This window comes from Malus domestica, chromosome 15 (assembly GCF_042453785.1).
Source record: "Malus domestica chromosome 15, GDT2T_hap1".
Lineage (NCBI taxonomy): Eukaryota > Viridiplantae > Streptophyta > Magnoliopsida > Rosales > Rosaceae > Malus > Malus domestica.
In genome coordinates, this window is record NC_091675.1 from 15096751 (window position 1) to 15166030 (window position 69280).

The 69280-nt window shown below is 38.7% G+C and overlaps 7 protein-coding genes and 3 long non-coding RNA genes across 21 annotated transcripts; 3 read left to right on the forward strand and 7 right to left on the reverse strand.

Moving 5' to 3' along the window:
• The first annotated feature begins 3581 nt into the window (after positions 1–3581).
• LOC103431513 (casein kinase 1-like protein 3) lies at positions 3582–7383 on the forward strand. Of its 5 annotated transcripts, none has more exons than XM_008369674.4 (15): positions 3582–3923; positions 4006–4046; positions 4253–4322; positions 4433–4581; positions 4836–4931; positions 5040–5110; positions 5253–5314; positions 5392–5455; positions 5610–5694; positions 5768–5894; positions 6134–6201; positions 6305–6362; positions 6498–6643; positions 6762–6958; positions 7074–7383. In XM_008369674.4, the coding sequence occupies exons 1-14, from the start codon at positions 3848–3850 to the stop codon at positions 6936–6938; spliced, it is 1290 nt and encodes a 429-aa protein (XP_008367896.3). In that variant the 5' UTR covers positions 3582–3847; the 3' UTR covers positions 6939–6958; positions 7074–7383. The 5 variants fall into 5 exon arrangements, with proteins under 5 accessions (XP_008367896.3, XP_008367894.3, XP_008367895.3 ...); XM_008369672.4 differs by having other exon boundaries at positions 6762–6946; positions 7068–7383; XM_008369673.4 differs by having other exon boundaries at positions 6762–6946.
• A 473-nt stretch (positions 7384–7856) lies between these two features.
• On the reverse strand, positions 7857–11548 carry LOC103400638 (probable RNA methyltransferase At5g51130). Of its 2 annotated transcripts, none has more exons than XM_008339290.4 (8): positions 11291–11548; positions 10614–10728; positions 10287–10334; positions 9445–9646; positions 8768–8855; positions 8543–8608; positions 8315–8383; positions 7857–8220 (listed from the first exon to the last, which is right to left on the reverse strand). In XM_008339290.4, the coding sequence occupies exons 1-8, from the start codon at positions 11414–11416 to the stop codon at positions 8131–8133; spliced, it is 804 nt and encodes a 267-aa protein (XP_008337512.1). In that variant the 5' UTR covers positions 11417–11548; the 3' UTR covers positions 7857–8130. The 2 variants fall into 2 exon arrangements, with proteins under 2 accessions (XP_008337512.1, XP_017178146.1); XM_017322657.3 differs by having other exon boundaries at positions 8315–8407; positions 11291–11539.
• Positions 11549–19899: 8351 nt separating this feature from the next.
• Positions 19900–22988, reverse strand: LOC103400637 (probable lactoylglutathione lyase, chloroplastic). 2 transcript variants are annotated; one of them, XM_008339289.4, is made up of 9 exons: positions 22736–22988; positions 22165–22369; positions 21921–22045; positions 21723–21787; positions 21354–21566; positions 21184–21231; positions 20689–20796; positions 20344–20484; positions 19900–20226 (listed from the first exon to the last, which is right to left on the reverse strand). In XM_008339289.4, exons 1-9 carry the CDS (start codon positions 22983–22985, stop codon positions 20185–20187), a joined length of 1197 nt encoding a protein of 398 aa, XP_008337511.3. In that variant the 5' UTR covers positions 22986–22988; the 3' UTR covers positions 19900–20184. The 2 variants fall into 2 exon arrangements, with proteins under 2 accessions (XP_008337511.3, XP_008337510.3); XM_008339288.4 differs by having other exon boundaries at positions 22165–22417; positions 22736–22968.
• Positions 22989–26320: 3332 nt separating this feature from the next.
• On the forward strand, positions 26321–33493 carry LOC103400636 (protein phosphatase 2C and cyclic nucleotide-binding/kinase domain-containing protein-like). 6 transcript variants are annotated; one of them, XM_029093690.2, is made up of 17 exons: positions 26326–26458; positions 26698–26818; positions 27012–28087; positions 28296–28427; positions 28549–28779; positions 28901–29026; positions 29584–29646; positions 29742–29824; positions 30153–30384; positions 30457–30773; positions 30959–31046; positions 31155–31221; positions 31482–31759; positions 31865–31930; positions 32075–32196; positions 32483–32639; positions 32735–33493. In XM_029093690.2, exons 3-17 carry the CDS (start codon positions 27056–27058, stop codon positions 32978–32980), a joined length of 3240 nt encoding a protein of 1079 aa, XP_028949523.2. In that variant the 5' UTR covers positions 26326–26458; positions 26698–26818; positions 27012–27055; the 3' UTR covers positions 32981–33493. The 6 variants fall into 6 exon arrangements, 5 of the variants coding, with proteins under 5 accessions (XP_070670902.1, XP_008337509.3, XP_028949523.2 ...); XM_029093689.2 differs by having other exon boundaries at positions 26380–26596; XR_011576762.1 differs by having other exon boundaries at positions 26321–26818; positions 30457–30780.
• A 1297-nt stretch (positions 33494–34790) lies between these two features.
• Positions 34791–36509, reverse strand: LOC103400635 (E3 ubiquitin-protein ligase ATL42-like). Its single transcript, XM_070814628.1, has 2 exons — positions 36281–36509; positions 34791–36211 (listed from the first exon to the last, which is right to left on the reverse strand). Exon 2 carries the CDS (start codon positions 36195–36197, stop codon positions 34890–34892), a length of 1308 nt encoding a protein of 435 aa, XP_070670729.1. The 5' UTR covers positions 36198–36211; positions 36281–36509; the 3' UTR covers positions 34791–34889.
• A 196-nt stretch (positions 36510–36705) lies between these two features.
• Positions 36706–38396, reverse strand: LOC103400634 (E3 ubiquitin-protein ligase ATL42-like). The gene has a single exon (XM_008339285.4). The coding sequence runs from the start codon at positions 38229–38231 to the stop codon at positions 36927–36929; it is 1305 nt and encodes a 434-aa protein (XP_008337507.3). The 5' UTR covers positions 38232–38396; the 3' UTR covers positions 36706–36926.
• A 9967-nt stretch (positions 38397–48363) lies between these two features.
• On the reverse strand, positions 48364–51593 carry LOC103438111 (ninja-family protein mc410-like). Its single transcript, XM_008376654.4, has 3 exons — positions 51442–51593; positions 49338–50415; positions 48364–49082 (listed from the first exon to the last, which is right to left on the reverse strand). The coding sequence occupies exons 2-3, from the start codon at positions 50344–50346 to the stop codon at positions 48583–48585; spliced, it is 1509 nt and encodes a 502-aa protein (XP_008374876.2). The 5' UTR covers positions 50347–50415; positions 51442–51593; the 3' UTR covers positions 48364–48582.
• Positions 51594–52899: 1306 nt separating this feature from the next.
• Positions 52900–55321, forward strand: LOC139192560 (uncharacterized). Its single transcript, XR_011576763.1, has 4 exons — positions 52900–53193; positions 53370–53507; positions 54127–54184; positions 55074–55321. It is a non-coding gene; the product is annotated as an uncharacterized lncRNA (long non-coding RNA).
• A 6304-nt stretch (positions 55322–61625) lies between these two features.
• On the reverse strand, positions 61626–62484 carry LOC139192561 (uncharacterized). Its single transcript, XR_011576764.1, has 2 exons — positions 62364–62484; positions 61626–61995 (listed from the first exon to the last, which is right to left on the reverse strand). It is a non-coding gene; the product is annotated as an uncharacterized lncRNA (long non-coding RNA).
• A 3932-nt stretch (positions 62485–66416) lies between these two features.
• LOC139192566 (uncharacterized) lies at positions 66417–67522 on the reverse strand. The gene is made up of 3 exons (XR_011576767.1): positions 67434–67522; positions 67060–67329; positions 66417–66976 (listed from the first exon to the last, which is right to left on the reverse strand). It is a non-coding gene; the product is annotated as an uncharacterized lncRNA (long non-coding RNA).
• Between the last annotated feature and the right edge of the window lie 1758 nt (positions 67523–69280).

Genomic DNA, 69280 nt, shown 5'->3' on the forward strand with positions numbered 1-69280 from the left:
TTATTGTCGGGCGTCTGGATTGGACGGAATAATGCATCATGAGGATGACTGCATGCGTCTAAAGGTATAATTTAAGCTTCCAGGTTGCAACTATCGCCAAAGTTAGCTTTTGAATTTCTGGTAGCTAGTTTCCGCATCGAGGATAGCTTTTAAACTGTGGAATACAGGTAGTTGGGAGGGCAGAGCTTATTGTTACTTCAGATGCAGCATCTAATCAAACCTTGAATCTCCTTCAAAATAGTGGGGGACTTCATATTCAAGATCGCTCGGATTTACCTTGAATGTGCATCGACGAACCTCGACCCAAAGTGCATGTTTCTTTACTATAGCGAAAAAGTCTACCAAAGTTAGATCTTCTTTCATGATCAACTCTCTGAATAACGGGTGGTCTGCTGGAAGTCATTTTTGGAATACTGCTCTAGCTATCGAGTTATTGCATCCGACTATCTTTGCCTTTTCTACTTTAAACCTTTTCACATAGTTGCGAAACGACTCCTTTGGGTTCTTCTTGACGTTGAACAAGTGGTAGGACTTTTTTTATCGAGCGATAGGATGAATATTCTTTGGTGAAAACCAAAGAAAATTCGTTGAAACTCCAGATTGATCATGGCGGTAGGGTGTAGAGCCAATCTTGCGCCTTGCCTTATAGAGTGGTGGCAAATATCTTGCACATGAGATTGTCGTTGTTTCGATAAAAGACCATCGTGCTTCAAGTGCCTTTCCAAATCTTTATCTCCTTTGAAAGATGTGAAATGTGGCATGTTAAACTTGCGTGGAAGCTTTGCCCGCTCGATCTCTTCCGTGAAGGGTGACCTGCTTATGTTGGTTATGTCTTGTCATAGTGTTTTATCAACCACTTCGTTGCATTAGAAATCACGTAATCGTTCGTTTAAGAGTCTATCTACCTCTTCCTGAATTTACCTTTGTTGGGGTAGCGAAGCTCTCAGTTGCCACCGATCTTGACATGCTGGTCTAGGCTGCTCTTTTATGTGTTCAGTTCGTCTATGCCGCGGCAGCGGTGCATGTGGTCCATTCTTGGTAAGTGAGGGAATTCTTCGCAGGTTGTCAGTTGAACTTGAGCCGGATTGAGTGACTACTTTTCTTCGCCTTTCGTGCTACCTACTCCTATGTGAGGTGAATGATGTACCTACTCCTATATGAGGTGAATGATGTTCATTGCGGGCTTAGCCGCGAATGAACACTTCATGTGAAAGGTTGTTCATGTTGATTATCGGAGTATGACCTCAACCGTGAATGTATGCTCGTCTATGGGCTTAATCGAGAGTGCGCGCTCCTCTGCACGCTAAGACGGGAGTATACGCTATCTCGGGGGCCTTATCGGGAGTGTACACTGCCCGAACATTTGGTTCGTGATTGGTCGAGTGGCTGTTTGTCGGCACACTACTGGAGAGGTTATTCGTCTGCCCTTGTCCTACTTCGAGACACCTTATATGGGGCACGTTGCATCTCGGTGCGCTGCAAAAGCTGATTCACTAAGGTCGTCTGTTGTGTGAAGACGCTCGTCAACTCTATAACTTGTCAAGACAAGTGTTGTTCTCCATTTGGGTTGGAAGAGCTTGGAATGAATGCATCTCCTTGAGCAGTGGAAGTGTGGTAGACTCCGGGCGCAAGATTTGAGTTGGGAAATGTCAAATCCGTGGAGAAATGTGGTGAAAATGCCCCTGGTTCAATCGTAGGCCTAGAAATTTGAAGCCGAGACGGTTGAACTAATCTTGGACTAATTTGGGCTACTTGGAAAGTCACGGGAGTAGGCTGCTCGGCGTGTGGCTCACGTGAGTATGAGGCTAAGGCTTGGCTTAGGCTTAAGCCCTCGAAGGTTGAAGTGGCACGGCTTGAGCCGTGGCCTTAGTACCATGAGTTTTGCAGAGGGTGGCCACCATGGTGCTCCGTGGGGGTGGAATCGCTCCATTCATCATTGTGTTGAGCCTTGTAGATTGTCGTGGTCCTAATTCTTGTCGTGGTACGAAAAATCTACAAATGAACAAGAAAACAAAAAACCTTGGATGCGAGAATCTTCTACAAGTGTGTGACTCAACTCTCAATGAAAGCACCAATTTATGGATACAAATTTCAGTATTCTTTTTCTTGGACAAAATTGCACATACAAAACAAATAACACCTTAGGTCAAGGCCAAGAGCCTCACGCGCCAACAATGAATTGGGGGGTTTTGGCCGAAGAACCTCTGATGCCAAAGTTAGAATTTTGAGAGAAAAGTGTTTGGAGAATTTAGAAAATTTTGCAAGAAAGTTCGAACTGAGTTTTGGAGAAAATGAGATGGTATTTATAAGGGTGTGGCCAGCCCTTTTAGGAGATGGGTACCGGCCACTTGGATGGTTTTTTGGGGTGAGATTCATGATTTGTTAGCTAATTAATAGATTAATTGGGTAATAAATTAATATAATTAGAAAGGAATGATTTGGGGGTTACCTTGTGGAGAAGATTTGATGAGGATAGATGAAATAGGTTTTGAATAAATACCTATTTTGGGCACTTTTGACTTGATTGAGGGATGATTATCCACTGCTTGCGCGTTGAAATCTCGGTGTGCCTCGAGGAGAATCTTATCTCTTTAACTAAAAAATCCACGTGTCACCTCCATATTCTTCTTGTTATTTTTGGCTCCACAATACCTAAAAGATTGACGATTCGGATCATTGAAATACATTACAAGTAGGCTCCACGAAAACCTGTGTAAAATAAAGTATTTAAGAAAAGTAGTGTCATGGATCCGTCCTTATTTTTAATACAAGGATATTATATTTTAACGGTAGAATATAAATAAGTATTAGACTGCACTACACAATGGTCAATTACTAATTAAACATCGAACTTAGTATAATCATAATATATCAATACTATTTATGTAAGTCGAACTTGAAAACACTAAGTATAAGTAAAAGAAAAATACCACTGTATTGTAGAACTAATTAATTCAGGCATTTATACTCATAAATATTTTACTTTTGTTAACAAACATTGTCGTAAGTTTATATAGCTATTTAAAAATGAGAAATTTTAATTCTTTGTTAAATTATAATTAAAGGTGAACTCAAATCAAAGCACTTTAGTTTCAAAGATTTTTTGCTGACCAAAACAATTTTATTCCCCTCATTACATCAGACTTCGAATCCCCAATCATAATCAAGGGTAGCATTGTAAACCAACTCACCTATTATTGCATGTTGTGGAGCCGGATTTTGACGTGACCAAATCTACTCGGCAATAAAACAAGACCGCGACGGCGCTGAACTGCAATCCCCTGCCGACGCTTTCTGTGTCTCTCCCATAAACCCACGCTTCTACCACAAGAAAGCCCCAAACCGGCAAGAAAAAGTACATCCGAAAAGAGCGCGCATTTCAAAAGCATACTAAACGCTAGCAGAGGAACAAAACCTGCGCGGGAATCACGTGGCCGCACTACCACATTTACCCGCCATCCCCCACGTTATTTACCGAACTGACACCGACGCATTTGGCGGTAAAGCAACGAGTTGACAAGAATACCCTTAATCAAAAAACCAAATCCCCGGAACTCTCATCCTCTACGACATAAATCTCTACGAAGTCAACAAGTCAACGGCTCCACAATTCAAAGTTCCGAAACTACCCTTCTACATTCGCTCTTTATCCTCCCCACGACTGAACCTATCTGTCTCTTGCTGGCCGGGCCTTCGCCTGTGTGTGGCTTCAGTTTCTCAGTTCCAACGTATAAAAATCCATTTTTCGAAAATTAATTTTCAGGTTTTCTCGATTTCTCGGGTTTTCGATTCGGATCCAAAATCCTAAGTTCTATGAGTTGAGTGATCCGATCCGGGGAACTCGGGCATGGAGCGGGTCATCGGCGGAAAGTACAAGCTCGGCCGCAAGATCGGCAGCGGATCGTTCGGCGAAATCTTCCTAGGTGAGTGCTGTGGTTTGAATCTGAGTCGTTGATCGTAGTAACAGTGGCTGATCTCTGTAAATTATTTGAATTTCGTCTGCAGCTACTCACACCGATACGTTCGAGATCGTCGCCGTTAAGATTGTAAGCTCCTTATTATCTCTCTCTGTTTGTTTATTCAAATTTCAGTAGAAATTAATTCTTTTTTTTAAATTAAATTTATGTTTATGCAATCCAATTGTCAGCAAATTTGAAGTTTTTAACTACTTAATTAGTGAAGACGCATGTTTTTAGTTTAATTACTGGTTAATTTAAGTGATTAAGTTTATTTTAATTTCTGGTAAATGCAGGAGAACGGTAAAACGAAGCATCCGCAGCTGCTTTACGAGGCGAAATTATACAAAATCCTTCAAGGAGGAAGTACGTGGTGTATACGTATTCGAATACGTATACTTTTTCTTGGTACATGTTGGTTTAGTGTTCTGTGAGCATCACTGTTTGATTAATTGAGTGTGCGTGTAAATGTTTAGGCGGTATTCCGAACATAAAATGGTCGGGAATTAACGGCGAGGACAATGTGCTGGTTCTCGATTTGCTGGGACCGAGTCTTGAGGATTTGTTTGTGTATTGTGGGAGAAAGTTTTCACTCAAGACTGTCTTAATGCTAGCCGATCAAATGGTAATACATTGTGACGGATTTTAAGTAGAGCTTACGCAGCGCAGCTCACGCGTTACATTCGTTGGCATATCATTAATCTGCTTTCCCACCTTACTATTTTCAGCTTATTTTCCTTATGAAAGTTACAATTTTTCGTGATGAAAGTTGTTTTCACTTTTGTAATTTGTGTTCTTCGTATCACTGAATGATACGATGTTTATGTGTGCTCGTATCAATTGACAATTATTTCTTTCTTTTGATTCTTTTAATTCAAGATTACGAGGATAGAGTTTGCGCACTCGAAAGGTTTTCTACACAGAGACATAAAACCTGATAATTTCCTCATGGGTCTTGGTCGAAAAGCAAATCAGGTGATGCATCTTCTCTGTCTGTTTTTTTTTTTTTTTTTTTTTTTTTCATTTACGATGTATTTCAAGTTTCTATTGTCATCAATCTCTTCTTTTCATTTATCTTATTAGGTTTACATAATTGATTTTGGTCTTGCAAAAAGATATCGAGACGCCACAACAAATCGTCACATCCCATACAGGTATTTCCAGTTTCGTATCAAGACAATCTCTCATTTTCTTTTCTGTGTGCTGAAACGCTCGAGGAACAATTGAAATATGAAATGCAACCTATTTAGTTTTGTATTGGTTTATATTCCTATTGTTAACACTTGCCTCATACAGGGAGAATAAGAACTTAACAGGAACTGCACGTTATGCAAGCTGCAATACTCATCTTGGAATTGGTAAGCTACTCGGTGTTAAAACCTTGTAATCTGTTGGCATAAATACTCATTAACCTTATTTATTGTTTTGTTCTTAGAGCAAAGTCGGCGGGATGATTTGGAGTCTCTTGGATATGTTCTTCTGTATTTTCTCAGAGGAAGGTACATAGTCTGTTTCCACCCATTTTTTACTTTTAATTTGTAGACAGGAATTGAAAAACTTATACAGTAGGAAAGGATCCGATAATATATTGTTCATGCCATCTTATGTTTCTTCCGCCTTATCCCCTGACGATTTTCTTTTTCCTGCTTATAGCCTTCCGTGGCAGGGTTTAAAAGCTGACACAAAAAAGCAGAAATATGACAAAATTTGTGAGAAGAAGTTATCAACCCCTATTGAGGTGTGTGTCAAGTACTATGTGCACTTTGAAATTTGTATCTGATGTCAACTGGTCTGACTGCTGTCTTCTAAAGGTTCTATGCAAATCTCACCCAGTGGAGTTCGCATCGTATTTCCATTACTGCCATTCATTGACATTTGATCAGCGACCTGATTATGGATTCTTGAAACGCCTATTCCGTGATTTGTTTTCTCGTGAAGGTAGTGGTGTTCAAACTTTCTTGTGCTTTCATCTGTTCTAAATAAGTACTTCACATTGCATAGGCCCTCTTAGCTTGAAGTCAATGTGGTTACATATGTTTGATCTTCCATTTACCTAAAATTCCCATATGATAAAGTATGTTATGTATGAACTATGTATGTCATATGCTTCTCTGAGCATTTTAGAGCTTTATTTTGATGTGGATTCAATAGTCTGGATGTTTGTCTCCAATTGGCAGGATATGAGTTTGATTACGTATTTGATTGGACCATCATAAAGTACCAGCAGTCACAAAAGACTGGTTCTGTAAGTGCAATTGTTGTTCAATCTTTTCAACTTTTTTTAGTTGTATGACTCTTTGAACATTGGGTTACTGCTGCGCTTCTAATTTGAAACTCCACATGTTCAGCCGGTTCCTGGAGGAAGCAACAGTCATGCAATGCCAGTGCGTGTAGATAGTCATCAAGGTTAGATCTTCCATATAGACTTTTGCATATCTTAATAACTGACTGCTCGTCACAATATATGGGAGATATGAGGTTAATGTAACTATTAAGTATCAGTTGCTTTAAATAAATTACATTTTCCTTGTTAATTGTCAGTGGCAGGAGGTTCTAGTGCTCCATACCCAGCTGAGGTCACTGATCGAATTAGATCAAGCAATCCCACTGGTTCTGGTGGCCGCATGCAATTTAAATCTCCAACAACGGGCAGGAATTTAAGTTATGGCAATCCTCTTGAAAAGAACGTAAGTCGTATGACTGTCAAATAAAAACTGAGATAAAATGGAATTTATCATTACTCCGTTACATTGTTCAAAATTCAGTTCCGATATATAACTCATGGATAAAAATTTCCCTTTTTAGATTGCGAATGAAGCATACCCTCCTCCGTCTACTTCATTTTCCGGCGCCTCAAGAAGGGACCCCACAAAACCTCGTATGCCCACTGAAGCTACAAACACTGGCCATAGACATGGCAACAAAGTAGGTCCTTCGAGTAGCTGGATTCAATCACTCCAGCGCATCTCTTCAGCCAAGTGACCTTTATGGTAATTCAATTGGTTCCTACTTGAGTCATCATTTGGTTGGCGGCTTTTGTAATTGCAGCTAATGCTCGCGTCTATCGTCTTAAGCATTATTGTTGACCGGGTGCTCTCCGTTGTGTTTTAGCAACAGGTTTGTTCTGTAAGATTCTAGCACATCTTCGAAGCTGCTGATGTACGGCGATTAAATTGTCAAATATGCAATGTATCTATGCAGGAAGATCTTGGGGACGCATCTCCGGAAACATTGAGTTAGTTCCTTGGTTTGTGCAAGTGTTTTTCCATATGGTGACTAAAAATGTGTTGGTTACAAGATACAAAAAACCCAAAGCTTGGATTCTATGTTGTACATAGTTCTCACTTGCAAGTGTGAGATTCAAACTTAAGACATCTCACTTACAAGTGAAAAGAAATATGATATGATCGTCGTACTTAATCTTCAACGTGACTGCTTAAGTACATAATAACTAAGCTAATTGAATATTCATAAGAGGAAAAATGAATTGGTCGATCCTCAGTCTCTAACTCTGTTTATGTCTTAGGAGCCAAGGAATCACGCTCATGGCTGTGATTTTGCACACTTGGTGGGTCCTGATTTTACCATTGTTTGCAGGATAGGTTTCCTACCCATGCCGCTGCCGATATGGCAATTTCGACGATTTGGGCTTCGTGAAGCACTCAACGTTTTACTTCGAAGTGTCTTCAAGCCAGTAGGGGCTCACTTGACGAACTTTTGTCAGGGGCATTGTTGCGCGCTTTTCAGCAAGCAACATGATAGTGATCAGATTCAAGAATTTAGTCAACTTTCAATCGTCTCTATACTACGACGGCAAAATCATGAAGGGACGAGAAAATATTCTCTAATTAAAATTCAATCGGATTTTATAAACTTCTAGAATTATACCATTCAATCGGATTCTACAAACTTCTAGAATTGTCCATTCAATCGGATTCTACAAAATATTCTTCAACATTGGTGAGCACTCATACATTATAATGTATGTACAAAATACTAGGAGCAGATACAAAATTGGGACAGGACATGTTCCATCTATTTGGTCGTATGAATATTACCTTAACCCAAACAAAAACTTGTGCAGCACATGCACACAAAAACCCCAGTCAAAATTGGTACATAAACTACGGCTTTTCAGACGAAACAAACAATCCTGCTTCCGGAACTGCATTACTCATTTGTGGAACACTAAAATTGGTCTGTTGAATCCGGTTTTGCTGCCCGACACGCTTGAAGTGATGTCCTCCACTTTTCTGAATCCTATCTGTAATCATGTTAGATATCAGATATTTCCAGATCTCAACCGATAGCCAGCAAAACTGTCATCTGAAGTCGAACTTTAAGAAGATTAAACATACCTTATCCAGAAGTAAGTCTTGAAAATCTTTCGGATAGAACATAAGATTTCTATAATTTTCTCTAGTTGTCTGCAGAATGGAACAAATAATTCTCTCGACCCAATTCCAGTTAAGCAATGAAACTTAAAACAGAAACATAACCAATGTAGAAAAGTCTCTGACTCGTAATTGATTTAGTAGTGACTAACTAGGTACAATCTCAGAAATGTTGAAAAGAAAAACGATCACCTCAGAAACTCTATAATTCTTTTCGTAGGACTTCCAAGGTTGAGGTTCCAACACAAAAATTCCACCCTGCTCACAAGAAGAAAAATTCGTCATACTTTTCCCCAAGATATCGAAAGTTATAAATCAAGATTATTTTGAACTAAAATTCCTTGCTTAGTTGACAGTAGGCGAGAAAAGAATAATGAAATGAAATGAGGATGGAATAGCAATGGTTATAAGAATTACCCGGCGAAGTAGACTCCAAACCCTTGTAAATAATGTAATCAATCCATCGTCACCCCAATTCAGATGAATCCATTTTGACACGCTCAAACTGTATTAGAGGAGAAAAACAAGTTTAACAACAAAGCAACACAATAAGTAATGTGACGCTTGTACTTGCAAATGAGAGGATGTAACTGCATATAAAAAAGCACGCATCAAGATGCAATTTCTGCATAAAATAAACAGATAGAAACCCAATGCTAATGTGAGCTATCAGATATGGGAATCACATTCACTAGAGCTCAATGTTACAGGCATAAACAAAAAAACCAGGGTAACTATAATGGCTTTTTCTAGATATTTGTTGGGCCAGTGCGGATTCCACTGGTTGTCTCATGATAGGTACTTGTCCTTAGAGTACTACTCTTTGATGGCCTATGGATAGACATACCCAGTTTCGACTTCTTTGATGATCTACGTTATATTTGGTAAACCTGTTTACCCAAAAGTTTTAGTCACAAATTTTGATGAGCAGTTTTAGTCATATTAATGAGCATAACCATAAATTTTATTTTCTTATGTATATAGTTTATGGCCTACACATATCATAGCAAGTTTGCATTTATTACTGATATCCTTAATAGGACTGAAATCATAATATATTAGAATAAATGAGAAAAAGATGCGGTGAAGCTCACCATATAATGGTATCATAATGATTCTTGTGTGGATCCCGACTGTTAACAAAATCTTCTTTTCGGAAAGATACTGTGTCAAGCAGATCTTTCTCCTCAGAAAAGCCACTTGCACCCTCCAATTTAGAAGCCTTTCCGAGTGTCTTTCTAGCATTCTCCATTCTCAAAAATTTTCTGGCGTGCCAGTATGCATCCTGAATTCGATCTGAAAGAAAACAAAATTGCATTAATTAACTACAAAGAAAGTTGCAGAATTGACTAGGATATGGGCTAATTAGATAAAAACTAGTTTTAAATCTGTCTGATCACACACAAAGCAGGATGCCAAACTGCATCCCAACCCAGTGAAGTTTTCATTCTTTTTTAAATGGGTATCTTATGAGGTCTTTACAAACTATGAGGTCAAACTATGCCAGATGTCATGTCACATATAAAGACGCATCATTGAACCATGTCCTTGAAGTTCAAGATCAAGGTGGCAGGCACCCACAATACACGCTACTGCATAGTCGAACACAAATTTAGCATCAAGGGAATATTGCACTAGTAAACTAAGAAGAGCTTGTAGAGATATGTATAATGAATAGAATACATTTACAAATTCGTGGATGTTCATGCACATGTGTGTGTGTGTATGGTGCATGCAGGCATGTGTGAGAGTGTGATGGTTTGCATTCAGATAATAACAGAATTATGCATCCTAGATCCCATGCAAACAAGAGCTTATGAAACATAATAGATTTGACATAAAATGCTGACTACATTTAGAGAACAACGTAAAAAAATTTGAACTTCTTTGAACTTCAGTGAGACGATAAGAATCTGAGATATGATTAGAATCTTACTGGCATCGATGTCAACACCAAGAATGCTCTGGCAGCAAAACTTTTTGGCTGTAGATAAGCACATAAAGATGACTATGTCACTGAGAGAACAAACACATTCAAGAGCCACATACATAAAGAAAGCATCTCAACCAGCGACTATAAAACACCCTAAACTTGACAGAACCAAGAAATTCACTACATCTTTCCCCGACTCAGACTATCAAGTTCTATCCATATAAGATTTAATAATACCATTTGTTTAGGAAAGATGAATAGAAACAATACAGTATAATCAACAAACTCATAAATAAATTTCAATTACGATTTTAACTGAGAGAAAAGTACCAATTTGAATGGTCATGATTCCAGAATTGCAGCCAATGTCAAGACAATCCTTTCCTTCGAACCATTCCTTCTTGAAAACCTTCAACCTAGCATCTTCCTCCATTTCTTGGCCAATCTAAAACACCATACAAGGCAATGAGATTCCACATTGTTATCAAAAGAACGAGTTTCAAGATGTTTAAACAATTACAGACCAATGCAATGCCCAAAATTTTAACTTGTCCGTTAATTTTTTTAAGTTAAACTCTCCCAAATACTTAAAATTGGGCCACAATGAATCATGGGTGAAGTTTAGCTTACGCTATTTTTCGAAATAAATCCTAACAGTATCCATAAAACCAATCCAACCACTCAAGAGCTTCACAAATGCACTGCGTTCAAAACCCAAGAACACCAATTCCCCAGAAACTTCCAACGAAAAAATACCATAATTTCAATCAAATTTGACAAAACACCTGATTGGGTACCCTTAAACTCAATCAAACACAAACCCCACTTCAATATTTACTTCAAACAACCAAATAAACAAAAAACCGAGAAACTCCCAACCAAAAAAAAAAAAAAATCGAATCTTCAGTTGTTTTTTTTCACTTGTTTTAGCTTTCCCTGACAACCAATTAGAGCAATAACAACATTCAAAAGTTAAAATTGTGGGGAATGGAGGAGATTTTAATTACCCGATAGCCGTAGTAACTTTTGTAGTTTCCGTAGGGGAAAATCTCTTTGCGTTTCTTATTACTGATCTGCCCATGTTGCTGTTCGCCTTCCTCTGCGCCCTCCTTCCCTTTCCGTGAGCTGGACATGGCCGAAAACGGAATTTCGTACCAGAAGCTCAATAAAATTGCAGTCTTTCAGAGCTTCTTAGGGCCAAGGGAAGAGAGAGCGAATGAAGAGTCTAATTGCTTTTATATGATTGTTTAGGGTTTTATTTGAACACCTTGTTTAATTTTCAATATTTTATTTAGGAAACGGGAAAGTAACGTGAAAGAACCGGAAAATAATAACGGTAATTTAAGAATAATTTTGTTCATTTGAAAGTGAGGCAACTATGGTCATCTTTATGTGCTTATTTTCCGTGAGGCAACTATGGTCATCTAAATGGACACGTGGGTAGGGAGACAGGCAACTATGGAGGTTTTCATGGTGGCCATGGTTTTGGGGAGAGAAACGAGGATGGGGAAGCTATCTTGGATTTTGCAATGGCATATGATCTCTTCTTAGCCAACACCTTCTTTAAGAAGAGAGAAGAACATGTGATCACCTACAAGAGTGGGTCGTCAAAAACACAAATAGATTTTCTTCTAATGAGGAAAGGGGATCGTATAACTTGTAAGGATTGCAAAGTTATACCAGGAGAGAGCGTGGCTAATCAACATCGCTTGTTGGTGATGGATGTACATATCAAAAGAGGGAGACAAAAGAACAAGACTTGGAAGTGCCCAAGGACTAGATGGTGGAATCTAAAAGAAGAAAAACAAGCCATTTTCAAAGAGAAGGTAATCACCCAATGTGTGTGGGATAGAGAGGGGGAAGCTAGCCAAATGTGGGATTCCATGGCTAGTTGTATCCGAAAAGTAGCAAAAGAGGTATTAGGAGAGTCCAAGGGCTTTGCCCCACACCAAAAGGAATCTTGGTGGTGGAATGAGGAGGTACAAACAAAGGTGAAGGCTAAGAAGGAATGTTGTAAAGCCTTATACAAGGAGAGGACCGATGAAAATTGTGAAAGGTATAGAAAAGCGAAGCAAGAGGCGAAGAAAGCGGTCAGAGAAGCTAAGTTAGCGGCTTACGACGATATGTATAAACGACTAGATACCAAAGAAGGAGAGTTGGATATCTATAAACTAGCTAGAGCAAGGGAAAAGAAGACAAGGGACCTAAACCAAGTGAGGTGCATCAATGATGAGGATGGAAAGGTTCTTGCTACAGAGAACGCGGTTAAAGACAGATGGAGAGGTTATTTTCATAATCTTTTCAATGAAGGACATGAAAGGAGTGCTTCTTTAGGGGAGTTGAGTAACTCAGAAGAGTGTAGAAACTACTCTTTTTATCGTCGAATCCGGAAGGAAGAAGTGGTTGTAGCTGTGAAGAAGATGAAGCATAGAAAAGCAATAGGCCCAGACGATATACCAATCGAAGTGTGGAAAGTTTTGGGAGAGACAGGTATAACATGGCTCACTGACCTTTTCAATAGGATTTTGAAAACGAAGAAGATGCCAAATGAGTGGCGAACGAGCACTTTGGTGCCTATCTACAAGAATAAGGGCGACGTACAAAATTGCATGAACTATAGGGGTATTAAGTTAATAAGTCATACAATGAAGCTCTGGGAGAGAGTCATTGAGCATAGATTGAGGCAAGAGACACGGGTTTCGGACAACCAATTCGGGTTCATGCCAGGGCGCTCAACCATGGAGGCAATCTATCTCTTACGAAGATTGATGGAAAGATATAGAGATGGGAAAAAGGATTTACACATGGTCTTTATAGATTTGGAAAAAGCGTATGATAGGGTCCCAAGAGACATTCTTTGGAGGATCTTAGAGAAGAAAGGAATACGAGTAGCATATATCCAAGCTATAAAGGATATGTATGAAGGAGCAAAGATTGCCGTAAGAACTCATGAAGGACAAACCGAAAGCTTTCCCATAACTGTAGGATTACATCAAGGCTCATCCTTAAGTCCTTACCTTTTTGCGTTGGTAATGGATGAGTTAACAGGACATATTCAAGATGATATTCCTTGGTATATGCTTTTCACAGACGATATAGTGTTGATAGATGAAACTCAGGAAGGGGTAAATGCAAAGCTTAACCTTTGGAGAGAAGTGTTGGAATCTAAAGGTCTTCGCCTAAGCCGATCAAAGACAGAATATATGGAGTGCAAGTTCAGTGCAGATGGAGGCCAAAACGAGTTAGGGGTGAGGATCGGAGATCAAGAAATACCAAAGAGCGACCGTTTTCGTTACCTAGGATCTATCTTGCAAAAGAACGGAGAATTAGATGGAGATCTCAACCATAGAATACAAGCTGGATGGATGAAGTGGAAGAGTGCATCTGGCGTGTTGTGTGACCGCCGTATGCCACTGAAGCTCAAGGGAAAATTTTATAGGACGGCAATAAGGCCGGCGATGCTGTATGGCACAGACTGTTGGGCGGTGAAGCATCAACACGTACACAAAATGGGTGTAGCGGAGATGAGGATGCTTCGTTGGATGTGTGGGCACACGAGAAAGGATAAGATTAGGAATGAGGATATCCGGGGTAAAGTAGGAGTAGCCGAAATTGAAGGAAAGATGAGAGAAAATCGGTTACGGTGGTTTGGACATGTGCAAAGAAGGCCTACTGACGCTCCGATTAGAAGATGCGACTATGGGACAGAGGTTCAGGGCCGAAGGGGTAGAGGAAGACCTAGGAAAACTTTGGAAGAGACTCTAAGAAAAGACTTAGAGTACTTGGATCTAACGAATGACATGACACAGGACCGAGCACAATGGCGTTCTAAGATTCATATAGCCGATCCCACTCAGTGACTTGGATTTTCCAAGTCTCCAACCGAGAAGTTTTCCTCACTCGAAAAATTAAGGGAACACTACCCCAACCTACATGCTCCACTCAGAAAGCTTCAACATACAAGCTTCAACAAAAGAAAATTCAAAGAACTTAGCGAAGAAGGCTTTGGTGTATTTAACACAATACGTTGAAATGAAGGAAAACTTATTTATTGATATCCCCGATAAGCTACAAATATGTACATATACATGAGTCAAAATAAACAAACAAGATGGAGCCTTCACAAAGGTTGCTTAGGAGAAGTCTCAGCAGTCGGTAGAGCCCCAGAAAGAGAAGGCATCGGAGGGGAATCATTCGGAGCCTCAGTACTGGACAGAACCCTAGAATGAGGAGGCATAAGAGGTTGATCATTTGGAGCTTCATTACGCAGTACAGCCCCAGAAGACGAAGGCAATAAATGCCTTTGGAACAAACCCACAAATCTCTGATGATCAAGTAAAACCTGACCATCAGTTTCCTTCATCTGGTCAAGCTTCCTCTTCATGTTTGTAGCATAGTCATGTGCGAGCCGGTGCAACTGTTTATTCTCATGCTTGAGCCCTCTAATCTCCTGTTTGAGACTCATCACTTCGGCCGCCAATGATTCAACTTGGCGGGTTCGAGCAAATAGGCGTTGGGCCATATTAGACACAGAACCTGCACACTGAACACTGAGAGCCAGTGAATCCTTAACAGCTAACTCATCAGACCGTTTGGAAAGTAGTCTGTTATCTTTGGGAGTGAGAAGGTTCCTGGCCACCACCGCAGCGGTCATATCATTCTTCATCACGGAATCCCCAACGGTAAGAGGACCAGTAGGGGAGACGAAGGATGGGCGCCATATGTTGTCTGGAGAAGGCGGGGCTGCCTCTTCAACAAAGTTCAAGTCAAAACGACGGTCGGAGGGGCCAGACATTTTCAAAGGTATTGAAGAGAGAAGAGGTCGGACAAATCAAGATCTTAGAAGTGCAAGAATGGAGCTTCTACTGGTGGAGATTCAAGTGTGCTTTGGAACTTAATGCCAGCCCTATAAAAAGCTGCACTCGACGGAGCTTCAGACATCGAAGAGGCGCCTGCTCAGAAATCGAAGAGGCGTTTGCTTTCTCAAAAGCCGGGCTGCTTAGAGACCACGAGGGTTGATCTCATAAATCGAAGAGGTGTTTGCTTTCTCAAAAGTTGGGCTGCTCAAAGATCACGAAAGCCGATCTCAGAAATCGAAGAGGCGCTCGCTTCCTCAAAAGCTGGGCTGCTCAGAGACCACGATGGTCGATCTCAGAAATCGAAGAGGCACCTACTTTTCCAGCCTTGTCAGCACCTGTCACACGCACACTCAGCTTTGCGGAAATTATGGGTATTCTGTCGAAGACTTCTGGGGAAGTAGAAAACACATGAATCTTACTGTCCAATCACCCACTTCCCACACGCAGCAATAGCTCATGGGTACCACAGATAACTTTGCCAAAGTTGAGCACGTGAAGCTTGCAGCTCTCACTACATCGCTCTGACCAAGAAGGGTAAAAGAATAGCAAAGAAACAGCACTAACAAAGTTTAGACCCATAAATTTTGAAGGTCTAGCTACCATATTATTACCCACAAGGGTAAAGGAACAGTACCACTGTTGGATAATTGGAAAGTCCCTGTGTGTCAACCTCTGTGCCTCGTGGCAAGGTAAACTAGCAAACATGCCCAACCTTTACTCACATTCGAGAAAACACTCCCAATAAGATTGCTTGCTCCAAAATCGAAGAGGCACCGTCCTCCGAATCTCGAGAGCCAGACTCCCAACATGACTACTTTCTCAAAAATCGAAGAGAGGGTAAAGGAACAGTACCATTGCTGGATAATTGGAAAGCCCCTGTGTGTCAACCTCTGTGCTTCGTGGCAAGGTAGACTAGCAAACATGCCCAACCTTTACTCACATTCGAGAAAACACTCCCAACAAGATTGCTTGCTCCAAAATCGAAGAGGCACCGCCCTCCGAATCTCGAGAGCCAGACTCCCAACATGATTACTTTCTCAAAAATCGAAGAGACACTGCTCCCCGAATCTCGAGAGCCAGACCCCCAGCATGATTGCTTTCTCAAAAATCGAAGAGGCATCTTTCTCCGAATCAATCGAAGAGGCGCTCGCTTTCTCAAAAGCTGGGCTGCTCAGAGACCACGAGGGCCGATCTCAGAAATCGAAGAGGCACCTTCTTTTCTAGCCTTGTCAGCACCTGTCACACGCACACTCAGCTTTGCGGAAATTATGGGCATTCTGTCGAAGACTTCTGGTGAAGTAGAAAGCACATGAATCTTACTGTTCAATCACCCACTTCCCACACGCAACAATAGCTCATGGGTACCACAGATAACTTTGTCAAAGTCTCTGCCAAAGTTGAGCACGTGAAGCTTGCAGCTCCCACTACATCGTTCTGACCAAGAAAGGTAAAAGAATAGCAAAGAAACAGCACTAACAAAGTTTAGACACATAAATTTTGAAGGTCTAGCTACCATATTATTACCCACAAGGGTAAAGGAACAGTACCACTGCTGGATAATTGGAAAGTCCCTGTGTGTCAACCTCCGTGCTTCGTGGCAAGGTAGACTAGCAAACATGCCCAACCTTTACTCACATCCGAGAAAACACTCCCAACAAGATTGCTTACTCCAAAATCGAAGAGGCACCGCCTTCCGAATCTCGAGAGCCAGACTCCCAACATGATTACTTTCTCAAAAATCGAAGAGACACTGCTCCCCGAATCTCGAGAGCCAGACCCCCACCATGATTGCTTTCTCAAAAATCGAAGAAGCATCGTTCTCCGAATCTCGAGAGCCAGATACCACATACCACTTTTTCAAAGTGCTCTGACAGAGTTAAAACATGTGAAGCTGGCAGCTCCCACTACCGTGCTATGACCAAGCAGGGTAAAGGAATAACATTACTACTTGTTGTTAGGGAGACTCCTATATATGTCGACCTCCATCCCCAACGGACAGGCAGACCTGCAAAAATGCTCAACCCTTCCTCATATCTGAGAGGGCACTCCCAACGAAGCCTTTCGAAATATTCAGCTTTCTTTCCCCCCGATAATACCTCTGCAAACAAGCTATACTAGAGCAAGAATATCTCATATCATCAGGGTTAAAAGCAAGAGTATCCCATATCATGCTTTTTCCCTGTCTTTTCCTTTGGCCTTGTTTTTACCTGCAAGACAAGGAGAAAGAGAGCAATCAGTCAGCACTTGAAATCAAGCTCCCAGCCAGGAACTGACAGCCTGGAACCCCTTACCTGATTACTTACCTGGCATTGCTCTCGAGTACTCATCTTCAACATCTTATGTTGCCAGGGAAGATACCGCATCTGCTTGAGGAACAGATAGGGCAAGTGCGAAGGATACAATGAAGCATGTGGAGACAAGCGTAACAGCACACGTGCCGATCCATCCATTACTTTGTCAAAAGCAAAAGTATCCCATATCAGCAGGGTCGAACGTACTCTAGATTTGATGGACTTGTTTTGACCCTCAAATTCTTCAGTCGGCCTTATACTCTGGAGGAAACCAGAAAACCCTCCAGCTCAGTTCAAGAATAAGCCTGTGGAAAGTTACTTCTTCAAAAGCAAAAGTATCCCATATCATCTCTTCTTATTTTTCTTCTCTTTATACTTCATGCTGCTGCAAGATGGGGAGAAGGTGAACAATTAGCCGGAGCTCTGATTGCTTACCTTGTCTGTCACCTCTTTCAGCAAATCCCCTAGCTCGGCGACTTGGGGGACTCCTACTACATGGTTTGTATCGCGCTTGACCAAGCCCGAAACTACAAGTAAGCTTCAAGTGAAATTGATACATTACCTTGTGCATCTCCACCAGTTAAAGATACCACCCCTGGATGGAGGAAGAGTACTTCCAGAGAAGCTGCCACATCTACCTATGAGACAGATAAGGCAAGTCAAGATGATACCACACTCCGATACTTAGAAGTTTCGTGATTACGAGATCATTCTCCCACAATATTTCCTAATGTCATTTGTACTCTAATGTCATTTGTACTAAATCATTCACTTGTACTCACTAAAGGAGAGCTTGAACCTATGTACTTGTGTAAACCCTTCACAATTAATGAGAACTCTTCTATTCCGTGGACATAGCCAATCTGGGTGAACCACGTACATCTTGTGTTTGCTTTCCTATCTCTATCCATTTATATACTTATCCACACTAATGACCGGAGCAATTTAGCGAAGATCACAAAAAGCGACCGTTTTCGCTACCTAGGATCTATCTTACAAGAGAACGGAGAATTAGATGGAGATCTCAACCATAGAATACGAGCTGGATGGATGAAGTGTAAAAGTGCATCCAGCATGTTGTGTGACCGTCGTAGGCCACTGAAGCTCAAGGGAAAATTTTATAAGACGGCAATAAGGCCAGCGATGTTGTATGGCACAGAATGTTGGGCGGTGAAACATCAACACGTACACAAAATGGGTGTAGCAGAGATGAGGATGCTTCGTGGGATGTGTGGGCACACGAGAAAGGATAAGATTGAGAATGAGGATATCCGAGGTAAAGTAGGAGTAGCCGAAATTGAAGGAAAGATGAGAGAAAATCGGTTCCGGTGATTTGGACATGTGCAAAGAAGGCCGACTGACGCTCCGGTTCGAAGATGTGACTACGGGACAGAGGTTCAGGGCCGAAGGGGTAGAGGAAGACCTAGGAAAACTTTGGAAGAGACTCTAAGAAAAGGCTTAGAGTACTTGGATCTAACGGAGGACATGACACAAAACCGATCGCAATGGCGTTCTAGGATTCATATAGCCGACCCCACTTAGTGGGAAAAGGCTTTGTTGTTGTTGTGTTGAAAGTGAGGGATCTTATATTATAATCTTGTGTATGGTGAATTCGATACCAAATAGATTGTACATTGTGTGGTTTAGCTAAATTCTCCTTCCTCTTAATGTAAATATATTGATGTACTAGAAGGAGAAAAAAAAAACACCAACACTAATTTTGATTTTTACTTTTGGTATTTTCTACTTTTCTTATTTACGTGGTATTTTCTACTTTTCTTATTTATGTGTCATGACAAGTTGGATTGGCGTGAGGCTGATAAAATCAAAATAGGGGTTGTATAAATGTCTTACAAATGACGTGATTGAATTCGTGACAGATATTCTCTCTTAATCTCACTGTCTAGAACTCAAGGACCAGACAATCCAGATCACTCAAATTATATTTGATGGTTCTCATTAATTCATTCCGCTAGACCACCTATAACTCCAATTTATCTTTCACACAAACTAAGGATCCGAATTTCCAAAGTCCAGAGAAGTTCTAAATTCGTCGAACCCCAACTCATTTTCTTTTTTTTTGTACCTCAAACTCCAACTCAAAAAAAAAAAAAAAAGTGTTATTTGGCAACTACAAGGAAATAATTAGGTCCAATGGTGATTGAAGAAATATTATGACAAAACAAGCGACTTCATGCCACGATTGAAACAAATTACTTTCTCACCAAAAGAAGTACACGCCCTGCTCACTTCTCACCAACCCAGATTAAACAAAATTAGGGCTCAGGGTTATCACTTCTCACTTCTCATCGAATCCGAGTCCAAGGAAAGACCGAAGGCGACCATACCATACACAACCATATTCATCTCCCTGTAAATATGCCCAACCGCAGACGGCTAAACCCTGGAAAGGTCTCCGGCGAGCCAGAAGCAAGAGGATGAGTACCAGAAATCTTGAGAGAGAACTTCCCACAGAAACAGTGGCAGATGAATCACCAAAAAATAATAATAACATCTCGAACTAACAATAACACTGCAAAACTAATTGTTGTTTTTCCTTTTTCTTACAATGACTGCGACGCTATCGTGAGATAAATATTTGTTACAATGATTATTCAAAGCTAATTATAATTTTATCTACAAAACGGGGATTTAATGCATTCGTTCAAGAGAACAGCTTCATAGAATCATCTTGGCCCGAGATTTCAGTCTCAATATCACAAGCTTGGGTACGTGTAAGCCTCCCATAACTCACTCCAATTCCTTGAGGAAATCAACGTTATCCACAAAAACCTGCAAAACAAAAATGAGGAGTGAGACCTTGTAATCATGGGGCAATGAGCCACCAAACAACTTTCAGCCGTCAGGGTAGGTACATAAATGAGTAAAGCATAAAGGAATGAGCCATACCGATTTCCATCCGTCAGGGTCCAAGCAAGCAGTGATCTTTGTGTTTAGACCAGGTAATGGCCCAGGCTCCCGAGTAATCTTGCCCCCAGAGAGTTTAACTGCTTCAGCAGTTTTATAGACATCATCTGTGCCTATTGCTATCTGTTGAGAGAAAAAAAGAAACCATTCTTCAAAATTAGTCCGAAAAAATGTTGGCAAGAAAATATATCATTTTTCATGTGGTATTATTACAATAACATGACGAACCACAGGAAATTATGCATGCATGAATAAGAAAACCATTTTGCAATGGACAGAGGGAATGCTATCAAAAGAAGAGAAGGTGGGGAGAGGTAGGGGTTCTACCTGAGCATAAGCATTTCCCTTGTCATATTCGGTGACCCCGTAATTGTATGTCAACTCCAGAACAGCACTTTTGTCTTCGGGGCCATAACCCATCATTGCTATAGTATACTAGAAGTAATGAGCACAATTATGTCAATAACGTATAGTGCACTAGAAGAGAAAAGGCATTTTTGCGTTACTAGAGTACTACTAGAAGTAATAGGTACGGGAGCAACAAGCAAAAGGTTATGTCATTCAGGTAGAAACACTCTATACACTATTCCTGCAAGTAATGACCACTGTGACTTGATGAAAAGCACAAAGCTCTAAAACTATTGGTAAGGCATGGTGACTATGTTCTTTTGTAATCATGCTTCAATCTAGAGTCTCATGTTACTATCTCATCATACTTATTCCATCTTTGGGGGTAAAAGAGGCATCAAAATGACCAATCATTTCCAATAATTCAGTGTACAAATATAAAAGGCTAATGGTGTAGACAAAATGCAAAATTACCTTGTATTCCGGATTATCTCTTTTGCGAAGGAGCTCCATGCCAAAAGCCTAGTGAGTGGACAGGAATTAAGGATTGAGAACCAAAAGTAAATGAGTTCCAAAACAAATAAGCAGTGACGAGTAAAAACATGAAAGGCCAACAGCATATTTCTGTCCAAAACAACCTTTACCTTTTCATAAAAAGTTATGGATCGATCAAGATCGCCCACACGAAGCATAACTTGACACAAGGGCTCAGGGGTAGGCCCTCTTTCCAATAGTTCGAACTTATAACCATCTGGATCTTCAATAAATGCAATTACTGTTTTTCCCCCTTTGACCGGACCAGGTTCACGAGTTACCTTGCCACCCTTAGCTTTTATGAGCTCCACAGTCTTGGCAACCTAACCACAAGAACATACATAGATGTCCTTTAAGAACAGAAAATCCCCAACAGTCTAGAGAGTAGTAACAACAGGATGGTACTAAATTGCATTAAAAAAAAAATCTGCATCCTGCATGCTTAGAGAACAAAATTTAACAAAAAAATAGTGGCTTACATCCTCAACGGCAATACCAAAATGACCAAATGCAGTTCCAATATCATACTTGTCAACTCCATAATCTGGAAGTGCCATTAAATGAAATGAACATCAATCATATGAATTTTAATTCGCAGGACAAGTGCGTATGGAAGTAGTTCAAAACAGGTAATGCTTCAGATATTGGAAAAGATGAAAACTAGTTGGATGCCGTACTGTAAGTGAGTTCAATAACAAAGTGGGAATCCTCTGGCCCGTACCCAAGGAAAGCATTGGTGTATCTTTCCTCAGGTATGTCGCGCTTTCGCAACAATTTCATTCCTAAGCATTCTGTGTAGAATCTACAAGGCACAACACAACTCTATGTTTGAATTCTGTGTTGTTTCATTATAATCATAAGAAAACAGGGCATTATATATGAAATCAAAAGGATAGTTCAAGTTGCATTGAGCGGACATACTTTATGGTCCTGTCCAAATCTCCAACGCGGTAAACAACATGGAGCATCCTCCGCTTGTCCTGTTTGACCCACTCTAGGACATTTTCAGGGGAAGCTGTTGTGCTAGCTTGCGCGGCATTTCCAGCAGCAGCCACCCCCGCGGTTTTACCATCTCCTCTCAACAGCTTAGAAGCTTTCAGACCGAAAGACGGCGACTGTGGCACAGCTGGTATAGAACTCAAAATCATCAAGCAGGTCGAAATGATCACAAAACCTTATCAATTCACAAATCCAATCACATTGTCAATGCCGTAACTTGGCTGTGAACAACAAATACAATCCCAACAATTAAATTATAAACTTTATATAAAATTCCCAATCGATTACTTCCACACCAATCAAAATTTCCAATCGATTACTTCCACACTAATCAAATCAAATCAAATCAAATGGTGCATACATACAACAAAATTAACATCCCAAAACCCCAATTCAACCGAAAATAGAGGAACTCAGCGAAAAGGATAGCAAATTCAGGGTTTAACACAAAAGGGCAAGCAGCGAAAGGCGGAGAATTTGTAAATATATTTACCACTAGCGAGTTGGAAGCAAGCGAGTCGCCGGGAAGGAGTGAAGGAAGGGAAGGGAAAGCCCAGGCGAGAAGCTCCGGCGAACCTCAGCGTGGATAGCGAGGGTCTGATTGAAGACGCCATGGGAATTATCCGCACCATCTCTCTCTCTCTCTCTCTCTCTCTCTCTGAACTTGAAGAAATTGTTTTGTTTATTTTTTGGGAAGAAAAGGAGAGAGAATAAAGAAATGGGAAGGCCGTGTCGTATTCCATTCGATTGCCATTTTTTGTCATGGCGTGTGTGTGTCCCCTGTGGGGTAGACTTCTGGACCTCTGGTTTATTTTCAAGTTGGGCCTAGCCCAAGGCCCAATTAATAGCCCCATTTCCAAATTCCGAAACGCCGACAAAGATTTATTAATAACCGTCCTAAGATTAGTGTAAGATTAGTTTCTTTGTCGTTGGTGATATTTTTTTGGCTAATTATATTAACACTCCACAAATTATTGAATAAACCCCACAAACTTAATACATCATACATTTACTTTTTCACTTAAAGTTTTATCTTAATACACCCCACTTACTTTCCCATAATACTCCCACACCCCACATTCTCAATATACATCTTATATTTTGTACATACATCCCACATTTTCTTTACACCCCACATTTCTCAAATCTTATAACACTCATTTTTAATTTTCAGGGATTGAATCTAACCATATGAACACTAAAAGATGAATATGAATATAGAAGTTTAAATAATGTAGCAAACGCAAGATTAAATAATTATCGATGTCATCGAAATCACTAAAACAATGAAAAATATGAAGTCTTACCTCATGTGAAGCTCCTAAAACATCGATTTCGTGTTCCATTCGTCAAAAACAATTTTTCTTAATCAACATGTTTGATAGTTGAGTAGATAAATAATACGCTAAAAGTGATTTAGGATGTATTTATAAATCTTTTTTTTTTTAAAACCTAATAAGGTCAAAATTGTTATTGCATAGTGAAGTAACTAAGTCATTTAATATTAAATTTTAATGTGGGGTGCATTCAACATTTTGTGGGGTGTTAATATAAAAACCCTTTTTTTTTTAAACGATAGATATTGTTAGATCAAAAGTTAGATTAGACATTTGAATCCACGCTTTTATGTAAGAGTTCAACACATTTCCACCACTATGGTAAAAGGTCACTTGCGTCGTTGGTGAGATTAGAGCTTGACTAATGTGAAGCCTTAGTTAATTATAAATATTATTGATGCATGATCAATAATATATCGACAATTTGTGGTTTATTTGTAACGCATATAAAAAATTAACAAAAAATCCTAAAAACTTTAGTTTTACTGAAAAATAACAAATAAAGGTGTAGTGAATAGCACCTGAAAAAATCTAAAAATGTGGGTTTTCATTAAAAGTTAACAGTATCAGAAGTGTTTCATCAAAACTCTCTATAAACTATGTTCAAGAAGAACTGACTGGTATTATATATTTCACCTGATTGAAAATCATGATGACAACTTTATTACTAAACCTATTTAATTTGTAAGCTGCTGAGTGTTCCTTCATTCATTTGTACTTGTCCATTCTTTATATTTGTTGGTTCCACAGAAAGTAAAGTAAAAGAACATTGAGAGGCCACACCATCTACAGCAGCACACAAGAATGCGATCCACGTTCTAGTCTTAAAAAGTATAAACCTAAAAAGTGCACGTAATTTATAAGCTCACAGAAAACATTCGCACGGTTTGTTTGAACATTTCATGAAGAATCACGATGTAACCAAAGCAAAGAATTTAATTATTTATCACTTGCTTGCTAGCAAAGTTTAAAAAAGGAAACAAAATGTAAATAACACATATTCAAGTTGGTTAGGATATTGTGTCATCTTATGCACAAATTCGAATTCCCAATAGTTTAGATCAAATTATATGACAAAATTCACGAAGAGGCTAATCTCCAATGGTAGGGGTGGGCATTGGGTGGGCTGACATTTTGAAACTAATTTCCAAAAAAAAAAAAAAAGAGTTTTAACGAAAAATCCATGGTACTGTTCACTTTAACGAAAAATCACATTTTTACACTAAAATGTCAAACCTGGTAGTATTTACTTTACCCTTTTTTTTGTCCTTATCGTTAAAACTCAAAGTTTTCAAGCTCTTTTAATTAGTTTTCCTTAAAAAAAATTTACAAACAAGGCACCCAAACCATTCTACGGCAAGTTGGGTTGGAAGGATTTTATGAATTGAGTTTACTTTCTTTCTTATTTGTAAAGTGAGAATCAGCAACAAATAATTCAAAATACATGTTATATTAGGGTTAAATCGTGTGAATTTGATATTGTAGAATCATTATTTGTATTTATATATTTAAATTTTATGATTAACTAAACTATAAACAAACAAGAGTGTTTAATAACGATTAGATTTTATGTATCTATCTATGTAATATACATACTTGATTAAGAATTGTTGATATCTGGGTGGGTCGGTTTCAATTTGGTTATCAAAATATCAACCCAACTCACCTATTGGACGGGTGACAAGTTTTCACTCAAAAATAAATTTGAAGCTTACAACTCAACCAATTTCAATTGGGTTGGTCAAGTTGGTCAGCTACTAAAGTCCCATCCTTACCCAGTGGGGCTCAGAAAGGCTAGAAACATTTCAGCCCATCCCGTGACCACAGTCAATTGGCACACATCCTCTCAAAAGTTTTATAGATTTTTATTTACTTTATATTAAATTTCCATTTCGACAAAAGAATGGATAAACAAAAAAGAAGTTAATCAAAGTGAATTCAAGGGGCCATTCAAGGGGACAACTTGGGAAAGTTTATGTGATTATGAACGAACGTGGGGTGGTTTTCTCATTCGAGTATGGAAGATAGTCATATGCACACACACTTTGGTAAAAGCATAATTCAATTATTCAATGAAACAATAAAGCAAAGTGTGTGATAAGGGATGCATTCTACAAACTAATTTTTTTTTTTAGTTTATATTTTGTTTTCTTGTTCTTGTTTGGTTATGAGATTTTTAACTATAAATATTCTCTAGTCTATATATGCAACAAAAACTACAGAATAATCACGTCATCTTTCATCTATTATTTTAATGATATATAGAAAAGAATCCTTGAGAATTATGATGAGAAAAAAAATTATTAATCTATATAAAAGACAACACTAAACTACAAAGACGAGATTTAAAAAATATCAGATACACATTATCAGAATTATTATTAAAGTTTGAAAAGTGTCAACTTTTTAATTGTTTTGAAAAAATTATAATATTTACTAATAAAATTGTGTTTCTTGTTGTATTACTAAGATTAACAGATTTAGTAGTATTTTCTTCATTTAAGTTGACTTTCGTGAATGACGAGTAAGCTAAAATCCCATTAAATGATGATTATGCAAATTCAAGACAATGCTAAATTTTACCATAAACAACTGATAGAATTTAATCTCAAAACCTAACTTGTTTGACAATATATATATATGAAGGTGAAAGCACTTCCCGTCACGGCGCGTGGAAGTAGCAGTGTCCACAAAAATAGATGCAGTGCACTGATACCGGCCTAATCCGCAATCCGCACCCCGACCACTCCCTGTCCCCACGCGCCTTTCCCTTCCCTCTTCCCCCGATCCCGAACTCTTCCCCAAAGCAAAAGCGAAGCACCTGCTGAGCGACTCACTCAAGCAAACAGATTTCTCGGCCTCCACTGCAAAACCCAACTGTCTGTTTTCCAATTTTTTGCACGATTCAGAAGTACTTTTTTCAGAAGTGCTTTTATTTGCTTCTATTTTTGTTGTATTTTATCGTAACGGTTGCGGGAGGCACTGTAGATCAAGAACGTCGCTTTCCAATTTGCTGTGTAATATCTAACAGTTTGAATATCTCATAAAAGATTTGCAATTTAATACTTTTTTTTGGAGCCGGTTTCCTTTCATTCTCTGAGAGTAGTTTTCTGGGCAGCTGTGGAAGATAAGTCTGGAGAAAAATCCAACAAAATCTCATTTATTTTGCTCGAAGAAGCTGAGGAAGCAGAGTCACTGAGCTCGTTCGAACTCGAAAGCTCGAGCTGATGAATTTTCAGGTAATTTCGCAACTGGGTTCTATTCAATTTGCATTTTTGAGTGTTGGGTTGTATAGTGATTGAGCTCGATCGAACTCGAAGCTGATGAATTATCAGGTAAATTCGGCATTTGGGTTCGTTTCAATTTGCTTTTCTGAGTGATGGGTTGTAGGGTGATTGAACTCGTTCAGACTTGAAACTGATGAATTTTCAGGTAAATTTGACATCTGGGTTCGATTCAATTTGTGTTTTTGAGTGATGGGTTGTGTTTATTCAAGAGTTTGCATTGGAGAGCTTTGTATTCCAAGAGTTCCGAAATTGAAAGAGAGTCAGGATGTGAGGAGCACTGAGATCCCAGTGTTCTCTCCTACTTCCTCCAATGGAGAAGTAGGTGAGCTCAGAGACCAATTCAACCAGTCTGGCTTAACTGGGGATGCTGAGGTGGGTATAACTAGGCTCCGTAGGGTTTCATCACAGTTTCTGCCCCCCAATGGGTCAAGAACTGTCAAGGTCCCTTCAGGAAACTTTGAAATGCGGTATTCGTATTTGTCTCAGAGAGGTTATTACCCTGATGCTCTTGATAAGGCTAACCAAGATAGCTTTTGCATCCACACGCCATTTGGGACAAACCCGGATGATCATTTCTTTGGGGTCTTTGATGGTCATGGAGAATACGGAGCTCAGTGTTCGCAGTTTGTGAAAAGAAAGTTGTGTGAGAATTTGCTTAGGAATAATAAGTTTCAAGTGGATGCTGTCGAGGCATGCCATTCTGCATTTATCGCAACCAATTCTCAGTTGCACGCTGATATTTTGGATGATAGCATGAGCGGGACAACTGCAATTACGGTTTTGGTTCGAGGTAGGACGATATGCATTGCGAATTCGGGTGATTCAAGGGCTGTTATAGCAGAGAGGAAAGGGGATGACATTGTAGCTGTGGACCTTTCAATTGATCAAACCCCATTTAGAGTGGACGAGCTCGAAAGGGTTAAGCTTTGTGGTGCAAGAGTTCTTACATTGGATCAAATTGAAGGGCTGAAGAATCCAGATGTGCAGTGTTGGGGAACCGAAGAAAGCGATGATGGTGATCCACCTAGATTGTGGGTGCCAAATGGAATGTATCCTGGGACAGCTTTTACAAGGAGTCTTGGTGATTCAATTGCTGAGACAATTGGGGTTGTTGCGAACCCTGAAATTGTGGTTTTAGAGCTTACACAGAATAATCCTTTCTTTGTTCTTGCTAGTGATGGAGTTTTTGAGTTCCTTTCTAGCCAAGCTGTGGTGGATATGGTAAGGTATCCTGCTCTCTCTTTGTTGCAATCAAGTGTGGAATCTGTTAAGAGTTTTTTTTATCTCTGATTCATTGACCGTTTATAAGTTAATTGTGAATGGTTATGATTGTTTGTTTGCTTTCTTATTGTTGGGCATAGTGCGTTTAGTTAAGTTGAGTACGTCTTTTGTTTTTCCACTTTTCTTGATTCTGTTACTATATTTACAGGTTGCAAAATTTAAAGATCCCCGTGATGCTTGTGCTGCAATTGTAGCTGAATCGTATAAACTCTGGCTGCAGTATGAAACTCGTACAGATGATATTACAGTGATCGTTGTGCATGTAAATGGGCTGACTGATGTAAGAGGACTTGCTGTCCAAACTATGACGTTGTCTGTGCATTTAATATTCAAAGTGCATTGTCTTCACGTAAATATGGTTTGCTCAAATGTAGTCAATTAATAATGTCTTTTTCTTATAGATGTCCGTTGGTCAATCAATAAGTTCTGCTACTGCTTTAAGACCACCTGTTCCTCAAGTTGTAGAGGTTACAGGATGTGAATCTCCTTCACCGTCTGGGTGGAACTCTAGGAACCAGCGCACCAGACATGATTTGTCAAAGGCACGCCTTCGTGCGATTGAGAGTTCTCTAGAAAATGGGCAAATTTGGGTTCCTCCATCTCCATCCCACAGAAAGACTTGGGAGGAAGAAGTATGCTTTATTTCATATCCTTTTTGCTTTCCATTCGTCATGATTTTGTTTGAAAGACTAGAAATGATATCAATTTCTCTATCCCAAGTTCTTACTTTGAACATTTGTTTGTGGTAAATAGGCACACATTGAGCGGGCTTTGCATGATCATTTCCTCTTCAGAAAGCTTACTGATTCTCAGTGTCAGGTGTTATTGGACTGCATGGAAAGGGTTGAGTTCCAGCCTGGAGATGTTGTTGTTAGACAGGTTCCTTTTCTTTGTTTTTTTGCTTTTCTTGTTTATAGTAATAGCTTTTCATAGCTCTTGCACATAATTGTATTGCTTTGGGCACGGTTATGAGTGGCAGACATGGACTTATGACATCAATAATCTGAAAAGGATTAATATATGTAATAGACTATTAATTCTGGTGTAGTTCTAATTTACTTGAAATGCTTACAACAGCAGGATTCAGGATCGTGAATTTCTACGGAAATAGTATGTACAAACTCATGCTTGCCCCTGTGGCCAAGAAATTTATGTAACTAAAGTAGAATTATTTACAATTTAATAATACACAAAGCAGTTACCGATACACAAAGCAGTTTTTTAAGTGACCTGAGGACCCCCTGCCCTGTAAGTTTGATTTTTAAAAGTAAATTTAATAATACACAAAGCATTATTGGTTTAATTTTTGAAGTTACATTCGCAATGCTGATCCATTGCCAAAACAGCCTAAAGACTCCATGTTAAAAAAATAGAGAAGTTAAAATGTTACAATTTTGTGTGGTTATATTACTTATAACAGTTACTGTATTTTGTAGGGTGGTGAAGGTGACTGCTTTTATGTTGTTGGCAGTGGAGAATTTGAGGTGTTGGCAACCCAGGTTTTAAATATATCCTTTTTCTACTTGAAATTCATTTGGATAATAACTTCATGAGGCCCCACAGATTTTTTGTTGATTGGATACGATATTGGCAGGAAGAAAAGAATGGAGAGGTTCCGAGGGTTCTGCAGCACTATACAGCTGATAAACTGTCATCCTTTGGAGAACTAGCGCTAATGTGAGTTAACCATTTCTACCTTTTTTTATCTGTTGGTTCAGAAAATGGTTGTGCTATCATAGAGTTTCTGTGAGCTGACTATATGATTTACTCTTGGAAATTTGATGCACAAATTGAACATAAGGTTTTCTTACATCTGTACATCTATGCATTAGAAAATATTAATGATTTGCCATTGCGAAGCCAGGGGAAATGGGAAGCATATTCCTGGGACATGTTAGATCCAATTTGTTTCGGCTTTCCTTGATCTGTTTGTTTCCTTTTGTAATAGTGCATCATGTGTTTTCTAATTCCTGTTTACTTGATCCTGCGATATGTGATACTACAGGCATAACAAACCACTCCAGGCCTCTGTTCGTGCTGTGACCAGTGGAACTCTTTGGGCTTTGAAAAGAGAAGACTTCCGTGGAATTTTAACGTCAGAGTTTTCTAATTTGTCAGATTTGAAGTTGCTTCGATCAGTGGATCTTCTATCAAGGCTGACAATCTTACAGCTGAGCCATATTGCCGATTCTCTGTCTGAAGTTTCCTTCTCACAAGGGCAGACGATAGTCAGTGAGGTACTTTACTTTCCTTAAGGGTATCATTTACTCTTTGCCTATAACTAATGTGTATTTCACATGTATCTGCAGAGTGAACGCCTAGTTGGATTATACATTATCCAGAAGGGAAAAGTGAGGATTACTTTTGATGCAAATTCAGTTAGTAGTCCAGTTGTCCGGAGTCTGAAGTCTGACTATCAAAAAGAAGATGATCATTCTCAGAGCAGTAAAGAGCTCTCGGTGGAGAAGACGGAGGGAAGCTGCTTTGGTGAATGGGCACTTCTTGGAGAACATATTGATTTGTTTACTGCAGTTGCTGTGGGAGATGTCACCTGTGCTGTTTTAACAAAGGAAAATTTTGATTCAGTCGTTGGCCCTTTGACAAAGCTTTCTCAGGATGATCGGAAGTATGTGGTATTCTCTTGAAGTCTCAATTCTTAAATTTTAATCAATCTACCAATTGGAAATCCATGGTTAACTGTGGATCTCTCTAATGACATATGACAACTTCGTAGAACTCTTTTTTATATTATACAGGATATCTCATGACTGTTTCATATTACGGATGCCGTTTGTTGATGTCACTATGTAGGTCAAGGGATTATTCTTCTGACGTTGCAAAGGGATCTGCCAAGAACGTTGATATTTCTGCTCTTTCTAAAGTCCAGTTTTCTGATCTGGTATGGAATTCAGTGCCCTGCTTGTTTGTAGGTTTCTAAGTTTCTAAGTATAAATGCTTAATTGAGTTATTGTATAATTTATTGATGCTACATATGTTTCCATTTTAGGATTGGAGAACAATTTTATATAGCACTGACTGCAGTGAGATTGGACTTGCATGTTTAAGAGATTCAGGTTGGTTGGTTGTCATTTAGGGTTTTTCTTTTCAGCTGTGGTTTTATTTGGTTAGATTGGGCTTCTACACGATGCTGGATTCATGTTGAAGTAATATATGATATATCATTTGTTAGACAAAGAAAGAAGTCGATAATATATACTGCATTGAATGGGGCAGATCTAATAGTAGATTCAATATTTTGAGAAGAATTTATTTTTGTTTAAAACAGTACATAAGCTGACGGGAATTATTCTTGTTAAATCTTATTGCCTATCAGAAAAATTGCTTAGTTTGAAAAGGTTTTCAAAGCAAAAGGTCAGAAGGATGGGAAAGGAAGCACAAGTGTTGAGAGAGAAGGATCTAATCAAGAGTATGAGTTCTTCAGCGTGTGTGCCACAGTTTCTGTGCACATGTGTTGATCAGACACATGCTGGCATACTGTATAATACTTGCCTTGCTTGTCCGTTGGCTTCGATACTTCGCACTCCCCTTGATGAACCATCTGCCAAATTTTGTGCAGCCTCTCTAGTTGCTGGTTTGGCAGATCTCCATAAGGTCCATTGTCTGGAATTAGCTTATTAGCTCCTGCCGTGACTGTTTAAGTAACATCTTTCTTTTTCAACATCTCTCATTTTCTTTTCTTTGTAATTTGACTTTCAGAATGACATTCTCTACAGAGGCTTGTCTCCTGATGTTTTAATGTTGGACCAAACAGGATATTTGCAGGTTGGTAATGTTTTGTTTTTCCGTAATGAATCATGTTTATCCATAGTATCTGGATTGACGTGGAATAATCGAAGAGGGAGAAGTTGATGAAATTATGCTTAATTACTAATTTTATTTATTTATTTATTTATTTTTGTATTGTAGCTAGTAGACTTCAGGTTTGGCAAGAAGTTATCCGGTGAAAGGACATATACAATTTGTGGAATGGTGGACTTTTTAGCTCCAGAGGTAGTCCAGGGAAAAGGCCATGGTTTCCCAGCTGACTGGTAATATGGTGATTTATGCCTCGTTCATCCTAAACTAAGTAATTGCTTCCACTAGGACACCCCAGTGAGATTTGTAAGCATCTAGATTTGTTTAAGATCTCTGGGAAAAGTTTTAAGATGGAAACAGGTTCCTTCCTGTGTTGGAAACAGTGGAATTATTGAAGTTTTAGGCATTGAGATCTGAGTTGTATATATAATTACATTTCATATTATTTTATTATTTTGTTGTCTTGACAGTATCCTTCTGAGACCTCCTGCAGTTCTGAATTTGTTTAAAAATTTGCAGGTGGGCATTAGGAGTGTTGATATACTTCATGCTACAGGGTGAAATGCCATTCGGCTCATGGAGACAAAGCGAGCTTGATACATTTGCAAAGATCGCAAAGGGACAGCTAACTCTACCGCAAACTTTTAGTCCTGAAGTTGTTGATCTCATAACTAAGGTATTGTAGGAATCTTTTTAGTCATCTCTCTCTCTCTCACACACACACACACAAAAGGAATTTTCACATGCTTCTGTTTATAATAATATGTTCAGTTACTCGAGGTTGATGAAAACACCAGACTAGGAAGCCAAGGTTATGAATCTGTCAAAAGGCATCCCTGGTTTGATGGCATGGATTGGGAAGGGATTAAAGACAGTAGTTTGCCTGTTCCTCATGAGATCACATCTCGTATAACTCAACATTTGGGAAGTCACTCCGAGGACTGTTCTGTTCCTCTAGGTTCTCCATCTCGAAATGGAGAAGAACTCGATACTCCTGAATGGTTTGACGACTGGTAGAAGGATAAAAAATTACAGGACTTTCCACATTTGTAAAAAATTCCAGGTGGGGTTCTTCTGAATCTTCTCTGCTGTGAGATTTGACTCACAGCTTGGCTGAACAATGAGAAACCACCGAGACATACAAAACCAACGGAGGAAATGCCGAAATTACATGGTAGCATTAGAAGAGCATATATCTTCTGGGATCATAGGCCGCTGGTGATAGCCATTTGACTATTTCACGGAGAGGCCGGTTGATAGATTTTCTGTTCCCATCATTCTCTTTGTCTTTTCGGCGAATTTCTCCCCCTCTGTAAATGCATATATGTGTAGATGAATGAGGGGTCATTCCTTGATGAAATTATTCATTTCCGCTTGTACTTCTGTAATAGCAGCTGATAGAAATTTGATCGACTTAGCCACGAAGCTCTCGACTCTCCAACTATCCATTGTTCTTCATCATTTTCTTATGTGTTGTAAATACTTGGATCTCTGATTTATGGAAATCCTTACCGATTGGTCTCCAGCAAATTTTGTTAAATCTTCTTCTCATATTCTCTGATTGTTCAGCCATAGAGGATTTGTCTACATTCATAGGTCGGGAACCACCATCGCCGAGTTGAGATGGGGTGGGTACCCGTCGTCAAGTGTTTTAACCGTTAGACCTTGAATTTTGTATTTTTAAACAAATATTTAACTATTAAAACATCTGAAGTACTCGATACTCTGGCGCATCCGAGAAAGTCTTATGGAGCACCTAAGTTTCTTTATTTTATTTTTTATTTTGAAAAACCAATAAAATTATTTCTTGAAGAAGCACTTCTGCAACAAAGCATGGAAAACGGCTTTTAGAATCAAGTACCACTTTTAATTTTTTTTTTCTTCCAATATGATTAAAAACATTTTAGTTATCAAAAACCTCTTTGAGCCATTCTAAAAACACTTACAAAACCGAAAAAACGAGAGCACTTATTGGTCCTCTTCCGATTAGACAACAACACCACTAAATTAATCGAATAACAAATACGATATAAGAACTGCAGAAAAACATATTAGAGGTATCAAGCCGACAAGGACAGAAACGTAAAATTAAGAATAACACTTAATTAAGATCAACATGCAAAGTCGATTCGTGGCTGCTTTCCTCGAGGACAAATGAAGCAGACTCAGCTCTGACACCAATACCACAACTGTGACAAAAAAATACAATTTTATTGACTTATAAATAATAAACTACAGCATCTTCAGAGGATTCTAAATTTCATGAGAGGACAACAAGTGACTGATGAAAGTTGACTTTTCCCAACCAACGAGATTATAAAATGATTTGGTCCGATGGTTTCAAGGAGCATCTTCTTCTTCTTCTTAAATCTTTTCATTAAGTCGTTTTCAGACGCGATCATCATTAGACACGATTACCGATGACAATTTAACGATTAAGGACTAATTAGATGAATGTATTGGCTGAAAAGTCTGGGAGCTCTAGTTTTATAAATTTTTTAAGTCAACTGCAAATATATATTTATGTTGGTTTGGTGTAAGTTTAGGTGGCTAACTTGGGAAATAAGAGATTTCAACAGTTAATTGTTGAAAATGATGGAAACAGCATGATTCTCGTTCATGGAACGAGGGTGGTTTACTAGGGAAAGAAGGGATACGTTTTACTAAAGAAAAGCAACAAAAAATAAATATATCATTTGATGGATTCAAGAAGTTGCGGACGCGAGTTAGATCAGTTGCTTAAGACAGTGTGCATGTCCTTCCGAACCCAAGTTCGAATCCCCCCTCCATCTAGATTGAGTAGTTTGCAAAGAAAAATAAAAACGGATTCAAGAATTTGGTACTTCAAATTTGATAGGAATTAGTTTGCACTAATGAATAAAGTACCTAAAATCTATGGAAACTGAAAGCTTGAACTAATAACAAATCATACATCTAAATGCTGTGGAGACCTTTTCTCTCTATTGGCAAACGACTGGACTGTTCTTCTGGCAATCGGCATCCAAAGCCGCCTCATCCTATCCTCTTTCGGGTTGTTTTCGAGCAGAGAAGGCTCTCTAGTCCCGTTGGTGAAACCCAAGTTTCCGAATCTAGAAAGAGCAGTGATTTCGGACATTGATCTTTTATCTCCTCGATTCGTAGAACTCGAGGCATGAGCTGAAGTTGCTATACTGTCTGATGTAGAGGGAACAATTGAGTTTGTAGCTGAACTGTTTTTGTTCATTGTACTAACTTTGTTCTCAAACAATCTTTTCATCTCCATCTCCTCCCTGATGTTCATGATCTCCTCATTTCCAGTTGCTTTCGCGGTCAAAAACTGCTCATCGTTTAGTTTTATGGGAGAGAATCTATTGCTTGACACCGTGTTGAGCATTTCCGAATTCAAGAACATAAGATCAGACGAACTCAGATTGCTCCATCTGTTGTTGAACTCGAAAGCAGAAAAAAGAATTTTGTGCTTGTGCTTGTGCAGGATTTTGTCATCCTCTTTTGTCACATCACTACAAGCAGCTTCTGCTATTAGCAGTTCAGCTTCCTTGTCAACCACCTTTTCGCTTTTTCGAAAGCTGCTTCCGATGCTGAATCTCGAAGAACCGCAGCGATCTTCCTCTCTCTGAACAAAGAGATCTATGTTAGAGTCCTGTCGATGCTCTGATTGGTTATTCGACAAGACCCTCATGCTATTCGAGAAGGTGACGAACGTAAGATCCTCAGAGCTAACCTTGTGCCGGCAGAGAGGACAGCTTGAGTGCTTTTCCAGCCAGTGATCAATGCAGTTGATGTGAAAAGCATGTTTGCATTTTGGAAGCAATCTGAGAATCTCAATATCTTCAAATTTCGATAGGCAGACTGCGCATTCGAGACCTTCCCTTGACCCTTTGAGAGAAGAGAATCTGAAAAACGGAAGTGCCTCAATCACCGTCTTGTCAATCCCCGAAAACCGGGAGCTTCTACTGATAAGTCCTGTTTCAAGGAGACTGTGTTCTTGAACAGGAACTCTTCTATGGCAGTATTTGGCATAAACTAGGAGTGAAAAAAGGAACGCAAACATGACAGATAGAACACCGATAACTGTACGAACACTTCGTTGATATTTAGTTTCTTCATCAGAATCCATATCTGAGCCTAAGGATTGTGATTCAACATGGAAGATTACACAGTTGAGAAGCAAAATAAACAGGCTTGAATGAAACATTGGAAGGTCGAGATGTTGAAACCCCGAAATTTTAATCATCTTTTCGAAGCATTCTGCAAAAGAAAAAAGGAATTATATGCACATATATGTTTGTGGAGAACTTGGAAGTTTAAGGGAAATACCAATCTGGTTTGTGATATTTCGGTTTCTTGGTTTCTTCTTTGGTTGTTCCTGTGTGTCCTAATTAGATTAACTATTTTTATATTGCTGTATACTAGGGTTTCTACAAATATGCCCTCCCATGGATTTTATTGTGTAATCATCCGACATTATAATATAAGCTCCAGCTGCCACATGACATCAGTCATGTTAAGATCTACCTGTAAGCAGCTAATGCAGTCATTAGCTCGAAGGCCCGACGGGTGAGAACCCCGTTAAACTAATCGAACTTTTGGCGATGAGCTTTTCGCAAACAACTTGTCGCCTCTATTTTTCGGTTTCAGTTTGGTGTTTGAGTTATTTGTCTTGTAAGAACTTTGGTAATGTCGTGCTGTTATCCAAATTCCTTTCTTGGAAAAGAAGCAATATGTTTTCTAAGCAAAAAGCAAACAAAAATATATAATTTCATTGATTCAAGAAGTTGGTATTTGTATAAGAATTCTATTGGTATCTATATAGCTATATGTGCTAGTCCTTAAAAATTTAGAATGATGCATTGCTACAAAGGAATCCAAAAATAAAACTGCGTTCATAGTGCGCGTGTTCCTCTAGAACTTCGAAACAAAACTACCTAAATCCTATGAAACTTGAATCTTCCATTGATCCAAATTATACATATAAAGGTTGTTGAGGCTGTGGAGGCCTATTCTCTCTATTGGCAAACCACTGGACTGTTCTACTGGCAATCGGCAACCAAAGCCGCCTCCTTCTTTCCTCCTCCTCATTGTTTTCGAGCAGAGAAGGCTCTCTAGTCCTGTTCTTAAAACCCAAATTCCCAAATCTCGAAAGACCAGTGATTTCGGACATGGATCTTTTCTCTCCTCGATTCACTGAACTCGAGGGGTGAGCTGAAGTTGCTATGCTATCTGAAGCAGAAGGAACCGAAGCTGAACTATTTTTCTTCATTGTACCAACCTTGTCCTCCCTAATCTTTACAATCTCCTCATTTCCTGTTGCTTTCACGGGCGAAAACCGCTCATAATTTAAATGTCTGAAAGAAAATCTATCGCTTGACATCGTGTTAAGCATCTCGGAATTCAAGAACATGAGGTCAGAGGAACTCAAATTGCTCCATCTGCTCTTAAACTCAAGATCCGAAACAACAATTGTGTGCTTGTGCTTGTGCAGGACTTTCTGATCTTCCTCTGTCACATCAGCAGCTTGTTGGATCAACAGTTCCTTATCAATCGCCCTGTCAACTTTCCGAAAGCTGCTTCCTACGCTGAATCTTGAAGAACTGCGGTGATCCTCCTCTCTCTGAACAAAGAGCTCTATGTTCGAGTCCTGGCGGCGCTCTGATTGATTAATCCACCTCATGCTGTTAGAGTAGGTAATGGAAGTCAAGTCCTCAGCACTAACCCTGTGCCTGCAGAGAGGACAGCTCGAGTGCTTTTCGAGCCAGTGATCAATGCAGCCGATATGAAAAGCATGCTTGCATTTGGGAAGCAGCCTGAGGATTTCAACACCTTCGAATTTCGACAGGCAGACTGAGCATTCGAGGCCTTCTTTCGACCCTTTCAGTGCATAGAATCTGAAAAAAGGAAGTGACTCAATCACTGTCTTGTCAATCCCCGAAAACCGAGAGCTTCTACTGATAAGTCCTGTTGGCTGGAGATTGTTGTTTCCAACCACACCTGCTCTTCTGTGGCAGAGTTTTGCATACACAAGGAGGACAAAAGTCAGTGCAAACATGATTGATAGAATTCCAATAACCACAACAACACTTGGTTGAAAATTGCTTTGTTCATCGGAAGGATAATCTGGGCCACTGGATTGTGCTTCAACATGGAACACCACAAAATTCAGAAGCAAAAAAACAATCAAACTTGAATGGAACATTGGAAATTTAAAATTTTGAGACTGACCCAAAATTCTAATCATCTTTGGAAGCAAAAAGGAACTATATATACACATATATATATGTATATATATGTATGTATAGATACAGATATATGGTTGTGGAGGAGTTGAAGTTTAGGGGAAAAGGAACTATATATACATATATACATACAAATGTTTTTATCATTCTGGTGAAATTTTATGTGTTACCTGTTGGGTTTTTCATGTGTTTCGAATTTGATAAACCATTTTTATATTACTGGAATTTATTAATAGCAAAGATAATTGAACAGTTGAGAAGTGACGACGAAGTGGGAGAGAGAGGATTAATAGCATGTAGACAAATATTGCCTCTTATGGTACGCTGCATTATTATACAAGCACCACCTGCAGCATGACATCAATCATGTTAAGACAAACCATTAAACTAATTTCTTATACACAAGTGGTGAAACTCCGATTAAAGAAAGAAAAAATTGCTAGCTCCAATTGTTTACACATAAATATAATGTATTCACAATTCATCAATGATCAAAGGCGACACTGGGGGAGAGCAAAAGTTGTAATCTAATAAGGTTTCAAATTTGAACCGCGTCTAAAAAGTTTTGATATCTAATATTCATAATGAAATATTTGGAGTGCCAATAACAGCACTCTAAAAACGACTTTTATTTTCAATTTTTTATATGATAATACTATATATTCAAGCGAAACTTTAACCCAATAATTTCTAAAGCTTTTTTGCTTGTTTGGTTGTTTAAGATTGAACTGCTTTTGATTGCTTGCTACTATTAATATATTGTTCTACTTTTTTTAGAAAACTTTCTTAAAAAATGGACTTTTTTATAAACTTTGCATAAAGCTCTTGAAATCTCAGAAACGATCATGAATTAATGACTTATAACCACGTGCATGTGATCAACAACTGATACTAACATCACAGAAATTATGTTCCCTTTTATTGGCCTGGAAGGGATTGGCCTTTCTAACGCATATTTAGTCATACCGACATGGCCCTACTAATTTGTTTTCGATCCAATATGAGTTAGGGTGAAATTTCGTTATGAGATTTTACATGTAATTTGCTCCCTCTGTTGGATTAGTTTGTCTTCGAAATTTGGCAATTTATTTGTGATTTGACTAAATTATTAGGGTTTATTAATGGGAAAGTCAAAGTTGTTAGTTGCGTATGGTGCTTGCAAATTAGCTGCTTTGCATGGCTCAGAAAGTCAAAGGGCAGAGTCGTGGGATCTTAGCTTAGGTGACATCATTGCATAGAACATCATTAGGCATGAATTAACTCAGCTAATGCCTTTTGTGTTTTCTAATTACAATCTTGAACTGTCTGAATCTGATCTTCTTATTAAGTTGAAATTTCGGGATAAACAAACATAGCGTGCAGACAGAGAAAACGAAATGTGACATCATTAAGTATCTTGATTCTCTTTCGAATAACATAATTTAAATGCGAAAAAAACATAGAAGTGCGAAAAGACAAAATGAAGGGCGGAAGTCATTTTTCTTAACCAATAAACAAGGGAAATGCTTTGCCGGTCCTAGTAATTAAGCAATTCTTAATTTATATTTTATTTCCTGTAAAAGTAATCAGATACTCATTTTCCAGAACAGAGAAGCAACAAATCCGCCAGTGTTTCAATAATTGCACGTGGAGGATGATGAGTGAACAGAAAAATCCAGAAGTTAAAAGACACAGAGCAGCTCAATCGTTACCTAAATATTTGACTCTTGATCCATGAATTTTCCATTTGTAAAGTGTTTGTAGATTGCTAATCTGAAACCTATGATGCATGGACACGGACACGGACACGAGGATACGACACGATACGACACGGGGATACGTCAAATTTCTAAAAACTAAGACACGATACGGCATGGATACGGCAATTTATATAATAAATATATATTTAAAAAATATATTTTAAATAACAATAAAAAAATTAATTACTCAAAATCTAATTTATATTATTCAAACTCTTAAAAAAAAAAACAGGATGGTAGTGGTGTAAATTCGGTGGGCTATGTAGTTTTGGGCTTTAGTCTCATTTAAACCCTAACAAAAAAAAAAAAAAAACTATGGTGTCGTTTTTTTCTACAGAAACTAACAAACGACATGTCAACCTAGCAGTCATCTTCTTCCCGAAGCCTCCTCCACCAGATCGGGTCGTCTCCGTGCGACGGCGTCATCTTCTTCGCGAGGTGTCCTTCCACCAGATCGGGTCGTCTCCGTGCGACGGCGTCATCTTCTTCGCGAGGTGTCCTTCATCCGTATCCAGACAGTCGGATACCCGTATCTAAACCGTCGGATACCCGTATCCATCTATCAAACGCCGTATCCGTTGATCCAGATACGTATCCAACGCGTATCCGACCGTATCAGAGGCGTATCGTGTCCATTTGCGTATCCGACACGCGATACGCGGCCGATGTGCCGTGTCTGTGCATCGTAGTCTGAAACTAATAAGAATAATTAATCGACTAATCACCTTTGCAGGTTTGCGTATACAAATTTTCGGTTTTTTGTATATTCCGGGTTCTGTTGTAAACATTCCTAGAATAAGTATGATTGTGTAAATCTTAGATTAGATTTGATTATAGTTATCCTTTCCTATTACAACTTGTATTAATTGGAAGAGAAGGAATATCTTCTCTCCCTTTACTACTATAAATAAAGGCACAATGTAGGAGGGATAACAACACACACATTCCCCTACAATTCTACAAACACACATCTCTCTTCTCTCTCCCACTGCCGCCGGCCCTCTCTATTTTGTTAGATAAAAATAGACCACAACACGTTATCAGCACGCTCCTACCACTGCGCTTAGGAATCTGACGTTGGAGATTTTTTTTCTGCATCAAACCAGTTCATCCATATCATCACGCAATCAGGTTCTTTCCAAACAACGGCTTTTAACTCGATATTTTGCAAGCCCTGATAACATGAACATTCACCATGATGCATGACCCAACTTTACGTTTAACGTATTTTAGATTCTACATAAATTGTGTATGCTTCATAACCAAAATTACTACAATTATGTGAATTTGATATTTGCCATGAATTGAATCTTACATATGTACATGCATTGAAACTATTATTTGCATATGCATCAAAGTAAATATGTGATTCATTAGAATTATACATGCATATAATATAATTGAATTAAAAAAAATTAAATTTTTTTTTTTTTTGCGATTGGGGAATTAGGGTTCTTCGAACCCGTGCCTTTGCATCACGCAAGGCTACAACGCAACCAGGCCCGCAGCCTGCGATGGCTAGCCCATCTTCTTGCAAGGCCTGCAGCCTGCATCCCCATGCTTTCCCGAGCCGAGAGCCCGACACCCATCGCGTCCCCAGCAAACCAACCCCGACACCTTTCATGGTGTCCATTGGCCACGGCATGGCCTGCAGCCTGCATCCCCATGCTTTCCCGAGCCGAGAGCCCGATACCCATCGCGTCCCCAGCAAACTAACCCCGACACCTTTCATGGTGTCCATTGGCCACGGCATGGCCTGCAGCCATTGCTTTGAACCTCTGGTTCACGTCGCTGACGACTAGAAGTCGTCCCACATTTCAAATTGAACTGAGATTCACCAGAATCTCGTCGGATTTTTTTAATTCGATTTCAATTTTTTTAGGGTTTTATAGTTGTTGATACGTTGAGATTTCCTTATCTCCGTGGTTGTCCACGACAACCGTGACTCACTCTGAGCTCCAACAACCTCGACATGAACACCTGCAGTGGCGCCGTCCACCTTTTTCCGGTTTTCTTCCCCTGCCAAGTACACCTAGCACGGCTGGGATTTTTTTTGGACCTTTCCCCGAGCCCTATTCGGGCTCTGTCTCTCAGCCCCATATGGAAAAAACAATTTTTTGCTGGGCTCGCTTGCAGCGGCCCAGCTCGCAAAGATAAAATTTTTTGTTTGTTTGTTTATTTCCTGGGCTCGCTTGCTGCGGCCCAGACCGAAAAAAAAAAAATTTGTTTTTTTTGGGCCAACCTGAAGTGGCCCGTGCGCGGAAAGAAATTTTTTTTTTTTTGGGGGTCTGCCTGCAGCAGCCCATTCCGTTCTCACCCCGTGGGCCTGCAGCCTACACCCGGGGATTCTCGGCCTATATTTTTAGGCCCCGCGATTTTATTATTTACTATTTTTAAATAATATGGGTTTTTATATTTTCACCCACATTTTAATTTGGCCTCGAAGACCCACATAAAATTAATTCAATTATCATTATACAATATTTTTGCATATATTTGTTGCATATTTGTTTGCATATATATATTTGTGTTTGCCTGCAGGAATATATGAACCTGAAGTTCATAATTACTTTGAAACCCGAAGTTTCTTATAAACATGCCTTGTTTGAAAACCTGAAGTTTTCTCTTACACATATCACCCATGAAAACCCGAAGTTTTTCATGCAAAATTAAACCAATACATGTCTATTAGAACTTGTATGTTCTACTCCTATGTGAATGGATTGATTTTTCTCCATTACACTAACCACATATTGTCTATCTATTTGTGATAGGAACATGTCGAATTTGAATAAACTCGACTTCACCGCTTTGGAGGTCTTTGGAAGGAACTACCTCAAGTGGGTTCAAGATGTGAAGCTCCACCTCACTGCCAAGAACTTGCGTCCTGCTATTGAAGAAGCAACAACTGAACCTGTTGGCGAAGCTGAAAAAGCCACTGCTATGATCTTCAACCGAAGACATATTCATGACGCTCTGCAAACTGAGTACCTTGCTGAGGAGGATCCACGTGCATTATGGGTCGCTTTGGCTGATCGTTTCGATCACCAAAAGGACATATTCTTGCCTGAAGCAAGACACGACTGGCAGCACTTGCGCTTCCAAGACTTTAAGTCTGTGAATGAATATAATTCTGAAGTTTTTCGAATCCGATCACTTCTCAAGTTTTGCAATGAAACTTTGACTGAAGAGGATCTCATGGAAAAGACCTACTCGACATTCTCTGCTTCTAATATTATCCTGCAGCAACAATATAGAGCTCAGAAGTTCACTAAGTTCTCGGATTTGATCTCTGTTTTACTTCTTGCTAAAAAGCAAAACCAGCTGTTGATGAAGAATCATCAAGCTCGACCTACTGGGGCTACTGCTGTGCTTGAAGCACATTATAGCACTAATCAGCACCCAAAACGCCAAAAGAGGCGTGGTAAGGGCGGCCAGAAGCCATCCCACCAAGGTCAACAGAGTCAAGGCTCATCTAAGGGAGGAAACAAAGCCCAGAAGCGCCCAAACCTCGCTCCTAAGGCCCCGAACTTCAATAATAAGGGCAAAGCACTTGCCACAATGAATGACGATATGTGATATCGTTGTGGTTCAAAGGACCATTGGTCCCGTATTTACCGTGCTCCCAAGAAGGTTGTAGATGAATATCATTCTCATCGTAAGAAGTTTGAATCAAACTTCATGCAAGTGGACGACCAGAGACTACAAAGATGGAGGTTTCTGACTTTCAGGAGGATACCACTCCTATGGAAGATTAGAATCTTAGACATAGACTTCTTTTTTAGTTGAAATAAGACAATTGGGGCCGAATTCCACCTAGTGGCCGCACCCCACCTTGTTTTTGGTTGATTTTGAACAATTTTCCTTCATGTTTTGGATTATTAGTTGGCGATTTATTTTGGATATTCAGTTTTAATCCTTGAATAAATGAAATTATTTTGAATTGATACTTGTTTTTATAAACTTTTATGCATGTGACCAATTCAAATTAATTTTTCATTCTAGGTATGACTAGTGGGAAAGTTAGTTGTCTGACAGATAGTGCAACCACGCATACTGTTTTGCGTGAATGCATCTATTTCACTAACTTCGTACCTAAGAATGCACATCTGACAACCCTCTCAGGCCCATCCAACCTGATAAAATGATACGGTAAGGCACGTAAAATGTTGTCCAATGGTACAATCTTGACCATTGCTGAGGCACTCTATTCTCCACGTTCCGGAAGAACGTTACTAAGTTTCAAGGACATTAGAGATAACAATTACCACGCTGAAACCCACGTAGAAAACGGAGTTGAATTTCTGTGCGTAACTTCCTATGAATATGGCCAGAAGCGTATTCTAGAGAAGATGGAGCGTAACCCGAGTGGTTTGTATACTACGACCATACGCCCCATCGAATGCCACTATGTGGCAGGCCCTACCATAGGGACCGCGCATGAAATTACACTTTGGCATGATCGTTTGGGACATCCTGGACGAATAGCGATGCGCCGTATTCTCAAAACTTCAGACGGGCATCCACTAACCCGAAGCTTAGGTTCGATCCATGAAATCGCATGTCAAACATGTTCTATGGGAAAGCTTATTACTAAGCCTTCTTATGACAAGATTCGTTCGAATCCTCCCATTTTTCTACAACGGATTCAGGGGGACATTTGTGGACCGATTCAACCTCCCTGCGGACCATTTAGATATTTTGTGGTTTTGGTTGACGCTTCTACACGTTGGTCACACGTGTGCTTGTTGTCCACAAGGAACGCTGCATTCTCCATATTGTTGGCTTAGGTTATCAAGCTCAGGGTTCACCACCCTGATTATCCGATTAAATATATTCGATTGGATAATGTTGGAGAATTCACATCTAAAACTTTTAATGACTATTGCATGTCGGTTGGGGTTGAAGTTGAACATCCTGTACCCCATGTTCACACCCAGAACGGCCTGGCAGAGGCTTTCATTAAGCGTTTACAAATGATTGCTCGATCATTGGTCATACGTACCAAGCTCCTAATCGCTGCTTGGGGCCATGCAATATTGCACGCAACAAAGTTGGTCCGCCTGAGGCCTGTTGCGACACAACCATTTAGTGCCCTTCAGTTGGTCACCGGATGCGAACCCGACATATCGCATCTGCGCGTTTTTGGTTGTGCGGTCTATGTGCCGATTTCACCGCCCTTACGTACAAAAATGAGGCCTCAGCGAAGGATGGGAATCTATGTCGGATATGATTCTCCTTCGATTATTCGTTACTTAGAACCTTTGACAGGCGATCTGTTTACCGCTCGTTTCGCGGATTGTCACTTCTATGAGACAGTCTTCCAGCCGTTAGGGGGAGATAAGAACGTCAACGTTTCGAATGAACGACGCGAATTATCGTGGACGACTCCCACTATGTCTCATTTAGATCCCCGCACCGCTCAGTCTGAAGCTGAAGTGCAGCGCATATTAGATCTCCAGAGCATAGCTCGGAGCATGCCAGATGCTTTCACCAATCTAGCGCGCGTGACAAAATCACATATTCCAGCTGCGAATACGCCTGCAAAGATAGATGTACCAAATGTACGACGGACTACCATCTTGGAAGCCCGGGACGCCAATTCTGGTGATCCACGTACATTAGCGGCTAGCCAATCATCTGCCTCTACACAAAAGCGTGGCAGACCCCTTGGTTCAAAGGATTCACACCATCGGAAGAGGAAAACCACGGCACAAGGTCCTGAAGAGCCTACCGTGAATCCGACTATCGCTTACTCATTTTACCCAACTCATGAGGAAATTCTAGATTATGGAAGCGTCCTTGAAGAGACGAATCCTCCTCCCGAGAATCGTGAGATTTCGGTCTATTATGCTAGCTTAGATGATGTGTGGCGTAGAAATGAGATGATTGTTGACGATGCATTAGCATTTGCAGTAGCTACTGAGATCATGTTGAGCGATGACATTGAACCGCGTTCCGTTGATGAATGTCGACGTAGAGCTGATTGGTCAAACTGGAAACAAGCAATCCAAGTCGAACTTGATTCACTTGCGAAACGTAAGGTGTTTGGACCTGTAGTTCCTACTCATCCACATGTGAAGCCCGTTGGCTACAAGTGGGTTTTCGTTCGGAAGCGTAATGAGAAGAACGAAATTGTGCGTTACAAAGCTCGTCTTGTAGCACAAGGTTTCTCACAATGCCCTGGGATTGACTATGACGAAACTTACTCACCCGTTATGGATGTGATTACTTTTCGATACCTTATCAGTTTGGTAGTTTCCGAAAAACTGGATATGCAGCTGATGGACGTAGTAACCGCGTATCTCTATGGGGATCTTGATACGGAAATTTATATGAAAGTTCCCGAAGGACTTACATTAACTGGTTCAGATATTTCCAAACCCCGGAACACGCTCTCAATTCGGCTGAGGCGTTCACTATACGGTTTGACACAATCCAGAAGAATGTGGTATAACCGTCTGAGTGAGTATTTGACTAGTCAGGGATATGTGAACAACGAACTATGCCCTTGTGTGTTCATTAAGAAGTCACATTCCGGATTTGCGATTGTTGCAGTATATGTCGAAGACATGAATCTCATCGGAACTCCTGAAGAGCTCGCGAGAACTGCTTCGCACCTAAAGTCGGAATTTGAGATGAAAGATCTAGGAAAGACTCGATACTGTCTTGGTCTCGAGATAGAGCATTGTTCGGATGGAATCTTAGTACATCAATCGAACTACACCCAGAAGGTGTTGCGCCGTTTTAATGAGGATAAAGCGAAGTCTTCGAGTAGTCCTATGGTCGTTCGTACGTTAGATGCAAAGCGAGATCCCTTCCGTCCGAAAGAGGATGATGAAGAGATTTTGGAGCCTGAAGTTCCTTATCTAAGTGCGATAGGCGCTTTATTGTACTTAGCTCAATGCACTAGACCCGACATCTCCTTCACTGTTAATCTTTTGGCAAGATACAGCAATGCACCAACACGCAGACATTGGACTGGCGTGAAAGACATCTTCCGTTACCTTAAGGGTACTACGGATTTGGGCTTATTCTATCCCTACGAATCCTCGAGTGATGCCGCACCCTATGCTCATCGGGTTGATTCTCGCCTTGTTGGTTATGCCGACGCTGGATACTTATCTGATCCGCACAAGGCGCGTTCTCAAACGGGTTATGTCTTTACCGTTGGAGGCACCGTAATATCTTGGAGGTCAACTAAACAGACCTTAGTTGCCACTTCGTCTAACCATGCTGAAATTCTCACCTTACATGAAGCAACTCGGGAATGCTTTTGGTTGAGAGCAGTAATGGGCCATATTCGAAGCTCCTGTGATCTTCATCCCGCCGTTAATGCCCCGACGACGATTTTTGAAGACAACGCAGCTTGCATCGAACAGCTCAAGAAGGGTTACATCAAAGGAGACAACACCAAGCATATTGCGCCGAAGTTCTTCTTTACACATCAACAACAAGAGCATCAGAAGATTGAAGTCACGCAAATCCGATCACAAGACAATCTGGCCGACCTCTTCACCAAATCACTACCGAATGCGACGTTTCAGAAGCTTGTTCATGGAATTGGTATGCGTAAACTTTCTGAGTTGTAACTTTGCTATTTCTCTTTGGAATTATGTCAAACTCAGGGGGAGTATCTTCTGGATACTTGCTTGATCTTAATGTACTCTTTTTCCCTACGATTAGGAGTATTTTTCCCACTGGGTTTTTGCTACCTAACTAGGTTTTAACGAGGCACCCACCTTGGGCTGGTCATATCCCTGATGATGTCCTGTAGACGTTTATTTTGACTTTGCATTTCTCACGCATTTTTCCTTAGACTATGGATTTTGTCCCTACTTGGGTTTTTGCCATAGCCTTAGGGTTTTTATTAGTGAGACTTACTACTTATGCAAGTTCCTACTTTATTGAGAATAAGCATTGTTCCTTGGAATCAGTGCCGACGAGTCGACTTCCTCAAATGCTAAATCTACCTTAAGTATTTGCACACTCAAGGGGGAGTGTTGTAAACATTCCTAGAATAAGTATGATTGTGTAAATCCTAGATTAAATTTGATTCTAGTTATCCTTTCCTATTACAACTTGTATTACTTGGAGGAGAAGGAATATCTTCTCTCCCTTTACTACTATAAATAAAGGCACAATGTAGGAGGATAACAACACACATTCCCCTACAATTCTACAAACACACATCTCTCTTCTCTCTCCCACTGCCGCCGGCCCTCTCTATTTTGTTAGATAAAAATAGACCACAACAGATTCTGTATTTTCCGGTATTATATTGAGGCATCGGTATGCATTTCTTAGAAGTAGGGCGAGTGTCTAAAGACCGAGTTATCTCTCTGAATCAGGTTATTCGCTGGGCTGTTAAGCCGTCGAGTCTTGTAGGGTTGATCGACCCGTTTCATACTAGCATCACAAAAAACGGTAGAACCGAAATATTTGGCCTTCATATCACAAACAGAATAATGACAGAAGATTATTACATACACCTGCAATACTTGATTGTAGCAGATGAGGGAACTGAGAAGAACCGAAGAAGGTTATTACTACACAAGCACAATGACGAGTTACGCGTACAAAAACATCCCCAGGATTTCCAGACCGCGTATAAAGTTGTTAAACGTACTTCAGACATGGTACTGAATTAGGTATGAGCCGAGGCAGAAGGATTGCCATTAGGAAATGCTGCCAAACCAGTGCCACTTTCGGGATTAGATGGCTCGTCGCTTGCATGACGAACAAACTCTTCAGGGGACATGTGCAAGCCGTGGCAAGCACAAACTATCTTGATTTGGTTTGTGCTGTATCGGTAAGTTACACCAGAAATTGTCTTACCATTTGGGCCTTGGCCCTTGGTAGAAACCCATGGTAGGTTCGGGCATGAACCAGATCCCCCAAATTTTATGTCTGCAGCAATACCTGGCTTTATAGCTGAAAAATCAAGAGATAAGTCCTCTGCCGTTGGGCGGCCAGGTGCATCTTTCATCCCGAGGTTTGCGCTACTTACTTTTGTGTCTTCTTCTACCTGAGAAGATGCGCCCTCTTCAGTGACATTCTGTTTGCCATCACCTCTCGCCCGTTCTAACATCCTCCCATCATATTGTGCAACATCAGGTGAATTATGTGAAACGACTTGCATCATAGCTGCATCAACACAAGAAGGATAAGAATCTGTTCTTTTGGTCAAAGCATCACTAATAATATCATTATTAATTTTTTGACAAAAGAACGCCCTGGAGTTGTTATTTATGGATGGAAATGGAAAATATTTATCAATAAGATATAACATATCCAACATAAAGAGTTGCGCTCAATAAGTGCCATCACCACAAAAGTAAGGTGTTTCCATGCTCTCTAGTCCAACGTGCACAAATAAGTTCCAATCCATATTATAGTTACCTGAGTTTGGTGGATTTCTGCCAGCATAGGCAGGATGGAATTGTTGAGCATGAGGAATCGCACCCCAGGAATTATCTTTATCCAACATTGGGAGCTGGACAGGTGAATAGCCAAACATAACTGGCAAGTTTCCAGGATTCACAGGTTGAGTCCCTGTTCGCTCACCAGTAACAGTAGGCATCGCCTGCATCATCCCATGCATTGGATGTCCTGATGTGGTGGTCGCACCAACTGAATTAGATTCCTTCGTCGGGAGAGAATAAGGTATGTTCATCATGTTTACTGATTGCAGTGAGAAGGGACTGCCATACGCCATATTCCCAAGCTTATATTCATTTTCTGATGAGATATTAAACCTCTTCTGCCCATTTAGGTCGACAACATTGGAATCAGCAAACCTTCGAACTTCCTTCTGAGCATCAGAAGAGTCACCGGATCCAACAAATCGCTTGACGCCCTCAGCATGTTGAGAAATCGGCACTGAGGATGAACCCTCCACTTCAGAATCTGCCACGTCTTCATTTTCAGCAGTTGAGCCATCTTCTGTAACGGAAATGTGTGATGCTCTTGTCTTGTCATGCATATCAGAGTAATGAGTTTCTCTCTCATGCTTCTTTTGATGGTTCATCTCGTCAAACAAATTCTTGCGCTTATTACTAGCCTCAGTCCGTTTTTCCTCCTCTGTTTCATCAGACTTGTTATTGTTTGGAACCCAGACTCCTCTACCGTTCAAGTTCATTGATGCATCTGCATCAACACTGGCCTTGGAAAGGTCATTGAAGAAGTTTTCCTTAGGTTTCACTGAATCACTTCTCTGAGAGCTGCTACTAGATTCTTGTTTTTGAGCCCCACCATGAAGAAAGTCCTTAAAATCATCCGCTAGTTTGTTGCCTCTATCACCTTCTTCTGCTCTAGCATTTGGGGAAGCACCATTTTTACCCTTGGTTTTGGCAGATGATCCACCCCAAGAGAGACCCAAACTAAGTTCAAGTCCATTATCATCCTCCATTTTTTTTTTTTTTGGGAGAGAAAATAACTGTCAATAGAGATCAAGAACAATCATTCCAAAAAGTGATTCCTGCACAAAAGCAATGTCATTACAGGGTGCAACCATGCAAGAATAAAGGATGCTGAAGGCCTCACATTGTCATACATAACCACGACACAGAGATGAGACCACATCATGGTAATAATGCATCGCAATAGAATATAACAAAAAGTAAACGTATGAAATGATCAACGCAAGCTAAGTATCAACATATAACTAAATGTCTCTTGAATAGACATAACTCTTAAGCATCAACTACAATTGTAACATTGGCCGCCATTCCATCATCTGGTATAGTGGGACTACCAACGAGAGAATGGCTTTTGCAAGTGTCCTAGACTTGATCATTAGCTATACAACTGGGTACAAACTTCAGAATGGTGGAAAACGTTAAAGAGGTACCCCAGTATCAGTCACATTAGAGCCATAATCACCCATTACGAATAACTGAACAACAATTTAGGATATCAGTCTATCACAAAGAGTAAGCAATCTCACACTTGCAAAGACAATTCTTATTAGTAGAGCTAAACCACAAAAGCACTCAGCAAGTTATGCCTTGAACAAACAATACCGATCATCCAAAACACCTAGTCTACAATATAAAGAAAAATCCGGAGAGATGTGCACGATTAATTCGATCCAAGATCTTAGGCTCCATCTAGTGATAAGTTACTAAGATTTCCCTTTTGCTGGAAACAAAAACAACAAAAGCAAAAAGTCCCAGGATTTTATGAAGATTTATTTTCCTACGTTTTCTCGGCAACCAAACAAGGGAACCCAGATCTGCTCCTCACCAGATTATCCATGACATGAATGCATAATCTTCAACTAAATAGAAAAAAATCCACGAAATCAAAAGCTAGAAACTTTGAGCAATTAAACGAACTTAAAGTCGGATACGATGGAAAATTAGCTAATTATTGCGATCCTTATTTGGATCGGTTTCTCAAATATTTCACGAAAAAACGATTTAATTTAATCAACCCAGCTGAAAATTTTGCATAAAAATACCTAAAGCAATGAAGAACACAAAATAGCGAGAGAAATAGAGACCTTGATTGGAAGAGAAATGGTGAAACCCTAAATCGAACTGCTTGGTCCAGAGAAGAGTGGGCGAAGAGAGAAGTAAAATTTGGTACAAAGCGTAGTGGCAGAAGAAGATGTTCAAAAACACATTTGTCACTCTTTTTTTCTTTTGCATTTTTTTCTATTTTCTGACCGCACGTGACTATTATGCAAAATATTTTATGCAATTTTCGTTGAAACAATGTTTTATTTTATTTTTGTATTGGCGTTAGACTTGACTTGCACCCATGAAAACTCTAAATTGCGGAGTTGGTGTACTGCCTTATGGCGCGTTTACTAATTCGTAATCAAATTGAGATGAATTGAATTGAGGAGGAATTGGATTGAGAAGGAATTGAAATGAGATGGAATCAGAATCAGATTCCTGTTGAAATTGTTTACTAAAACTGTCTGGAATAGGAATATAATTTCATAAATATGTTTACTAATTCAGCAGAATCGGAATATAAACTAGTATGATTACTAAAATGCCCTTGTTCCAAATCAAATATTTTATATACCTTTTTTTAATAAAATTTGATATAGTATATAATAGTAAGAAAAATTAAATTGCTTTTTTATTTCATAGACACATTAAAATGATTTTGTTAATTTTTTTTATAAATTTAAGTATTTACTTTAATATCTAAATTTAATATAATTACTAAAACACACTTTTTCATAAAAAATTATTTATGGTCTAATTTTTTTTTCCATTATTTTGTTACTACTTAAATTATTCGTAATATAATTAAACTTTAATTAGTATAATTCATTTTTACCTATGTATTTCGCATAAATTATTTATAATCTCTTTTTTATTAGTAAATAATTATTTTAGAGGTATTCATCAATTCCCCCCCTAAACTTGTGAACATTGGCCAATTTCCCCCCTCAACTCTCATAATTAGTCAATTTCCCCCCTCAACTTTAATTTGGCCAATTTCCCCCCTCAACTCTCATAATTAGTCAATTTGCCCCCTTCTGTTAAATTTTTTTAATTTTCCATCTATTCTTTTTTTTTTTCTTTCAATCTTTCTAATAACTTCCAACAAAGTACTAAAATTAACATAAACTCACCTGCATAATATAGGGTAAAATGTACAAAAACATAATACAATTAGTGTGACAGCCCGTCCCTAATTTTAAGAATTTTTAAAGTTTTAATAAAGGATTTTACAAAAATGCCCTTTGAGGCACGCACATCATTCGAGGTTAATCGTTGTGTCGGGCCATCTAAGATTTGTTTTCTTGACATATCCTCGTAGTACTCGTCGTTACGGACGCGTGGGCGCAGACGGTTCGTGATTTGGAGTTATATCGAAGAAGTTATTAACGTTTGAAATTTGGAATTTTAAGGAATTATAATTTTAGTAAAATATAGAAATTCTTTTATTAAAATTTGGATGGCCCAGATTAAAGGATTTTGAAATGGATGGCTGGGATGAGAAAAATGAAAGTTTTGTGTGGGTGTGTGCGTGGGAAGAACCAGAAAACAGAAAAGAGGAAGAGAGATTGGGCAAAAACTGCCCAATCGGAGAAGAAGGAGAGAGAGCGAATCAGAGGCAGAGAGGGGAAGAAACTGACCAATCGGAACAGGGAAAGGAGGAAGGGAGAGAGGGTGAGAAGCGGAGGAAAAGAGGAAATGGGTTGGGGAGAACCCGTGGGTCGTTTCGACCCGGCGGTGCCCACGCCCAAATTCGATGGATTTCGTCCAAATTTCCGACGAATTGAGTCAAGGTACCACTCCTAATCATCATCTAGGCCTTCCCTCTTTACGTTTCACCCCAAGAATCATTGAATTTCGTTGTGATTTCGCGAAGAACACCCCTACGGGTGCCGCGACCCTTTTGTTTAAATTCTCCAAATTTTGAAATGTTTTCTTTCAATTACTAACACCTTTAGCATTCCTTTAGGACCTAGAACAAAGCCCAAGAGGTAATTGAGGCGTTGGAACAAGTTTGAAGGTCGAATTGGAAACACCCAAATTCTAGGGTTCTTCACGGTTTTGGTGCAATTGAAGCACTTCCAGGCCAAATTGGCCTTGGTCTCAGGTATGAAAGTTGTTCTACTCATTGAGATCTTCAAATCTGCAAATTTTGGTAATGTTTGGAAATAGTTGAATTTTCCGGCGAGCCGGGGGCGGCCAACCGCCACCCGCGGCGGCCCGCGCGGCGGCGCGTGGCCAATGGCCCGCCAATGTCATTATTAGCTTGTGATTAAGGTTCTAGGTTCTGTTTTGATAATTGATGGACGTAAATTGAATAATTGAACCTAAGTTGGTTACGATTCGTGGTTAGATGAAAATGTGAATTGACGATCTGACCGTTGGATCGTCATCAAACTTTGATACGTTGTAATACGTAATATTTGAGGATTATAGGAACTTACGGATTGGGAATCCGATTTACGGATCTTCTGGAATTGAAGTTGTAAGTTCATAAAATAGAATGTTAACCGTCACTTAGTTTTGGAAATTGACGAAGATCCGACCGTTGGATGGTAATGAAATTTTAGGATGTTGTCCTAGAGGTATATTGTGGACCTCTGGAAGTTACGGATTTGAAATCTGAATTGCAGATCATCCGGATCGAACTACGTAGTGACGTGTCTTATATAAGTTATGTATTCTATCGGCAGAATTTCTGAGGTTGGATTTGATTGTTGTTCTAGGCGCTAATCGTCATGACGCCTTGATGTACGGTGCTAGGGAGTTGTGGGCGAACTCCAGGTGAGTGGGCAGTTTTGTTTTCGTATTACCTATATACTATTGTTTTTCCCAGAAAAAAATGCTTTTATGCGAAATTATGTTTTGAAAATGCCATGCATAGAATTATTTGGAAAATGTGAATTTCATATGAGTTATATGATTGATATATGATGCATACATGTTGCATGGTGCTGTGGAGGCACAGGTAAGTCAGGTGAGTTCGTTTATTCATTGAATTGTTGTTGTTGAGATGTTTGAGCTCATAATCTGCACCCTAGGTGTTAGTGCTTATATTATTCACCACACCGCACGTTCGCCTTGGATCCAAGTAGGTGGATGTCGTACAGACCATGTGAGGGTTCCGACATGCCAGTCGTACAGACCATTAGAGGGGTTCCGACTGGTGGGTGACCTTAGATATGCGCGCTGATGATATGATGAGAGAAGCACTAGAGCGTATTTTACACCTTTCATCGTATAGACTACCTTACGTAGTTCCGAGTGATGTGCAGAGTAGGGCCGTATAGGTCACTGTGGTGACTCCGGCTTAGTGAGATATTGAGCTATTGAATTAATCGTATAGGACCAACTGCAGGGTCTCCGATTGATTCCTTATTTCACCTGATTTATATTTTGATTTATGGCATGACATGTTTTTCTTGAAAAATGTTAAAGATTTGGGATTCAAGCTTTGAGATTTCATATGGTTATATATCTATATATATATATATTTCTGAAAAGTGTTAAAGGTTTGAGATTTGAGCTTTTTGCTTATATATATGTTATATATATGCTATTTTCTGGGAAAGTATACAGGTTTTACGGTGAGGGGTTATAAATGTTTTAAATGAAAAGTCTTCGAAAAACTTTGTTTTACTGACCCACTCAATTTTGTTTTGCGCCCCTCCAGGTTCAAGTTAGCAGAGCTTTGGTGGCCACGAGGAATCCAACGGTGTTCTGACAGAATTCACAAAAGTAGGACTCACCCTCGGGTGTGTTATCTTAGTAATTGGAATTTTTTTTAAAGCTTCCGAACTGTGTAAATGGTTACGTCACTCTCACGTGACGGCCAGCACGCCCTCCTTCGGGACGGGGTGTGTCAATTAGTATGTGATATGGGTTGATTATAAGAAAAAGTTATGAATCGGGTTTAAAGCATGTAGAAGAAGAAATAATAATCCTAAACTCATGGATCAGACTTATTTCAATAAAATGGGTTATTCTTAATAAGGAGTCGAAAATTATGAATTGACTAGCCATTTTTGCACTAAAGCTCAATTCTCCGCAATTTACTTGAACTTAGCTTTCACTTTTATAAAGAAAATTGTATTCACATACAAAAAATGTACACATCAATCCTTTTCGTTATCAATTTTGTATAGTAAAAAATCAAATAAAATTACTCCATACTGATTTATTATGACTAATAATACTATCTATGATAAATTGTAAAATTCTAAATTTTAATCTATTTGTAATAGGATAAAGACATAGGAAAATGATTAACATACATCTTATTTAGTTTCTTACACACACTTGTTTAATTATGATCAAATTAAAAAATTAACAGTAGGGTGCAAATTGACAAATTATGAGAGTTGAGGGGGGAAATTGGCCAAATTAAAGTTGAGGGGGGGAATTGACTAATTATGAGAGTTGAGGGGGAAATTGGCCAAAATTAAAGTTGAGGGGGGAAATTGGCCAATAGTCACAAATTCAGGGAGGAAATTGATGAATACCTCATTATTTTATAGTCTAATCAAGAGAAAACATTAATTAATTTTTATTAAGAGAAAAAAAAAATTAGCCAAACATATCTGTTAGCGTAGCACTCTCCCTCTCTCTCTATTCCTCTGCCGTCGCACTCTCTCTATTCCACCACCGTAAAACTCTCTCTCCAGTGCAATGGCAACTCCTGATAAAGAACTAAACCACCACCACACCGTAACTCTCTCTCTCAATTCCAGTGTTCTCTTCCAAAATTCTCTAGAGACAAATAGAAAGAGATGGTTGGGAGTGGTTGCGGTGGTATGAGATGTGGCCCTGGGCGGAGAAGGGTGCGGTGGTGAGGAGATGAAAAATTTGCAGAGCTGGGCAATATTGGGCGCTGGACAATGTCTCTCTGGTGAGATGAAGGGCCATGTTGGAATAATAAAAACCAACTAAGGACACAATTGGTAAAATAAATCCATTCCGATTACCCACTTCTCCCGGAATACAAATCCCTCTCTCATGCAGGGAATTCAAATCCTCCAAAAGCAGGAGTTGTATTCTAGAATTAGGATGGGACCCACATAAATATTGATTCCTCCAAGTTTGGTAAACAAAGGAGTGTTCCGTAATCGGAATTTAATTCCGTGTTTTGTTTCCGATTACGGATACGTAAATGTGACATTAGTGATTACGGTATTCCTCAAATCCTGAATTTAAATATTTATTCTTTTTATAATTTGTATTTATTATAAAAATATCGTTTATATGAAAATAATTCTAAATAAGGGATAAGGATCTTCTCTGGATCTTTTTGTGAGGATTTAAAGATCAATAAATCATATCCGTTCATTGTACATCGTGCGGTCAGTTTTCGTTAGTTACTATTTATATTCAATTTTAAATTAAAATTTTAAAATAATTTCTAACCGTATAATGTAAGATAAACGAACACGATTAATTGATCATCTAAGGAGGGTGTATTCAATTGAGAATTTGAGAGATTTTAATGGATTTATAAATCCATGGATTTTTATGGAGTTTAATTGATTTGTAGAGATTCTATGTAAAATTTTGATTCAATTCCTTCGAAATCTCTCGTGGGAAGGTGAGATTTGTGGATGCTCAAAATACACTACGAAATCTCTTCAATTCCCTATAATTCCTCAACTTTCTCAAATTCTTTAAAATCAAATTCTAATTGAATACACCTGGAATGTTATAAACTTCTTTAAAATTCTAATTGAATACACCCGGATTTCTAAGGATTTTCATAAACTATCTTAAAATCTTGATTGAATACACATTGAATTTCAGATAATCACTTAAATTCCTGATTGAATACCCCTAGATTCATTAAAAGAATTAAAATCCCTTAAAATCTTAATTGAATACACCCCCTAAATCCCCACAAAGAGGATTCGGAGAGTATCCTATTCCCTAAATAAGATATCGGATTGGTTGATAATGTACAAAAGGACTAACCCCTGAAATAAAAATCGGCATCTCAAATTAAAAGAAGGTAGGTTCCGATAGTTTTTTTTTTATTATTATTATAATTTATTTGGAATTGGGCTGCTGGCCCAATTATATAAAAACCTCCCACCCATTTGATCCATAACGGACGTAATTAAGGTGCTTCAAATAAGGGTGTATAAATGAAAATAAAATGTGTGGTTGGCATTTCCCCAAAATTATGGTTAATAATATTTGTTAGAACAATTTATGTGCTGAGTTTGTAAAATCCACTCTAGTTTGATCTTTAGTTAATTCAAAGTAATATTAAAAAATAGGCTTAAATGTCAAAGTGGTCCATGTGTAATAGTCATATTGTCACATCCCGGTCCATGCTCCACATCCCGGGATCGACTCCGCCGTAACACGATATTGTCCGCTTTTGGCCCCAACCACGCCCTCACGGTTTTATTTCTGGGAGCTCACATGAGCAAAACTTCTTAGTGGGTCACCCATCCTAGAAATCCTCTGGCCCTTTTCTCGCTTAACTTCGGAGTCACATCCCGGCCCGGGCCCCCACCACTTCCTGAGCTCGACTCCGTCGTAGCACGATATTGTCCACTTTGGGCCCTGACCATGTCCTCACGGTTTTGTTTTTAGGAACTCACACGAGAACTTCCCAGTGGATCACCCATCCTAGGACTGCTTTCGCGCGAACTCGCTTAACTTCGTAGTTCCGATGGAACCCGTAGTCAGTGAGTTCCCAAAATGCCTCGTGTTAGGTAGAGATGAGAATATACATATAAGGCTTACATGATCCACTCCCCTGGGTGATGTGGGATGTTACATATATGGCCAATTTAGTCCACATGTTTTCTATTTGACTAATTTTGTCCTCGTATTGGTCTCTTTTAGTTAATTAATGACATTTCATTCAATTTCCTTTAAAAAATTCATAAGAAAAATAATATGAGATATAATTACCCTTTCTCTTTATAGAAAAATGCAAAATCAATGAGAAATAATACATAGAAGAGATAAAGCTTCCAATCTGAAAAATGATTAAGGTTGTGACATATAAAATAAAGGGGATAATCTTAGGGAGGAGGTCGGGGAGTTGGGAGGAAAATAAATTATCTTTTAATTTTAAATTTTATTTCATTTTTAAATATTTTAAATCAAATAAATTTTTTTTATAATAATTTATAATTTTTTTTTTTACCGAAATTAGATGGAAATGTTCTTAATTGGCTAACGAAGATAAATAGAATGACCAAATTGGCCAAATTGAAAACATGGACTAAATTGACTCAATGACTAAAACACATGGACCATTTTAACATTTACTATTTAAGTGCATAAATGAGTTTCTATATGTTTTCTATTTTTAGGTATTTGATTATGAATGTAAAGAAAAAACTTACATTTTTGCCAGTTCTATATGTGCAAGTAAACACATGAAAAAAGTGAAGTAGTGAAAAGATTCTCATACTCATATTATAGTAAACGCAAGAAAGTAATGAATCAAAACAATTGCAATTCAAATTACTTGGAAGTGAACATCCATAAGTTTGCACTTTCTTTATGCTAGTATTGAAATATATGTCTCCAAGCTTACAAATGCCAACGCATTATTAGACACAAATGTTGAGTTTCAAAAGATATGTCTCTTGATCTACGCATATGACGTGTGATATGTCTCCTCATACTATAATCAAGTTAGTAGAAATTAAAGCAAAACTAAAAAGAAAAAAAAATTAAAAAAAAAAAAAAAACAAACCAAACCAAACCAAATCAAATATATCATTAATAACCAGCTCCTTAAGCTATTTTTATGGAGTAATGCTAGAGAGACTAAATTTGGAAACTAAATGATGTGTCACTAATAGGAAATTAGCACGGTTATTAATGTTTAAGTAATAATTCAATCATCAACTTCCATATCATTTAGTTTACAAAATTTAGTCTATAAATTTAATCTCCCTAACATTATTCATTTTTATGTGCATTTTCTCTTTGATGCACTTGCCTAATTGGTGCTTAAACCTCCTGACGACAAATTGGACAAAGTCTCTCCTCACATACATCTAGCCACATCTCAATGCAATCCCTATGATACACGTGTCGACATCCAAGCATCACACACTTGTCTTGTTCCTCAAACGTCTCTAAGCAAATAGTATGATCATCACCTCCAATGCAAAGTAGTTCACTCTTCTTGCTCATTAGATAGCTGAAATTACGTAACACCACAGTCGCAGTTGCCGATGTGGAGTTGTCGTGATCATCAGCTCCCGGCCAGATTCGATGTCATGGGTTAAAGCCACTTGATCGGAATCGATGGTGTACCCGAAACAATATGCGATGTGGGCAATTATGAAGATGGGAAAGAGTAATAGGACGACGGCGAGTGCGATCAGCAAATAAAGTAAGACCGACGTGAATACGGCCATGAAACACAGTAGGATAAGGACGAGTATGAAGCCGAGACAACATCTGAGGACAAACCACATTTTCTTCAAGTAGAAGGTAGGGATGATGGACGATGAATATTTGTTGACCCTAAAAACTACCAAGCTTACGTGGCGCACAGACTGAGTAACTAATGAGCTAACTACGTCATTCGGTTTATGCGGGGCGTGCCAACTCGTCGGCTAAGGAGTACAATATGTTGATGTTGCGTTGGGTGCACTGTTGACTTTTTGATCTTGCGATTGCGGTCGAGGAAGGAACACTATCGGCCTTTGGGTTCTAGAACCTGAAGACAAGGTTGCTAGTTCTACGAAGTTCACAAATCGTCGGCGCCAGATTTGGTCACAGTGATTATATTTGTAAGGGTATAAGCACGCCGAATCAACACCAGAGTATAGGGGCACATATACTCAAAACAGATATATGTCTTGATGGTAAATGTGGTTCAGCTGTCAGAATGCCGAACTCTAAAGCTTACTTGTGAGTATCCAATCATAAAACAACTCGGCATTCAATGTGCCGAGCCTTAGTAGACTGTAACACCTCACATCGCCGAAAAGGCTAATGAGATAACCTTTGCCAATAAAGACCCAAAAGTCTTTCTCGACTGAGACTTAGATAGATAACCAGTCGGCCTCGACGTAATGCTGTTTATCCAAACTGAAGGTATCACCGGTTGCCTTCACAGTGCTGTTTATCCAAACTGAAGATGTATTGGCGAAAAAGAAAATAAAAATCTTAAGGTTGTTGAGAGAGTTTGCGCAGGGCAGTTTGTGTGTTGAATTGGAGAGGGCTTGAATGATGCACCCCTCATTCTATTTATAGTAGCAAACCTGCTTCTGATCGAATCAAACCTATACTCAGATTAGGACTCCTTATTCCGATCCAATCTTATCTTGGTCAATCCTACTCCTATTAGGACTTTGAACTCAACTCTTATTGGGCCGTATTCATTCCCAAATTTTGGCATCTTCATCATGCCGAGACTCCTTGTTGTATCAGGATTCAACTACCCCATCCTGATAGGACACGGCTGGCCCCTGAGCAACGCTTCCGGGCCTAGAACAATTCTAAACTCAACCCAAACTAATATTTTGGGCCCAAAAAATATTATAATGAAAAGAATAAGCGAAGAGTATTTGTTTCCCCATAATGTTTGTGAATTGCATCGGAAGATGGAGATGAAGGAAGAAGGAGAAAAGGACGAACCAATGAATCCACGACTACCGAGCTGAGTTTGATAGATGAGTTATGCTTGTCTTTGTTTGTTATATATAGAATAGTGTAGTTTCCAAAACTACAAGGGATTGGGTTATTCCTGAAAGGGAAGGGAAAAGACGAAACCTAAACAAAAGAGGAAAATTTAGTAAGATTAGGCTAAGGGTCTGCTAGCTTTTACTGTTTAAGTAGGGCTACGTGAGTAAGATGGATACGCAGTTGTGGAAATGTTTTGAGTCTTTTAATTTATACAAAGTTATAGTTCGTTACCCTTGGTCAAATTGTTTATTCCCTTCATTATTTTTCCCGACTTTAATATATCTGTTATTCCCTGTTTTACAATCTACTTATATTTTTCTTCATTTGTAAGAGAGACAATTGTAGGATTGAATTTTATGAATTGTGAGTTTCATATCAATTGAAAAGGTTGTTTCATTGTGTGTCTTAATCCAAATCCCAAAGCCCTTAGTGGCACATTCAATATTTAGACACACTTATTGACATGTTCTCTAATGGAGATGAGATCTATTATTTGTGTAAACTGTAAAGATCTGTAAATTCTGAACAGCCAAGGAAAAGCGAGAGGAAAAAAAACACACAAATGTTATTATTACCACGTTTTTATACCATATTTGTATTAACTCTAATAAACTCACTCACTCACATGTGTTAATGAACCTTACATTTATTAGAAAAATGATACAAATGTAGCAAGTGTAACATTACTCAAAACAAGCATGCATGCAGTAGATTATTGACAATTAAAATCAACATGCATGCAAACATGTCAAAGCGGAAGCAAGGAAAATACCAATTATGCCTCAATCTTTTCCTCTTGATGGTTTCATACACCGGCAGCCGTCTTGAACTGATCACAAAGCAAAGGCTTCCATCTTCACCATTCCGTAAAGCCCACAACGTCACGAAATGTTGCTTCCCAATGAGTCCATGATCATGAACGATTTATTTTCATTTTGCTGGAAACAAAAACAACAAAAGCAAAAAGTCCCAGGATTTTATTAAGATGTATTTTCCTACGTTTTCTCGGCAACCAAACAAGGGAACCCAGATCTGCTCCTCACCAGATTATCCATGACATGAATGCATAATCTTCAACTAAATAGAAAAAATTCCGCGAAATCAAAAGCTAGAAACTTTGAGCAATTAAACGAACTTAAAGTCGGATACGATGGAAAATTAGCTAATTATTGCGATTCGATCCTTATTTGGATCGGTTTCTCAAATAGTTCACGAATAACAATTTAATTTAATCAACCCAGCTGAAAATTTTGCATAAAAATACCAAAAGCAATGAAGAACACAAAATAGGGGGAGAAATAGAGACCTGGATTGGAAGAGAAATGGTGAAATCCTAAATTGAGCTGCTTGGTTCAAAAACACATTTGTCACTCTTTTTTTTTCTTTTGCATTTTTTTCTATTTTCCGACCGCACGTGACTATTATGCAATTTTTGTTGAAACAATGTTTTATTTAATTTTTGTATTGGCGTTAGATTTGACTTGCACCTATAAAACTTCTAGATTGAGAAGTTGGGGTACTGTCTTATAGCTCGTTTGGATGTACTTTTAAAATGACTGAAAGCGTTTTTGGTTAAAATGTTTTTTGAACCAATCATTAGTTAAAATGCAAGTAAATTCTAGAAATGCACTTAAAGTGCTTCCTAGAATAAGCACATAACTGGTGATTCTTGCAGAAATTACTTCAAGTGCTTTTGGAATTGAACATTTTCTCTAAAAACACGTTCAATCATTATAAAAGCACATCCAAACAATCCCTTAGTGATTACGGTATTTCTCAAACTATTGCGTCATGAATTTAAACATTTATTTCTTTTTATAGTTTGTATTTATTATAAAAATATCGTTTATATAAAAATAATTCTAAACAAGAGACAAGGATTATCTTCGGATTCTTTTTGTGGAGATTCAGAAATCAATCAATTGTATTCGTTCATCGTATATTGTGCGGCTAGTTTTCATTATGTACTATTTATATTTAATTTAAAATTTAAAATTTAAAATTTAAAACTTAAAATAATTTTTAACCGTACGATATATAATAAATAAATACGATTAATTGATTTTTTGGATCTCCACAAAAAGGTTTCGGAGAGAATCCTATTCCTAAATAAGATATCAGATTGGTTGATAACGTCCAAAAACCAACCCCTGAAATAAAATTCGGCATCTCAAAAGTAGTTTTTAGGCTCTGCCAGGTAGGTTCGGATTGTTTTTTATTTTATATTTTATTTTTATTATAATTTATTTGGAATTGGGCTGTAGGCCCAATTGTAGAAAAACCTCCCACCTATTTGATCCATAACGGATGTAATTAAGGTGCTTAAAAAAAGGGTCTATAAATGAAAATAAAATGTGTGGTTTGCACCCCAAAAGTTATGGTTAATAATATTTGTTAGAACAATTTATGTGCTGAGTTTGTAAAATCCACTCTAGTTTGATCATTAGTTAATTCAAAGTAATATTAAAAAATAGGTTTAAATGTCAAAATGATCCATGTGTTATAGTCATTTGGCAAATTTAGTCCCCGTGTTTTCTATCTGACTAATTTTGTCCTCGTATTGGTTACTGTTAGCCAATTAATTACATTTCATTCAATTTCCTTTAAAAAATTCATAAGAAAAATAATATGAGATATAATTACCTTTTTTTTTACAGAAAAATACAAAATCAATGAGAAATAATACATAGAAGAGATAAAGCTTCCAATATGAAAAATGATTAAGGTTGTGGCATAGAAAATAAAGGGGATAATATTAGGGAGGAGGTTGGGGAGTTGGGAGGAGAATAAATTTTCTTTTAATTTTAAATTTTATTTCATTTTTAAATATTTTAAATCAAATAAATTTTTTTATAATAATTTATAAAACAAATTTACAAAAATTAGATGGAAATGTCCTTAATTGGCTAACAAAGATGACTAAATTGGCCAAATTGAAAACACATGGACTAAATTGACTTAATGACTAAAACACATGGACCATTTTAACATTTACTATTTAAGTGCATAAAAGAGTTTCTATATGTTTTCTATTTTTAGGTATTTGATTATGAATGTAAAGAAAAAACTTACATTTTTGCCAGTTCTATATGTGCAAGTAAACACATGAAAAAAGTGAAGTAGTGTAAAGATTTTCATACTCATATTTTAGTCAACACATGAAAGTAATGAATCAAAACAATTGCAATTCAAATTAATTGGAAGTGAACATCCCTAAGTTTGCACTTTCTTTATGCTAGTACTGAAATATATGTCTCCAGACTTACAAATGACAACGCATTATTAGATACAAATGTCAAGTTTCAAAAGGTGTCTCTTGATCTACGCATATATATATCTCCTCATACTATAATCAAGTTAGTAGAAATTAGTGCAAAACTGAAAAACAAAATTATAATAAATAAATAAATAAACCAAACCAGATATATCATTAATAACCAGCTCCTTAAGTTATTTTTATGGAGTAATGCTAGAGAGACTAAATTTGGAAATTAAATGATGTGTCACCAATAGGAAATGAGCACAGTTATTAATGTTTAAGTAATAATCCAATCATCAACTTCCATACCATTTAGTTTACAAAATTTAGTCTACAAATTTAATCTCCCTAGCATTACTCATTTTTATGTGCATTTTCTCTCTGCACTTGCCTAATTGGTGCTTAAACCTCCTGACGACAAATTTGACAAAGTCTCTCGTCACATACATCTAGCCACAACTCCAAGCATCGCACACTTGTCTTGTTCCTCAAAAGTCTCTAAGCAAACAGCACGCCCATCACCTCCAATGCAAAGTAGTTCACTCTTCTTGCTAACCTTATGAAGGAAATTTCACCCAGAAGAAAAATTACTAAGGTGGTTGAAATAATTCGGGGAAATTTGGGCTTATGTACTGCCCCCGCCAAACGACAGAGAGAGGTTGGAGAAGAAGTGGGTGGCACCGACAAATGAGCCCATGGCAGAAGCAAGGAGGAGAGAGGCAAGAAGGGTCCCTATTGTCTTTCTTCTCCGTGCGCGGTCATCTTCTCCGAGAAGAAGACAACCACTGCAACCTGCACAGACCTCATGCTCGAGTACGAGGGTTCCCCGAAAAATTTCTAGCAGCGATTAAGATTGCCAACGGGTCCTGGGACCTCCCAGGTCCCTATGTGGATCTGCCACTGATGGGAACGAGTATGAAGCCAAGACAACATCCGAGGATAAACCACATTTTCTTCAAGTAGAAGGTAGGGATGATGGAGAGGATGATGAATATTATAATGAAAAGAATAAGCGAAGACTATTTGTTCCCCAGAATGTCTGTGAATTGCATCAGTGTGGAGGATGAAGATGAAGGAAGAAGGAGAAAATGATGAACCAGCGAATCCACGACTATCGAGTTGAGTTTGATAGATGAGTTATACTTGTCTTTGTTTGTTATATATAGAATAGTGTAGTTTCCAAAACTATAAGGGATTGGGTTATTTCCTGAAAGGGAAGGGAAAAGAAGAAACCTAAATGAAAGAGGAAACTTTAGTAAGATTAGGCTAAGGGTATGCTGGCTTTTACTGTTTAAGTAGGGCTACGTTAGTAAGATGGACATGCGGCCATGGAAATGTTTTGAGTCCTTTAATTTATACAAAGTTATAGTTTGTTACCCTTGGTCAAATTGTTTATTCCCTTCATTATTTTTCCTGACTTTAATATATCGATTATTCTTTGTTTTACAATCTACTTATATTGTTCTTCACTTGTAAGCGAGACAATTTTAGGATTGAATTTTATGAATTGCAAGTTTGATATCAATTGAAATGGTTGTTTCATTGTGTGCCTTAGTCCAAATCCCAAGCTCCTTAGTGGCACATTCAATATTTAGACACACTTATTGACATGTTCTCTAATGGAGATGAGATCAATTATTTGTGTAAACTATAAGGCACTACTAAATTAAACAGTTTGCGAGACGAGGGAGATTTTATCGCTCAAATCATTATTAGGTCGCACAAAAACTACGGCGACCAGAAAATCATCGAGAGTATTTTGTCGCGCAAAGATCTTGAAAAAAGAGATTGTGCAATGAAAAATTTCAAACTTGTCGCGCAAAAAAAAAAAATGCCGACGCTTTGCTACTCGTCGCACTAAAGTTATATGAACGAAGGTTTTCGTCATACGATATAAAAGGGTACAAGTACGCTTTGTGACTAGTTTGTCTCAAAACGTTCGCGCGATGAAAAATGTAAGAGGTGCATGGTAATGCGCGACGAAGTTATAAGACGCGCTTAATTTTGCGCGATGATTGTTCGTCGTCGCGCAAGTGTAATTTTTATTAAAAAAAGCAATAGAATAAAAGGAAAATTCAAAAAAAAAAAAAGATTTCATACTAATGAAAAAAAAACAATTTTTATTTATAATATAAATAAAAATGTATGTACAAATATAAAGTTTTAAAAGAACAAAACTATGAAAAAAAACGGAAAAATCTATAGGAATGTCGTTTGAAGGATCTTGTTGTTGGTTGGGGACGGAGTCAGAGGTCAACGGGCTTGATTGCTGTGCTTGCTCGGTGTGGAAGGGCTGTGAGGGCGATGGTGCAGAAAAACCAAGGAGATGTATTCCGGAGGAACTGAGGGCTTGCACAAGCATCGACATTTGAGACTTGTACGATGCCAGCTCACTCCTCAGGCTAGTGACTTCTTGCGTCAAAGTCGTAACCTAGCCCTTTGACTGCGATGATGACGAGACTCTACTCTCCCGCCGCCTGGCATTTACCATCCCCTGACAATAAGTCCCTGGCCTCCAACCGAAAGTCTTGGTCCAACGTCTCTGTGACGATGTGAAACCCTGCATCCTCAAGGGGATCCACAAACTCAATCAGCATGTCCGAGGGAAGCTAGGAGGCGGACTCTTGAAGTACTGACTGACTCTTCTCCACCATAGTCGCCTGTGAAAAAAAAACATGGATTATTAATAGAAAACAATTTGAAATAATTAGTATAAATGTTGAATGCATAAGAAATTACTTACATGAAAGGACTCGGTCAACTCATTCCTAGGCCGAACATAAACGACAGCAAAGACGTCGATCTCCAGAAATTTTGAACCCTCATGAAATTGAAAAGGATAAGGAAAATGTTAGTAAGAAAAAAAAATTATTAGCGACATTTTAAAATTGGAAATGAAAGATGTAATATATACATTCCGTCGTGCCTCCATCCTATAGGAGAAAGGCCTCGAACCCGAATGGTGAAGAAGAGTCTTCTTCTCCCGATTGATCTTGTTCGCCTTTGTCTTCTTCTATTATACAAAAAATAAACGTATTGTTATAATACTTAAAGAAAAAAAAACATTAGTAAAAATAAAAAAAAGTAAAATGAAAGAAGTTGTAATTAAAAACGCACCGCATAGCCCTCTTCCACTGCTTGTAGCGTTCGGAGAAAAGCCGATTGAGGTATGCGAACATGTCCTCGTCCATGTCCTTCAAATTGTAGTTTGTCTGCAATGTAACAAAATATTTTGAAAGTATTAGTAATAAAAGACAGTAATAAATATAAATATATAAATTTTACATGAAAAGCATTAAAAAGACGCTACTTATAGACAATTGGTTGCGCATTGTGTTCTTTGTCTCATCCGGCATCGCCTTCCAAGACTTCCACCGCATAGGGCAAAAGGTCTGCACGACATGCCTAATGTCGTAGGCCAATGCAATATGCTGCTCCGCCATTGGTGCTGCCAAATGTCGCTCATCGTATCTGATTGGGATATGACCATTGGTCACTCGGGTGACCTTCGCAGTCTTCAATTGCCGACAAGGTCCCTGGCTGTTTTTCTTCACTGCAAAAAGATTAAAAAAAAAATCATTAACCCAAAACTAATAACAAATCCTACTAAAATTTCCGCAGAACCTCCCCTATAATTAAAACATTTTCCAAAACCCTGAAAATAACATAAACAATATATGTATCTAACATAATGATCACAACAATTTAATAAAAGGTTCAGAACGATGACAACTTTTTAATCCTTACCTGACATGACATAACAAATTGAACATAAAATAACAACTCAGTTAGCATGGGAATGATGGAATGAATTAGGATTGTATACCTGGCCGTGTACCCGGGCCATCGGTTGTGGATCCCGATGGTGACATCTGGTCTGTAGTGCGGGGGCACCGAAGAGTACGTCAGGCTCTAACATGAAACGCCACCAAAGAAGTCGATGATACCTATGCATGTGGGACTGGAGGACCAACTGGGTCAACCGGATTGACCGGCCTATGGTCCATCTCTGCCGGAGCAGTGGGGCAGTAGTAGGTGTAGTCGTCGAACTAGGTGTAGAAGTCATTGCCCTTCGGGTTCTAATGAGGTGTGACATCTACAAAATTGGAAATCAATTTGTTTCGTACACAAAGATGTAACTTACCGTACACATGCTAATAATTTGAACTTAAATTAAAAATGAAATTTAAAAACCCTAATTCTAAACCCAATTCAAGTTTGGCAGAAACAAAACTTAAAATTGATATACTATACACAAACTAATCAATTCAGATAGGATATAGACCCAACAATTATAACTTATAAGAAGAAACTAGCATAAAGGAGTAGTTGGAGGCAAAATCATAGCCTATGAGTGTATGCGTCCGTCTGTATGTACATGCTCTGTGTGTGTGGGCGTGTGTATGTATTGTCTATGTACATATGCTGATTTTGGGTGTGTGTGTGTTGATGTATGCTAATTTTCCATGTACTTTGTGTGTGTGTGTGTGTGTGTGTTCATGTATGCAAGTTGTGTGTGTGTGTGTTGTATGTGTATGTACTAAGTAACATAATTACTTAATAGTTTCACAAGTAGTAATGAGAAAAGGGATCGTACAAAGTGATTCTCACTCACTTTAAACATCCACATTACATAAAGAAATCATATGACTATTGGATATAAATAGACATATCAGCAAATCAATGCCATGATCGTCTTCAACAGAAGAGCAAGATGGAGGAGAAATGGACATCAAAAGAGTAACAACAGTAAGGGAGAATAACAGCTTAGGAAAAGTCATTAAGGCATCCATTTAATTCTTAGTATTTGCTTAATTAGCACGTAAGGATGATGATCATGTATTTATATTATAAGTATGCTCCAAGTGCAATGTGAGCACTTACCAAAATTGTTTAGGATACAAAATTACACGTCGGAAATTCAAGTTTACAGTCACACAAACCTACGCAGAGGTTTCTGTAGA

Excerpts from the sequence above, each read along its gene's own strand:
- LOC103400638 (XM_017322657.3), bottom strand. The coding sequence starts at position 11,416 with ATGTCCAGCTCACGGAAAGGGAAGGAGGGCGCAGAGGAAGGCGAACAG. Across the intron at positions 8,609-8,767 it reads TTTGGAGTCTACTTCGCCGG|GGTGGAATTTTTGTGTTGGA; the intron begins GTAATTCTTATA and ends TCTTGTGAGCAG. Across the intron at positions 8,221-8,314 it reads AAGACTTACTTCTGGATAAG|ATAGGATTCAGAAAAGTGGA; the intron begins GTATGTTTAATC and ends ACATGATTACAG.
- LOC103431513 (XM_008369674.4), top strand. The coding sequence starts at position 3,848 with ATGGAGCGGGTCATCGGCGGAAAGTACAAGCTCGGCCGCAAGATCGGC. Across the intron at positions 5,695-5,767 it reads AGTTATCAACCCCTATTGAG|GTTCTATGCAAATCTCACCC; the intron begins GTGTGTGTCAAG and ends TGTCTTCTAAAG. Across the intron at positions 6,644-6,761 it reads GCAATCCTCTTGAAAAGAAC|ATTGCGAATGAAGCATACCC; the intron begins GTAAGTCGTATG and ends TTCCCTTTTTAG.
- LOC103400635 (XM_070814628.1), bottom strand. The coding sequence starts at position 36,197 with ATGATTAAAATTTCGGGGTTTCAACATCTCGACCTTCCAATGTTTCAT.
- LOC103438111 (XM_008376654.4), bottom strand. The coding sequence starts at position 50,346 with ATGGAGGATGATAATGGACTTGAACTTAGTTTGGGTCTCTCTTGGGGT. Across the intron at positions 49,083-49,337 it reads CAGAAATCCACCAAACTCAG|CTATGATGCAAGTCGTTTCA; the intron begins GTAACTATAATA and ends GTGTTGATGCAG.
- LOC103400636 (XM_070814801.1), top strand. The coding sequence starts at position 27,056 with ATGGGTTGTGTTTATTCAAGAGTTTGCATTGGAGAGCTTTGTATTCCA. Across the intron at positions 29,027-29,583 it reads GAGATGTTGTTGTTAGACAG|GGTGGTGAAGGTGACTGCTT; the intron begins GTTCCTTTTCTT and ends TGTATTTTGTAG. Across the intron at positions 30,774-30,958 it reads CTTTCTCAGGATGATCGGAA|GTCAAGGGATTATTCTTCTG; the intron begins GTATGTGGTATT and ends GTCACTATGTAG.
- LOC103400634 (XM_008339285.4), bottom strand. The coding sequence starts at position 38,231 with ATGTGTATATATAGTTCCTTTTTGCTTCCAAAGATGATTAGAATTTTG.
- LOC103400637 (XM_008339289.4), bottom strand. The coding sequence starts at position 22,985 with ATGGAATACGACACGGCCTTCCCATTTCTTTATTCTCTCTCCTTTTCT. Across the intron at positions 21,788-21,920 it reads TGTTATTGAACTCACTTACA|ATTATGGAGTTGACAAGTAT; the intron begins GTACGGCATCCA and ends TGGCACTTCCAG. Across the intron at positions 21,232-21,353 it reads CCATAACTTTTTATGAAAAG|GCTTTTGGCATGGAGCTCCT; the intron begins GTAAAGGTTGTT and ends TCCACTCACTAG.